The sequence below is a fragment of the Styela clava genome, chromosome 13 (assembly GCF_964204865.1).
Source record: "Styela clava chromosome 13, kaStyClav1.hap1.2, whole genome shotgun sequence".
NCBI classification, from domain to species: domain Eukaryota; kingdom Metazoa; phylum Chordata; class Ascidiacea; order Stolidobranchia; family Styelidae; genus Styela; species Styela clava.
Genome location: NC_135262.1, coordinates 14,821,103 through 14,884,467, shown reverse-complemented (window position 1 = coordinate 14,884,467; position 63,365 = coordinate 14,821,103). Strand labels below are relative to the sequence as shown.

General features: G+C 35.8%; 5 protein-coding genes across 5 annotated transcripts; 2 read left to right on the top strand and 3 right to left on the bottom strand.

Annotated features, from left to right (window-relative positions):
• Window positions 1-7,362: 7,362 nt before the first annotated feature.
• On the bottom strand, window positions 7,363-8,905 carry LOC144431235 (uncharacterized). Its single transcript, XM_078119080.1, has 2 exons — window positions 8,774-8,905; window positions 7,363-7,626 (listed from the first exon to the last, which is right to left on the bottom strand). The coding sequence occupies exons 1-2, from the start codon at window positions 8,900-8,902 to the stop codon at window positions 7,441-7,443; spliced, it is 315 nt and encodes a 104-aa protein (XP_077975206.1). The 5' UTR covers window positions 8,903-8,905; the 3' UTR covers window positions 7,363-7,440.
• Window positions 8,906-20,570: 11,665 nt separating this feature from the next.
• Window positions 20,571-25,220, bottom strand: LOC144431245 (uncharacterized). The gene is made up of 4 exons (XM_078119095.1): window positions 25,078-25,220; window positions 24,328-24,474; window positions 22,085-22,323; window positions 20,571-20,825 (listed from the first exon to the last, which is right to left on the bottom strand). Exons 1-4 carry the CDS (start codon window positions 25,169-25,171, stop codon window positions 20,640-20,642), a joined length of 666 nt encoding a protein of 221 aa, XP_077975221.1. The 5' UTR covers window positions 25,172-25,220; the 3' UTR covers window positions 20,571-20,639.
• Window positions 25,221-26,522: 1,302 nt separating this feature from the next.
• Window positions 26,523-28,026, bottom strand: LOC120333001 (uncharacterized). The gene is made up of 5 exons (XM_078119042.1): window positions 27,843-28,026; window positions 27,643-27,744; window positions 27,276-27,440; window positions 26,899-27,104; window positions 26,523-26,795 (listed from the first exon to the last, which is right to left on the bottom strand). The coding sequence occupies exons 1-5, from the start codon at window positions 28,024-28,026 to the stop codon at window positions 26,610-26,612; spliced, it is 843 nt and encodes a 280-aa protein (XP_077975168.1). The 3' UTR covers window positions 26,523-26,609.
• Window positions 28,027-32,987: 4,961 nt separating this feature from the next.
• LOC120333002 (uncharacterized) lies at window positions 32,988-34,241 on the top strand. The gene has a single exon (XM_039400347.2). The coding sequence runs from the start codon at window positions 32,988-32,990 to the stop codon at window positions 34,239-34,241; it is 1,254 nt and encodes a 417-aa protein (XP_039256281.2).
• A 9,733-nt stretch (window positions 34,242-43,974) lies between these two features.
• On the top strand, window positions 43,975-53,886 carry LOC120332771 (sialate O-acetylesterase-like). The gene is made up of 10 exons (XM_039400085.2): window positions 43,975-44,281; window positions 45,075-45,257; window positions 45,798-45,979; window positions 46,624-46,762; window positions 48,427-48,516; window positions 48,744-48,828; window positions 49,363-49,487; window positions 50,585-50,867; window positions 51,202-51,391; window positions 52,514-53,886. The coding sequence occupies exons 1-10, from the start codon at window positions 44,188-44,190 to the stop codon at window positions 52,763-52,765; spliced, it is 1,623 nt and encodes a 540-aa protein (XP_039256019.2). The 5' UTR covers window positions 43,975-44,187; the 3' UTR covers window positions 52,766-53,886.
• Window positions 53,887-63,365: the final 9,479 nt, after the last annotated feature.

The window sequence follows — 63,365 nt, the reverse complement described above, 5'->3', positions numbered from 1 at the left end:
ATAGGTGGCGAAGAATGGCATTCGGACTTAAGCCGTCCCCTGAAGAGTTTGTGCGCCGTCTGAACTTTGCTCTTAATGGTTTAAGTGAAGTTATGCCAGTTACCGATGATATCTTGATATATGGTGTGGGTGATACCATAGAATAGGCAACGCCCGATAACAAGAAAAAAAATTTATGATCTTCTACAAAGATCTAGAGAGAAGGGTATTAAATTGAATAAAGATTAATTACAATATATGAAAACATAAGTTGCTTACTTGGGTCTCGTTATCAGCAAAGACGGTTTAAAACCAGATTTGGCAAAATTGGAAGGTATCAGAGATATGCCTCATCCGACTGATAAACAAGGGGTGCAAAGAATTTTGGCTAACACAATATTTCTACAGCGATTTGCTCCGAAATTATCTCAAATTAGTGCACCTATTAGAAAACTTATTAGAAAATATAATGAGTTCATATGGGACAAAAAAGTACACGGTACATGTTTCAATACAATGAAAGATACTCTGATGAAATCTCCTATTTTGCAATATTATGATGAGAAAGCCCCTATTGTCCTACAATGTGATGCTTCTTCAAAGGGCTTGGGAGCTTGCTTGATGCAAAATGACCACCCTGTTGCTTATGCTTCACGTGCCCTGACATCTACTGAGTGCAATTATGCCCAAATAAAAAAAAGTCTTGGCGATTTTGTTTGGCATGGAAAAATTTAAACACTATGTGTATGAAAGGACTGTACGAGTTGACTCCGATCACAAACTACTCGAAACTATTACTAAAAGCCATTAGTAGATGCACCACGACGACTACAAAGAATGCTTCTTCAATTACAAAAATATGACTTTGTGGTAAATTACAAAAAAGGTGCAAATATGTTCATTGCCGATAGTCTGAGCCGAGCATATATTGATAAAAGTACTGACACGATTGGTAAAGATGATGTATTCCAACTGTCACTGGCTAATGAAATTGAAGAAATTGATATGTTGGAAGATATTCCAGTGTTGGACAAAACAATGCATGTTTTACAAAAATTGACACAGAAAGAATCGTCAATGCAAACTCTTAGAGCCATCATTGAAGATGGATGGCCGATTACCAAGAAACAGCTTCCACGGTCCATGCAAGAATATTTCAATTTTAGAGAAGAACTTACTGTTCAAAATGGGCTAATTTCGAAAGGATGTCGCATTGTGGTACCAGAATCTGCCAAACAATATATTCTGCAGCGCATACACGCAAGTCACATTGGAATACAGGCTTTCATTCGTAGGGCAAGAGAGGTTCTACTCTGGCCAAAAATGGCCAGTGACATACATGATTATGTCTCGTCATGCACTACTTGTCGAGTGTTTCAACCTAATCAACAAAAAGAGCCGATAATTCACCATGAGATTCCTTCTCGACCATGGCAAATTATTGCGTCCGATTTATTTGAACTGCAAGGCAGAAACTGTCTGGTAACAGTTGATTTTTACTCCAATTTTTGCGAAGTTGACAGACTTCATACGACCACATCTGCAGAAGTTATCAAAGCGTTGAAACAACACATGGCTAGACACAGCTTACCAGAAAAACTGATTTCTGACAACGCTCCTTAATATAGTAACGAGGAATTTAGAATATTTGCTGAAGATTATGAATTTCAGCATGTTACAAGCTCTCCTACATATAGCCAAAGCAACGACAAAGCAGAGTCCGCCGTTAAACAAATGAAGAGCATAATGATAAAAGCTATTGAGAGTAAGGGTGATGTATTTCTTGCGTTGCTCGATTGGCGTAATACGCCGAGTGAAGGAATACCAGGTTTACCAGCACAAAGGTTATTTGGAAGACGCACAAGAACTCTGCTTCCAACATCAAAATCTCTTTTGCGTCCGAAAATTGTTACGAATATCGAACCCCATTTAAAGAAGCGTAAAGACATTCAAGCTAACGAGGGAGCTGATGAAATTGTATCCGGGTCAGTTGGTCAGAATAAAGCCGGACCGTGGGAAAAGATGGCGCAAATGTAGAATTGAACGACAAGTTGTCATCAGATCGTATCTGATCCGAACTGAAGATGGTGGTCTTTATTGAAGAACTTACAGCTATAGTGTAAGTTTGAGGGGTGCAACATACGGCCCGCTGACCCTTGTCCGACCCACGGTGCCCCGCTAGAGACTCGGTACCCCAGTATTTTTAAAACGTTTTATCAATTTGTAACGTAACTACCGGTGTTTTCTACGTTTTGTCATGTAACTACGTCAGACTGGGATAACAATTTGTCTGACAATGAATCATAAACGTGAAATTTTTCATTGGTGCCATGTTGTGACTAAAAAAAGATAAAATATCTATCAGTACAAGGCAAAATTGGTTATGAATGGCAAAATTTTCACTATATTTGGGGTATGAAATACTTCATTGTTGAACACAATCAAAATGTGGTTATCGTCATTTGTCAAAGCAAGCATCAATATTGTATGAAACTTTCTGCTAGTTACGATGATAAATGCGGGTTCAAAATATTTATTAAAAAGTATCTTTGGAGAAAGGTATATTGTGGCAGCAAGACTTATAAATCAAACAGAATGGTCATTGTTATCCTTGCTACAGTACCCATGCATTAAACGTATACAAATCCATTGGCGCAAATGCATAGAGCAGGTAAAGTTAGTAAGTCTAGCGTAATCCCAACCGATAATAATGTCTAATGGTAAGCAACGTGAAAGGTGAAGTTGAAAACAAAGGTAAGTATAGCGAAGATTATATATGACTTTATCAATACTAGTTACGGAGAACAGAGACTTTGGTTTAAAACCTTATATAGTTCAGTTTAGATTTTAGTTCGATATGTAAATATTGCCATCATCAATGTAATAGTTTCAGCCTATCTAATTTATAATGGTTTATTTCTAATCTGATGTGAAAATGAATATGAACGGTCTAATGCGAATTTCTGGTGATGGGAGAAAGATACGGTTGTACGCCAAAAAATGTTGAGGCTTTCATTGTTGACATACTAAATAAATAATTAGGCTAAATGGAGACAAAAGTAAACGTATCTCTTGATCTGATTATAATTCAATTTTAAAGAAAACCCGTAAAAAATATTGAAAAACTTTGATGAACCTTTTCGAAAAACATATTCTTCCAGCCTCACTTTCGTAGTTAAGAGAGGTCAAATACTATGGTTGTTTTCAGTTAGCCTCTTTTGCATTCCTTGCGTATATTAATAGGAGGCCACTTATGAAGTGAAGTTTCTCATGATATCAAACTGGTGATTGATTTTCGGCAACGTCAACGCTCACACATATACACTCGAGAAAATGTCAGCTTTTTGTAGCATAAAAAGGAAAAAGGGTATCGTACCACACTGGTGACCGTACATTTGAACCCATGTACATTTGAACCCATGCGTATATCCACGGATTCAATCTATATGCGGGTGCTAAAACCCATGGGTTAGGGTTAGTATGGGTTTAACTATCCGTGAAACAAAAAAAATTTCATAGGTGCAATAGCATACAGGTGCAATTGTCATGGGTTCAAATGTACGTGGGTTCAAATGTAATGGAACCTACCACACTATGAGTAACGTGTCAAAATAGAAATCAGAAGAAAAGGAAAATCAGTTTCATTGTATATACGTGTTCGATTTGAGATTTAATCAATCATAAGCTTACTCCGATATTTTGTTTTAATAGATGTCATTGCAGAGAATCCTACTTCACAGCGGTAAGTTGAAGGACATTGAATCGAAAATCTCAATGCCTTCTTAGAGAGAATGGTATATTCATGTTGGAGGCTAGTCCATAATTTTCCGATGTCTGTCCTTGCAAAATCAATTTTGAGAACTAAATCTTTACGCAAACTGGAAAATAAAATCTGAAAATATCGGTATCACTAATGGTGCTTTCTTTGCACAAAAATGATTTACAAATCCACATGTCCTAGTGTTGTTCTACAATTCCAGGAAAGTACCGATCGATCATCATCCATCATCCATCCAGCCACCATCAGCAGGAAATCATGTCTGCGGTGCCCCTTGTAACTGAAATAATGTCGTTTTCGGAAATGCACAGAGTATAAAACAATAATTGAGCACATGGAGAAACATCCGTGGATTCATCTAATTGCAAAGAGAACAACGGACTGGTCCTTAAATCTTCCACAACGTGCTGTAAAATATCGTCACTCGTTTTAGAAATACGATGTTTGATTGTATTGTTTATTAGTCAAATTAACTTGGTAGATTGCTGCTTTCCCAAAGTAGCTGCTTCGATGAGACAGGGCTTTATCAGTTCTTCACCGACGACGTGGGGTTTATTTGCCTGGGAGATCCGGAAGGCGATGCGGTACGATCCATCCAATAATGAATAATTTTGGCGTGCTCACATTCCACAGGAATAAAGACGAGAAAATTTCAAATTCTCAGATTTTCTCCTGAAATAATCAACTGTTTTTCCTGCCAAGTCGCCATGACACGACTCAAAGTGTTTCCTCATTTTACCGGTACCATACTTTTCTGGATGAGTATTTTACAGCAAACGACGCATTGCGGATTGTCCGCGAAATTTTTGATACTACTTGTAAAGCCGAATTCTCTAAAAGACTCTTTTTAAGTTCTTTTACTCAAATACATCTCAACAGATTGCACAAGAATAAACACTGCAGCCTTATTAATATGGCCCGCAGGTGGCTGAACTCTGATCTAAAGTTTTCATACTTTGGTTTCCCGCAATGCTTATTATGTTTTGTGGTAGTATTGTGGGCACTGATTACTGATTTCCCCCTTTCTTGATGTCGCAATAGTAATAGTTATTAGCAAATTCCTTTTCATATTCGAAACTCTGACTCCTAGAAGAATGACTTCCTGCTGATACTCATGGAGGTGGCTTTCTCGGCAGTTTGAATAATTCTAGGTTTTTGTTTAGTTCGGGCATCTTCAATTGTTATCGTGATGATTATCGCTATTTCGTCGTCGTCATCTTTAGTGTGTTGTTTTTTGCATCCGACGTGTCGCCTTTTTCTCTTTCACGTGTCGTCGTTTGATGTATTGAATTTATCATCGTCCCTCCAAGCTCAGTAAGATATTTAGGATTGCATTTCTGGTGGTAACAGTTAAAAATGTATTTCTTGTTATGGCAGTTTAAGATTACATTGCCTTAAATAGCGTTGTGGTTTGAATTCATTTAGTAATCTCCATGTAAAGCGTCCTTTTATGCTGTATTTTGGATCGTTCAGTAACATTATGATATTTGCATGTACACAGTTCGATTTGTGTTGCATTTACATGTATTGTTTTACATTGATTGTGTATCAGGCATTTTGGTACTAGGCTTTTATATGGAGTTGTTTCCGTGTGTATTAGTTTTTTATTCCGTATCAGTTGTCTTTATTTGTTTGGTGCTAATTATTTTCATTTATGTTTCAGGCAACAGTTTTGAATATTCTCAATAAAACGAGTCTGGCAAATCGACATGCCCTCTTTTTAGAGTTTGTCATGTCTTGTGCCCCCCTTCAAAAACAACTAGCTAACAGTAAGCTGCAAATAACAGATAGTGAGCCGAAAGTATGTTTTATTCAAAAACACGTTGAAAATGTGTGGATGAAACGTAAATATTCAAAATAAAGAAATGTAAATATCTAAAATAAGGCGGACAAGATCAAACCTTTAGTTTTCGTCCGAAGTAGCCAAATCTGGTAAAGGAAATTCATTTCACTACCGGTACCAGGCATTCTGACATTTAATATATTCTAGTGTTCGGCACTTACCGGTACAGGGTAACAGCGTATGGTACCGGTGTTAGAACTGAGACAACGCAGTTACCGGTACGGTATTAGGAATAAAATATTTTACATGTTTCCTATTTATAATACAATGACTGAATAACCGTATTGGTCTAGTTACGGTCCACATACCGGTACATACTTGGTCTACCTACCGGTACTGGTCTACAGGACATACCACAGTCTACAAATATACTGACACCAAGCAAGCAGTCCATGATTTCGAAAAACAAATACCGGTAGCGAAGAGCGAAGCAGTATTTACCTTTGACGCCACCGATACCCACAAAAATAATTTGCAGAATCAAACCGGACAGCCAGTGTTCCCATGGATAAAATAAGACAGCGAAATTTTAGACGAAATATCAGATTTCAGGCGAAATTTAGAAATAAATAAAAGTGATAGGCTTCTGGCAAAAAAATCAATCTTTAATCACTGAAAATTTGAAAGTAATTGGTCCAGTATTCGAAGAGAAACCCGATTTTTCAATGATAATGACGAAAGAAAATAACAATAACAACAAAATTTTGAAACGATCGTTATGTCCACTAAACGTGTCCAATAAACGTGTCCAAAAATAAATATTAAAATTCATTGTTATTTTTCGATAAATCCTCCCTTTGCCTTCACTACACGCATCTGATTGAAACTTGACTGCACGAGGCACGTATGGTGCTTTCTGAAATTTTGTCCCAACAGGTCATCAATTTTTGCCTTAAGATTAGTTGATGTCAGTCTGATACACGGGAGTATTTCAGCTTTGAATTATTGCAACAATTAACTTTTGTATTCGCTAAACGGCGTTCTTGTCGTCAGAGACCGCCCTCGACCATTACTGTCCAATTAGTGGCGTAGCCAGGGAGGGTGGTTTTGCGGGTGGACCCCCCCCCCCCCCCCTATTGAAATATAAAAAAAATAAAATCAATTTTCTGTATCATAGTCCATAGATAGCATTTTTCGTAGCTTGAAATGTTTTTTAGAACCTCCAAGACTACTAAAAACACGCGTATTCCAGCGTTCGATCTGACAGAACCCCCTACCTTTTGAAAATTTTCTGCTACGCCCCTGTGCCCACCTGAAACGAAACGGGCACGTTTTTGCCAATTTGTCCGTTACGTCACAATACATCTTATCATAATCGCTAAATTATCCGAAACCTCGTACGATTACACTTTGAACAGTGCTAGCCGCTATCACGAACGCTCCCTCATTTAATGCAGACGCACTGTGACATATCATGCAAAATGCCGAAAACATGCCCGTTCCGTTTTGAATGGTCAGTGATGGACGAGGGCGATCTATAAAAGACAAAGATCGGTAGCGCTATAAACGTCCTTCAGCGAATAGAAAAATTAATTGTTGTAATGATTCAAAGCTGCTTGCGTACCACTAGTGGTGCGCGGAACTCAGAACTTCTCTAAAGCATAGGTTGATGACTTATTGGGACAAGATTTCGGAAGAAACTATACGTGCCTCGTGCAGTTAAGTTCCACTCAAATCGAGGCGTGTGATGACGGCAAAGGGAGGATATATCGAAAAATAAAAATGAATTCTATTATTTATATTTGTAATGCTATTTTGCTATATTGTAAATATTTCACTAAAACATTTGTCTACACTGTCTGATCACCCTGTATATAGAAGGTGAGCTGCACCAAAAATATCATGGTATGGGAAACGAACACACAGCTCCATAGGTCATTTTGGAAGGATCAGAATTGACAACAGTGCAAGCAGCAAAATCAATGACAATCAAAACAATTCTTGTCCACGTTTTCTGCTGAGGAGCATCAAATATTCCATACCAAAGGAAGTTGTCTAAACTACCCGGAGGAGAAACCACTCTAGTCTGAAATAAATAAAGAAGATTAATGGTATTAAACTTGATGTAAAATCTAGATAGTTGTAATATTGGATAATCAATATGTTAACGTTTACACAAAATAAAGCGAACTGAATTATGTTGGTAATCTACGACAAAGGCAGAGATTCAAAGTTCGAAAAGCTGAAATGTTTATACAGCTTTGTAGCATTGAGTCAACATCACGTATCTGATCTTCAAATCTTGAGAAAATATTGATTTGATCGATGATTTCAACAATCTGATCAGAAAAAATATAATTCTTCCTACTCAATCTCTGAAAATTATAAAGGCAAAATTGGAAGTAGGGACTGCAGTCTTTTATGAGAAACTTTTAAATTTGAGCACTATTGTTCAATGCGGTCAAGCAAAGAATGTAAGTTATGAAACTTTTTGAGAAAAACTTTTTGATTTGAAATGGACGATAAATTGAATTGTATACGATGACTGACAACTTTGTTGTGTGCGACGATAACAGAAAAACCGAATCCACTATAATACACGTGGAAAAAAATATCGAACTTGCTTTACGATGATTAAGTTTTCAAAATAGTCCTATAAATTTGATCGCGGATGTAGAGCAAAAGCAATATTTTATGTATGAAATACTAAATCAAAAATTTGAAAAGGTTCAATGTGCACATGATTAAACCAATATTTCTCAACCTTTATTCCTTCGAAAGAAATCGCGGGCGAGAAAATCTTTAAAAAAATATTTGGATTATCATAAAATAAATATTTATTCATTATTAACCGTGAAAATACAGTCAAGATTAAAAATCTATATTATAGTAGATAAACTGTGAATATTAATACAATACAATTTTCGTGAGACGTGTGATGGGATCTTTTTTGAGGTGATAAAACAGTTGCCACTGCGTTCCCCAACCCGATCTAAGTCTGCGCACAGGACCTATACGAGATTCAAACGTTATATCTGATCATAAGTCTTATCTATAGACATCAATATTAAGCAATGACGTCAGCATAATCGGAGATCATTGATCACGTTGGTTATAAAATTGGTTCTGCAAAAGCACATCGATAGTAACGCACATCTTCAAAACCAATCCATCATGATAAACTCTAAGAAAAGTTTTAATTCTAACACACTTGACGGTAGTTACGTTTATACCTTCAAATCAACAGTCATATTTGTCCATACGCTTGTCCAATAACGATGTGGAGGATTTGATTTTAGCAATTTCGAAGAAATGAACGTATTAATAATGGGATCATTGTTCTGTATGACAGCAATTTCCATCGACATTTGTTTGCAAATAGAAACTGCTCGTAAATAATCGACATCGGGTTTTTGATGGATTTCAGTCCAGTAACACAGACCTCTTTTGTCATTTTTTACTTCACAAAATTCTGAGAAAACATAAACGCAAATAAAAAGATTCCTCAAAACATATATCAATGTCATAGTTACATGCTTATGTGGTATATGAATTATATCATGGTATACTGAAATTAGACTTTTATGAAAATGTTCATAAGTCTTACTTTTTTGCTGTATGCTCATAGATACAGTCGATCCTGCGATAAACATTCCAAATTTATCTTATTTAAAACTTGCCGGATCCTATGTCTAACTCAGGGTGGTCCAAGGTTGTCGGCTCCGGGGCCCCAAAATTATTTTTGGGGCCACAATAGTGCCAAGAATAGGTAAGCAGTGCAATACATAACAAACACTTGTATTGTGCAAACACATTGATCAGTATTTGTCATTTATTAAGCTAACACATTAAGGCATGTAAAAACCACCAAAAAACTTTCTAAAACCTACAAAACTCTTTCTATATCTACATTTAGTGTAGGATTTCAAACTCTTCATAACGGAAAAAGTGCTTCCGCAAATTTAGGTAAAATCTTGACTCTGGAAATGCTCATTGCTCACAAGATTTCAAAATGCCGTTCTAAATTATATTCTTTTTTCATCGACACAACTTGCAGACATATCAAGTAAGCATTGTGGTGTTATTCCTCCCACATCTAGTTGAAAATCTGTTTGAATTTGTCAACTTTTTTTTTCAAACTTATGTTTACAAAATAACAGATTGATTGATTTCACAATGTGAGGTACAGGAGAGTAATTACTAAATTTTCCGGCATATAGGCATTATTTTCCGCATTCGATTTTTAGATTTCTATGATGCCAAAATTGTTAGCATATATTCCCGACCAAACGTTGCCTCAGCTAGCCATATCACTAGTCAATTCAGTGACATTAGTGATGTAACAATACGTCAGAAGATTTTCTGGTTAATTTTATGACTAAACAACACAAAATGCAATTTTTTGATTACCGTATATTTCCTCGTTTTTTAGCCCGGGCCCATATTTTTAAACCAAACTCACTAACCGGGCCCTTATTCAAGCACGGACGCTTGTTGTTTTGTCAGGTTGTTTGTTTGTGAAGTCACATATAGATAAGATCGATCGTTACAATTATAAATATATTGTCATTTCCAGTTCTCAAGTATGATTCGAACGAGAATAACGAAAATTTTGACTTTTTCTACGCACCGCAGGTACAAATCCGCAAAAGAAGAAAAGTTTTGCGACGCCCTATCAATATTGAAACGAGAATATCGATTATGGATGAATTATGTCGTATAATTAGCGAGTTATTTATTAATTAGTGATGGTACACGCGGTGTCACTATAGAGTCATGAATCGAAACCGCGGTTTCGATCGATAAGTCTTCGGTCTCCCACCGATATTCTCGTTTTTATGTTCTGTTTTCACGGACGGCTATTCAAATGGGCTCTTATTAATCAAGATCGGGCGGTAAAACGAGCATATACGGTACTTTCCGAATGCGACGCGGGCCACAGATAATGAATCTGCGGACCGCATGTGTCCGCGGGCCTGGATTTGCACCATTTCAACCCTTTTCACACCAGCCTTGGCTATTCCGTTTGTGACGCCTCTCTACCGTGACAATATATATTTTTAAATTATTCATAAATTTTCAAATTTAATTTGACCACATAATATCAATATTCCTGAACTGTATTATGCTGGCATAGATCAATTTATAAGTGTAACCGCTTGTATTACAACGTAACGCGTACCCCGAATCTTATGTAAACAACCCACAATCTAGCAATCCTGAATTTTGCACACTTTCTATATCTTTCTACGTATGCTACAGGCAGCACTTTCTCGTCGTTGTCGTTGAAAACCCCACTATTATATTATAGTCCAACATCGAAAACGAATTTTTGTCTCACTACCAGATTGTAGGCCTGAGACAGTTATTGACATGAAATTGACCGTAATTGTAAAATATACAATTAACTGATTAAAAACTAACGAAAAAAAATATTGACTATCATTTTTTGCTTGAAATTACTTACCATGCATACTCCCCGGTGTTGTTGCCAGCGTTGATGCCGTCGTATCTGGAATAGTTTCTTTTTTGAGAACCAATAAAGTCACCGGCACAGCTATTGACACAGCCAAGATCACGATCACCACTCCAATAACAATGAATTTACGTTTTGCTGTTGAAAACACGAACTTGAAAAAATATTTCGGCAGAGTTTGTATGCTAAATTTAGAATATTTCCACTTAGGTTTCATGAAAACCGTTCGACATATAATTGCTGCTTGTTGTATAACGTTATAATGAAGTACTATGTACAACACGTATAAATTGAAGCATCAATAATGGAAATATTATATTTAAAGAACGATTCCACAAAACGGCACGTAATCACAATGAAGTGTTGTTGAAAGTTGCAACCAATCATTTGATCTTTATCAAACGCGGGCTAAGATCCACTGTTTGGGCTGAACTCTTTGGGTCGCCGAATGAAATACTAACCTAGTGACTCTACTAAGTTGTGAGTGTGTCCTTAGCAGGGATTACTATGTATTTTCGTTATTTTTTATTATTGCAATTAATTAATTAGATGATGCTGTGTTCACAGTAACACTGTGCATTCTCATTTGTCACCAAAAAATCATTATATACCATAGAAAGCGTGCAAACCTCAGTACTTCAGCAAATATTTCACTTATAACTAAAGGGTTTGAATACGACAACGTGATGAACAACTGACCTTATTCAACAGTTTTTATAAATAAACTTACTTTTAGTATTTTCATTCCATAAAGTGCCAGTAGCTGATGTTTACCCAACTGCTTGTGTATTTTTTTCTTGCGATCATCTTTGTCTTTTACCATTGCGAGCCGTTATTGTCTGTATTGAAAGTTCTTCAAATTTTGTTTTAAAATTTAATTCCAGATACTCCTGTAGCAGGCATATAAAGCAGACTATAAAAGTAAATTATTAGTTATGATTCATTTTTAGTGCAAAATGCCCAAATTTATACCCAAGTCTATCGAACGTGTACCTAATTCAACTCTGCTAGATAATATTCAGCGATTTTTCCAAACGTTTGCGAAAATTTCTTAGGTATTGATTTAGGTTCAGTACGAAGTTTCTTTTAATGCTTCATTTACTTTCATTTTCACCTTCGATAATTCCACAAGCTAGCTGTGTGACGCAGGAGATAATTGCATTCCAATGTACATTTATTTGAATTATAAGTCAATTTAGACACAGGCGTAAAGTTAACAAGTTTATGAAATGTTTTGTTTTATGTGTGTTATGAAAATCCATTAAAAGTCGGGTGTATCACGCACAAATTTTTGTGGCAAATTTGGTTCTATGTTTGCGTTTACCGCTTCGTTTGAGTAAACGCACATCTTCGTTCGTTGATGAAGTAGTACTGAGAACTCATCGACTTAATTTTGCTTTAGGCTGAAGGCATTTTCAGCGTTTTGTGTTCTCATTCAAATAGTAAGCTAATCCTATTGGGCTTTGCATTTTGATAGGGTTGGTAACGTGACATACAAATACAGCCAATATAATACAGCCAACTAATATTCATATAGCGGCAATGCTGACTGAAATTTTCAAATTAGATCGCGATCGACTGGTCGGTTATATGTCATACCATCAATAGGGAGATGTTCTTGCACATTGACGTAAAGCCAACTAATATTAAAAATAAAACATCTTATTATAATCGAACAGACACGGGAATAATGGGGTCATCATTCAGGCATGTTGAAGAGCAATTGTAAAAAGCAATTCTTATGTAATGTCTTTACAAAAGTTATGCAGTTTGCTGTTCATTCAGCCTTTTTATGAATACATAGAAAACATATACAAAAGAAAACTTTGAACGAAGTATCAATATTAAAGTTTGCTTTCAATCACATTTCACACAAAACCCCAAGAAGTCTGAATGAGGAATTTTCATCAAACACTCCTTGGGATACGATTGAACGTGAATGCCCATGTAAGGTCTTGCATAATTGAATGGTCTATTTAGAACCCAGCGTGTGTAGGCATCTGTTCTTCCATTGGATAAATAAATCTTTTTGTCTGAAAAGATCAAATAGGAAATAGTTGAACATAAACTTCGCGAAAAGTTAATAAATGCAATAGATACAAAACATTGTGGTATTACATTGCAGGTGAAGACTTACCTTCGTGTTAAATGCTATTCCCGTCCATATGTGATGATAAGTATGCCTGATGACGATTCGTGACCGGATTAATGCAACCATCTTATAGAAATGATCTTTGCTGTAAATATTTGCTGCATTTCCGCCGATCGTTCGACAACTCGCTTTTGCTTGGTCTAGGTTTAGTCGGTTATCATTTGTGATCAACAAGTAGCACTTTCCATCGTAAACTTCATCGCAATTTTCTAAATACAAGTGAAAATGTATAAGATTGCCCATTTCAGAGGTTCCCAAACTTTTTGTTCGTACGTCGCCAAATTATCAGTGAAAAACTCACGACGCACTTACACGAAAAAATATTCTGCTTTCAAATAAAACTCAATATTGTGATCGTTAATGTGTACTTTGTGCCTTTTAAAGTTTGTAAACATGTAGGCCTAATAAATAAAGGCAAAGAGTCAACTCTTCTTACGTAACAGAAAGTGAATGACATTGAAAGGTAAAATGAAGTTATTGCTTTATATAAACAGCATTTAAAATAAAAAACATTTATGATAAATGCATTTTAGTTATGTTTAACACAATTCTGTTGATTTTTCTTTGGGAATACTGGTCTATGGTGGCCCATCGTTGTCACGCGTAAAATAAAAAATAAATTCCAAAAACAAAAAAGAAAATTGGAAAATTAAATAAAGTTTACAAAAATAAAACAAAAATGAAATGAAAACGGAATAAAAAATTAGGAATAAAATTAAAATATCGTTGACAAGCGTTTTTATTTTGAAAAATGTTGCTTCTGCCTGGAACCAACGTTGTCATACATACTTCTACGCTTACAAACGGTGTTCCCTGGGTTTCCAATTGACTACTAATTTTCATTGAGTGCAATAAGTTTAATTTCTAAATGGTATATGGATTAAACTTTCCACAAGTTTCTACTTGCCCCAAGCAGAAGCAACATTTTTGAAAATGAAAACGTCTGACAAAGAGGAACCTTCTTTATTTTTATTTTAATTTACTTTTTTTTTAATTTTTTTTTTCATTACCATTATTTTTTTATTCCGATTTTATTTTAGTTTCGTTTTTTTTTTGCAAATTTTGTTTTATTTTTCTAATTTTTTTTTTTGTTTTGATTTTTTTTTTCAATTTTTCGCGTGACAACGATGGACCACCATACTGGTCTATTCTATAACTATAGTGAATATAGCTTGCATAAAACTATTAAATTATTATTTAGAGATTTCTATATTTCAATCTGTGGAACATGTCTACAAAGTTTAAAACTCAAATAAAAGTAAAGAAATAATCTTGTGTATCATACCTAAATCTTTTCTTGTAATACACTTTTCTTCCAAATCGTTTAATCTGGTCTTAATACCTGTTGCTATATTATCAACGTCGGCAATGTCTGATAGAAAAAAATTTAAGCTATTTTCAATACTGTTCAAAAATTCCATTTTTTATTTTGTATATGTAGGTTGGAAATACTTGTGAGCAAGTACAAGTTCTGGAATCTGTTGGCGTTGAATCGACCTATTAATAATATTATTAAATTAATTTCGGAAATTCACTATGCAATTTCAATAAAGTTCAAGCAAGTTCAATAAAGCAAGTCCAAAATTTAAATAAATGTTGTTGTAATAATTACCTTGATGAATTCTTTGGAGTTCAGTTTCATCAGCAACACCAGGAGAGCCTGTTGCACCTTTCAATCCTATTGCACCCGGTGGACCCAATAAACCTTACCGACCTTTGCTGCCAACATTTTCTTTCTCTCCCTTAATTCCAGGGGGTCCCTTTTTGCCGGGGGGTCCATTAATTTGAGATCGAACTTCGGGTCTTTGTTGATTTTCATTTCTGAACACATCATCTAATTCTTCACAGACCATTCTTTTCTTATTGTAATGGCCTTGCGTATGGCCTAAGTTAAATGAAAACAAAAAGGGCCAAATAAATGCAAACATGCATTTTCATGGTCAATCTATTCACTTGAATATCAAATCAAACACTATCTACGATATAGTGTGATAAGAAACCCTTTTTCATTTTCTGCTCCAAAACGCCGTTTTTTCTCGAGTGTATATGTGTGAGCGTCGACGTTGCCGAAAATCAATCACCAGTTTGATATCGTGAGAAAATTCACGAAAAGGATTCTCATGTTTATTCGAGAACGTATAAGTGGCCTCGTATATAATATACCCAATGAATGCAAATGAGGCTAACTATAAACAACCATAGTATTTGACCTCACTTAAATACGAAAAGTGAGGCTGAAAGAAAATGTTTTCGAAAAGGTTTATCATAGTTTTTCATTATTCTATTACGGGTTTTCGTTACAATTGAATTACATTGAGATCGAGAGATACATTTAATTTTGTCTCCATTTAGCTTGGTTAATTAGTCATTCACTATGTCAACAAGGAGAGCGTCAACATTTTTTCTACGTACAATCGTATCTTTCTCCCATCACCAGAATTGTTATGTTATATATACTCTTGAATCGGATCCGAATCATGAAAATCACGGAATGTTTGATGAACCTATTACTATCAGACCTCTTGGGGTTTTGTGGGAAATGTGATTACACGATCAATATTGATTCAATTATATTGATTCAATATTGGTTCGTCGTTCAAAGTTTATGTGTTTCATATGTGAAAAAGTACTATCTATCAGATCAAAAATTATTGATTTGTCGAATTGGATAGTTCGAATGTTGAATTTATATCTTGGAAGTGTAATAGTTTTTTTTTATAATAGTTTTGTTTCGAAAGTTCACTTGCGCTGCCACAATTCAAAATAGGAAAAATTATTTGCTAATATAATGACAAACTAAGTATATATATTGTCATAAGCTGCTAAAATTTCAGTTTCAGTTGTAAAATTTAGGTTTATAGAAATGCACTGTCGTGTCACTTCGTCCCAATCCTTTCAACTTTCTCCAAGTGTTTACTAAATTTTAAATCGTTACCTCAGACAAAACATTGTAACATAAAAGTTTGTTTTTCCCACCTTTTTGACCTGAATCATACTTAAGGTCTCACATGACGGAACATTTAACGTCGGTAAATCCCTTTCAGATCTTGGATCAAAGTTTTTCGAGTTTGCCAGGGAATCGGCTCGAGTTTACATCAGTTTTGTTCACATCATTTTCGCCATCGTTTTTGTAGAACAGCACTCCAAAGATAAATTCCCTCATTTGTTCTTGGAAGAAAACATGATAAAATACCCTCTGTTCAGGTTTCACACATTTATTTCAGATTTGTATTTGATTATGATGACCGAAATAAAAACTCAGCCCCGAAACTTACCAACAATATAGTCTCATCTTAGCTTAAAAAAAACATTTCCGAGATAGTGATCTTGAGATTGACCTTAACTTCTACGTGACCTATATTTAAAAAATATCTTTATACAATACAATACATTCATTAAACCAGTGGTTCTCAACCTTTTATGACTCGTGGCCCCATTTCGGAGGCTTTTAGCCCTCATGGCCCCCACTTTAATATTCCAGAGGTATTAATAGGGTTAATTTCATTGATAGATTCCAAATCCCATTATGTTAAAACAATTGATTAATTTTACATGTGATAATTATCTCAAAACTTTTCTTCTTCGGTATAAGCAGTTATACATGTATGTGTGTGCTGTTTGGTATTTGGAGAATAAACTGACCAACTAAAAATATACAAATAAATTGTGAGAATTTAACGTCATAACCATGACTGGTTGTATAGGAAGCGACTGACTTGTTGAGCTTGTAGACAAACATTGCTTCATCGGATTATACGGATTTGATATATTGACGGTAAGAAAGCCAAGAAGGTCTAAAATGCAGTTACCAGATATTATGAAATATTTGTCAACTTAATTGCAGTAAAATACGAGCAATAAAATTATATATGGACTGCAGCACAGTAATTGGCTGTAAATACTATCGTAATAAATGTTCTGAATGGGCAAATCAATGTCAGTCCCTGTTATATGATTACCTTATCAAAGTCCTGCATATGGAACAATTAACTGGTCAACTAATCCAAAAACTAAGTTTGACTGGTAATCTGACGAGTGGGCGGGGTCCATGAACTTTTCTTTAACGGGATAAGTATGAATAAGCTAAGATTTTTGTAAGAAAGTCTCAGAATGTGAAGTCTTAAAAATTAAAATTGACGATATAAACGAGTTAAATTTCTAACGCTTTGATTTACATAATATATAAACTATAAATGCAAGAAGGACCTACTGTGTGATTGTCTTCGATACATTGGGTCCAGTTGAACTACAACAAGCATATCATAAAACTATGTTAATAAATCTTCATATAACTAAGTATATTTATATCTCGAAAATAAATATACTTGAGTCCTCGGAGATGGAGGTTGTGATAAGCGTAGTTTGGATGAAAATGCAATAAGATAAACTAGAAGTTCATCGTCAGAAGTGAATTATATGTAGTTAATTGAAAGTAAAAAGATATGATAAACTAAGTACATCTTACCTAATTTATTCAGTGTCTAGTAAAAGTAAATATTAAAGTGGCAATGAAATAAATATAACTACTATTACAGTTTTAAAAGTATTTTTAAATATTTATCAATATACATATAACAAAACACCTATTATTCGGCTTCGTTTCTTTCGATTTGCAATACTTTTTCGGGTTCAGTTGAGCGGCAATAAGTGTATATATGAATACTCTAATATTTAAAAATACGAAATTCCTATTTTGAGAACTTTGTATCCTAAATATCAGTACTAAGCCATGTCGCGAATTGATATTTCATATTGGCACAAAATCGCTCTAAGTTAAGTTAACGACATTAACTATCGGGAAAAGTGGCCGAGTGTCCAAAACCAATTCTCTATTATTTGAGCAGAATCTTAAACTGTGGGTCGGTCACTCCTCGAGGGAGGCGTAGTCTGCTGCCCATGACTAGTTTATCACTGTCACAAATAAACAAGCATATGATCAGCAGTCGATTGCCGCAATTTTTTCAATTGCCTTTATTTGTTTGGTGCTAATTATTTTCATTTATGTTTCAGGCAACAGTTTTGAATATTTTCAATAAAACGAGTCTGGCAAATCGACACGCCCTCTTTTTAGAGTTTGTCATGTCTTGTGCCCCCCTTCAAAAACAACTAGCTAACAATAAGCTACAAATAACAGATAGTGAGCCGAAAGTATGTTTTATTCAAAAACACGTTGAAAATGTGTGGATGAAACGTAAATATTCAAAATAAAGAAATGTAAATATCCAAAATAAGGCGGACAGGATCAAACCTTACAAATATTTATATTTTACTTAGCTTCACGCCCACTAGAAAAATTGTCTACGCGTCCCAGCGTTTCAGAACCACTGATTTAGAGTAAGATGCTACTAAAAACTAAATAGTTTGAAAGGAAGCACTACTTTACTTGGCATCATAAAACGAGATGAATGTTAACCCACCAGATCATGGAAAACGGACTTAAGAAAACTTTTTGTTCAACATTTTATGGAAAAGTATATAATATGTGTGATTGAACAAATAGCCTACCCCTACAAAGACTAATTGAAGATAGCTCATTCAAAATTCGATTAACCAACTCCATATTCAGTTATTGAAATGCAACACACCTTTTGTTTATTCGAAACTAAGTTAGGTCATATGTACAGAAATGTAATTTGTAAAAAGTCATACAAACAAACAAAAGTTTGTACAATCAGAAAGAGGCTTTTCAGCGACATTGCAAACGTAAATATAAAGGCTTCGATTTGCGACCAATATTTTCGAGCATTGTTCCCTCAAAGTATCTTGGAAATGGTAAATTGCGGGTGACTCAAGTCGGCCTGTGTGCTTTCATTAAACAAATCGACCTAAATATTCGCAAATGCAAACAGTATTTCTTCGACTTTTGATGGAGCATTTGGGACCGTTTTGTCAGCAAGCTTGAATACGAGCGGCAGCGAAACGTTCAAATAATGCTACTGTTGTTGTTAATTCACTATGGACCTGACACTTTCGTGTCGAGATTTTATGATCTAACTGACTATATAATATATCATGTCCTATCCGCCTATATTATACGGAAAACGAACAAATACAAAGAAGGTGTCGGGGAAACTGTCCATTGTGACAAGTGGAAAGATGGGGGTTGCGATTTAGTCCAGAGATAAGCGCAAAACCTCACAGTCGAAAGTAAAGAAGAAATTCAAGAAAACAAATTCTTCGCGGTAAATAAACAACCTCGGACACATAATATTATTTATTGCTTTGTTATCATCATTAAATTCTAAATATGTAATTAACTTCAAATCAACATGTAAAATATAAATGATATAGAATGCAACATACAGGGTGATCAAACCAAGTGCAGACAAATGTTTATTATTTAAAATATCTACATTATAAAAATGTGAGAAAGAAAAAAATATTTTGCAGAAAATATCATTGTAAACATAAATATTAAGATTCATTGTTATTTTTCGATATATCCTCCCTTTGCCTTCACTACACGCCTCGATCTGATTGAAACTTGACTGCACGAGGCACGTATGGTGTCTTCTGAAATTTTGTCCCAACAGGTCATCAATTTATGCCCTAATATTAGTTGTTGTCAGTCTGATACACGGGAGTATTTCACGTGGTACGAAAGCAGCTTTGAATTATTGCAACAATTAACTTTTGTATTCGCTAAACGGCGTTTATAAGGCTACCAATCCTTGTCGTTAGAGAGCGCCCTCGCCCATTACTTTACCAAGATTACCAAAACTACTGACTACTGAAAACACGCGTATTCCAGCGTTCGATCGGACCCGCTAGCTGTTTCAATCTAACTTGGAAAAAAAAATAATTTCAGAAACCCTTTCAAAATTTTTGGCTACGCCCCTGTGCCCACCTGAAACGAAACAGGGACGTTTTTGCCAATTTGTCCGTTACGTCACAATACATCTTATCATAATCGCTAAATTATTGGAAACCTCGTACGAATACACTTTGAACAGTACTAGCCGCTATCACGAACGCTCCCTCATTTAATGCAGACGCACTGTAAAATATCATGCAAAATGGCGAAACATGCCCGTTCCGTTTTTAGTGGACAGTAACCGACGAGGGCGATCTTTAAAAGACAAGGATCTGTAGCGCTACAATCGCTTTTCAGCGAATACAAAGATTGATTGTTGCAATGATTCAAAGCTGCTTGCGTACCACTAGTGGTGCGCGTAACTCAGATTGAGAGCAACTGCTCTAAAGCATAGATGACTTATTGGGACAAGATTTCGGAAGAAACCATACGTGCCTCGTGCAGTCAAGTTCCGAACAGATCGAGGAGTGTGGTGAAGGCAAAGGGAGGATATATCAGAAAATAACAATGAATTATATTATTTATCTTTATAATGCCATTTTCCGCAAAATAATTTTTTCTCTCTCACATTTATATTGTAGATATTTCAATAAACATTTGTCTACACTTGGTCTGATCACCCTGTATGTAAAAGGTTTGTGAGCTGCACCATAAATATCATGGTATGGGAAACGAACACACAGCTCCATATGTCATTCTGGAAGGATCCGAGTTGACAACAGTGGAAACAGGAAAATCAATGACAAACAAAAAAAGTCTTGTCCACGTTTTCTGCTGAGGAGCATCAAATATTCCATACCAAACGAAGTTGTCTAAACTACCCGGAGGAGAAACCACTCCAGTCTGAAATAAATCAAGAAGATTAATGATATTAAACTTGATGAAAATGTAGATAGTTGTAATATCTGATAATCAATATGTTAACGTTTACACAACATAAATCGAACTGAATTATATTGGTAACCTGCGACAAAGGCAGAGACTCAAAATTAGAAAAGCTGAAATGTTTATACAGCTTTGTAGCATTGAGTCAACATCACGTATCTGATCTTCAAATCTCGAGAAAATATTGCTTTGATCGATGATTTCAACAATCTGATCAGAAAAAATATAATTCTTCCTACTCAATCTCTGAAAATTATGAAGGCAAAATTGGAAGTATAGAGACTGCAGCCTTTTATCAGAAACTTCTAAATTTGGGCATTATTGTTCATTGCGGTCAAGCAAGGAATGTAAGTTTGTTGATTTAATAGTCCAAGTTATGAAACTTTTTGAATAAAACTTTCTGTAAACACGATTTGAAATGGACGATAAATGGAATTGTCTACGATGACTGGCAACTGTGTTTTGTGCGACGATAACAGAAAAACCGAATCCACTATGATACACGTGGAAAAAAATATCGAACTCGCTTTACGATGATTAAGTTTTCAAAATAGTCTTATAAATTTGGTCGCGGATCTATAGCAAGGGCAATATTTTATATATGAAATAACGAATCAACAATTTGTAAAGGTCAAATGTGCACATGATTGAACCAATATTTCTTAACCTTTATGCCTTTGAAAAAAATCGTGGGCGAGAAAATCTAAAAAAAATATATTTGGATTATCATAAAAATGTTGTTTCTTCATTATTAACCGTGAAAATAACTTTCAGTCAAGTTTAAAAATCTATAATATAGTAGATAAACTGTGAATTTCAATACAATACAATTTTCGTGAGACCAAATTCACAACCAAAATAACAGAAAGATTTTTTGCTATAAACGAAATGAATTCTCCATTGATTGTCATGGCATTAGATTGATATTGATTTGTGATGGAATCTTTTTTTTTTGAGGTGATAAAACAGTTGCCACTGCTTTCCCCAATTTCCCCAACCCGATCTACGTTATATGTGATCATAAATCTTATCTATAGACATCAATATTAAGTAATGACGTCGGCATAATCGGAGATGAGATCATTGATCATGTAGATTATAAAATTGGTTCTGCAAAAGCACATCGATAGTAACGCTCATCTTCAAAATCAATCCATCATGATAAACTCTAAAAAAAGTTTTGAATCTAACACACTTGGCGGTAGTTGCGTTTATACCTTCAAATCAACAGTCATATTTGTCCATGCGCTTGACCAATAACGATGTGGAGGAATCATTTTCATCAATTTCGAAGAAATGAACGTATCAATACTGGGATCATCTTTCGGTATGACAGCAATTTCCATCGACATTTGTTTGCAAATAGAAACTGCTCGTAAATAATCGACATCTGGTTTTTGATGGATTTCAGTCCAGTAACACAGACCTCTTTTTTCATTTTTTACTTCACAAAATTCTGAGAAAACATAAACGCAAGAGAAAAGATTCTTCAAAACATATCTCAATGTCATAGTTACATGCTTATAATAGTATATAATTATATCATAGTATAATGAAATTAGACTTTTTGGAAAATGTTCATAAGTCTTGCTTTTTTGCTGCACGCTCATAGATACAGTCAATCCTGCGATAAACGTTCCTAATTTATTTTATTTAAAACTTGCCGGATCTTCTGTCTAACTCAGGGTGGTCCAAGGTTGTCGGCTCCGGGGCCACAAAATTATTTTTGCATTGTTCGCGGGCCACAATAGTGCCAAGAATAGGTAAACAGTGCAATACATACCAAACACTTTTATTTTGCAAACACATTGATCAGTATTTGTTATTTATTAAGCTAACACATTAAGGCATGTAAAAACCACCAAAAAACTTTCTAAAACCTACAAAACTTTTTCTATATCTACATTTATTGTAGGATTTCAAACTCTTCATAACGGAAAAAGTGCTTCCACAAATTTAGGAAATATCTTGACACTGGAAATGCTCATTGCCGCTCTAAATTATATTCTTTTATCACCGACACAACTTGCAGTGAGCATTGTGGTGTTTTTCCTCCCACATCTAGTTAAAAATCTGTTTGAATTTGTCAACTTTTTTTTTCAAACTTATGTTCACAAAATAACAGATTGATTGATTACACAATGTGAGGTACAGGAGAGTAATTACTAAATTTTCCGACATATAGGCATCATTTTCCGCATTCGATTTTTAAATTTCTATGATGCCAAAATTGTTAGCATATATTCCCGACCAAACGTTGCCTCAGCTAGCCATATCACTAGTAAATTCAGTGACATTAGTGATGTAACACAAAGTGTAACCGCTTGTAAGTGTACCGTATACATCAGAAGATTTTTCTGGTTAATTTTATGACTAAATAACACAAAATGCAATTTTTGATTACAGTATATTTTCTCGTTTTGTAGCCCGGGCCCATATTTTTAAACCAAACTCACTAACCGGGCCCTTATTCAAGCACGGACGCTTGTTGTTTTGTCAGGTTGTTTGTTTGTCAAGTCACATATACGGAAGATCGATCGTTACAATAATTAATATATTGTCATTTCCAGTCCTCCAGTATGATTCGAACGAGAATAACAAAAATTTTGACTTTTTCTACGCACCGCAGTTACAAATCCGCAAAAGAAGAAAAGTTTTGCGACGCCCTATCAATATTGAAACGAGAATATCGATTATGGATGAATTATATCTTATAATTAGCGAGTTATTTAATAATTAGGGATGGTACACGCGGTTTCACTATAGAGTCATGAATCGAAACCGCGGTTTCGATCGATAAGTCTTCGATCTCCGACCGATATTCTCGTTCTTATGTTCTGTTCACACGGGCGTCTATTCAAATTGGCCCTTATTAATCAAGATCGGGCGGTTAAACGAGCACATACGGTACTTTTCGAATGCGACGCGGGCCACAGATAATGAATCTGCGGACCGCATGTGTCCACGGGCCTGGATTTGCACCATTTCAACCCTTTTCACATCAGCCTTAGCTATTCCGTTTGGGACGCCTCTCTACCGTGACGATATATTTTTAAATTATTCATAAATTATTAAATTTAATTTGACCACATAATATCAATATTCCTGAACTGTATTATGCTGGCATAGATCAATTTATAAGTGTAACCGCTTGTATTACAACGTAACGCGTACCCAGAATCTTATATAAACAACCCACAATCTAGCAATCCTGAATTTTGCACACTTCCTATATCTTTCTACGTATGCTACAGGCAGCACTTTCTCGTCGTAGTCGTTGAAAATCCCACTATTATATTATAGTCCAACATCGAAAACGAATTTTTATCTCACTACCAGATTGTAGGCATGAGACAGTTATTGACATGAAATTGACCGTAATTGTAAAATATACAATTAACTGATTAAAATCGAACCAAATAAAAATATTGACTATCATTTTTTGCTTGGAATTGCTTACCATGCATATCCTCCCGTGTTATTGCCAGCGTTGATGCCGTCGTATCTGGAATAGTTTCTTTTTTGAGAACCAATAAAGTCACCGGCACAGCTATTGACACAGCCAAGATCACGATCACCACTCCAATAACAATGAATTTACGTTTTGCTGTTGAAAACACGAACTTGAAAAAATATTTCGGCAGAGTTTGTATGCTAAATTTAGAATGTTTTCACTTCGGTTTCATAAAAACCGTTCGACATATAATTACTGTTTGTTGTATAACGTTATAATGAAGTACTATGTACAACACGTATAAATTGAAGCATCAATAATAGAAATATTCTCATTAAAGAACGATTCCACAAAACGGCATGTAATCACCATGAAGTGTTGTTGAAAGTTGCAACCAATCATTTGATCTTCATCAAACCCGGGCTAAGATCCACTGTTTAGACTGAACTCTTTGGGTCGCCGAATGAAATACTAACCTAGTGAGTCTACTAAGTTGTGAGTGTGTCCTTAGCAGGGTTTACTATGTATTTTCATTAATTTTTTATTATTACTAATTAATTACAACTAATTAATTAGATGATGCTGTGTTCACAGTAACACTGTGCATTCTCAATTGTCACAAAAATTCATTATATACCATTGAAAGCGTGCAAACCTCAGTACTTCAGCACATATTTCACTTAAAACTAAAGGGTTTGAATACGATAACGTGATGAACAACTGACCTTATTCAACAGTTTTTGGAAATAAACTTACTTTTAGTATTTTCATTCGATAAAGTGCCCCGTACCTGATGTTTACCCAACTGCTTGTGTATTTTTTTCTTGCGATCATCTTTGCCTTTTACCATTGCGAGCCGTTATTGTCTGTATTGAAAGTTCTTCAATTTTTTTTTTTAATTCAATTTAGATACTCCTGTAGCAGGCATATAAAGCAGACCTTGAAATGTAAATTATTATCTATGATTCATTTTTATTGCAAAATGCCTGAAATTATACCCAAGTCTATCGAACGTGTACCTAATTCAACGCTGCTAGATAATATTCAGCGATTTTTCCAAACGTTTGCGAAAATTTCTTAGGTATTGATTTAGGTTTAGTTCATGGTTCAGTACGAAGTTTCTTTCAATGCTTCATTTACTTTCATTTTCACCTTCGATAATTCCACAAGCTAGCTGTGTGATGCAGGAGATAATTGCATTCCAATGTACATTTATTTGAATTATAAGTCAATTTAGACACATGCGGAAAGTTAACAAGTTCATGAAATGTTTTGTTTTATGTGTGCTATGAAAATCCATTAAAAGTCGGGTGTATCACGCACAAATTTTTGTGGCCAAATTTGGTTCTATATTTGCGTTTACCGCTTCGTTTGAGAAACTCGAAAGTCAACCCCACAGAAATCGTTTGATAACTAGCATGGTACGTTGATGACGTAGTACTGAGATCTCATCGGCGTAATTTTGCATTAGGCTGAAGGAATTTTCAGCGTTTTGTGATCTCATTCAAATAGTAAGCTAATCCTATTGGACTTTGCATTTTGATAGGGTTGGTAACGTGACATACAAATACAGCCAATATATATATGCAGCCAACTAATATCTATATAGCGGCAATGCTGACTAAAATCTTCAAATTAGATCGCGATCGACTGGTCGGTTATAAGATCAATACCATCAATATGGAGATGTTCTTGCACATTGACGTAAAGCAAACTAATAATAAAAATAAAACATTTTCTTATAATCCAACAGACACGGGAATAATGGGGTCATCATTCAGACACGTTGATGAGTTGGAAAATCCCTATAGGCTATTTATAATTACAAATCGTGAAATCATTTTCTCTGTCGCATCCCGGGCGCTTTAAATTTTTCTAATATTGAAATATTTTTCGTTCATGTGCCGATGCAACTGTGTGAGTCTTCATTTTTAGACATTGCTCAATTGTACGATGTTCCCAACTGCCTCTCTCTTTCTTTATATATATATATACTGCATTGTGTTTGCATTGAGACTTAATTAAGAATTCTTATAAAATCAACTGACTCCTAATTAATCTTTACAACAAATCCATTAATTTGCAGCACCCCTTCTTTGAATGAAAAAAGCATGTTATTACCAATATATGTGAAGCTTTTCGTGCATGATATGTAAAAAGTAATTCTTATGAAATGTCTTTACAAAAGTGATGCAGTTTGCTGTTCATTCAGCCTTTTTATGAATACATAAAAAACATATACAAAAGAAAACTTTGAACAAAGAATCAATATTAAAGTTCGCTTTAAATCACATTTCACACAAAACCCCAAGAAGTCTGCCAGTAGAAAAGTCATCAAACATTCCTTGATTTACACTGTTGGGATCCGATTCAACGTTAATGCCCACGTAAGGTCTTGCAGGATTGTATGGTCTGTTTGGAAACCAGTGTGTGTAGGCAGCAGTTCTTCCATTAAATAAATAAATTCTTCTAGTCTGAAGGATCAAAAGGAAAAAAGTTGAACAAAACATTTGCGCAAAGTTAATGAAGGCAAATGATCCAAAACATTGTGGTTTTACTTTGAAGGTGAAGACTTACACTCGTGTTCAATGTCATTCCCGTCCATATGTGATGGTAATAATGCCTGATGACGATTCGTGACCGGATTAATGCAACCATTTTATAGAAATGATCTTTGCTGTAAATATTAGCTGTATTTCCGCCTTTTGCTTGGTCTATATTTAGTCGGTTATCATTTGTAATTAACACGTAACACTTTCCATCGTAAACTTCATCGCAATTCTCTAAATATAAATGAGAATGTGTAAGCTGGTCTACAGTTATATTGAATATATATATATATATATATATATATATATATATATATGTATATATATATAAAAGTATTATAATATTAATTGAAGATTTTAAAAGTAAACGGTGATCCCCCGGAAAGGAAAACTTGTGTATCATACCTAAATCTCTTCTTGTCATACACTTTCCCTCCAAATTGTTTATTCTGTTCTCAGTACTTTTTTCTGTAGCATCAACGTCGGCAATGTCTAATGGAAAAAAAGTAAAGCCATTACAATAATGTTCAGAAATCCCATTCTTATTTTGATATATGTAAGTTGGAAACACTTGTGAGCAGATACAAGTTCTGGAATTTTTTGGCTTTGAATCGTACTATTTATGATAATATTAAATTTATCAATTTCGGAAATTCCCTATGTTTGATAAGCTTTTGCTTACACTTGTCATGGTGTCGCTAATTAGTCACTTAGTCGCAGAAGAAGCAAAGTCATTGTTCAATATTTAAATAAATGTTGTTATAATAACTACCTTGATGAATTCTTTGAAGTACAGTTTCATCAGCAACACCAGGAGCGGCTATTGCACCTTTCAAGCCTTTTGCACCCGGTGGTCCCTTTAAACCTTGCCGACCTGTGGTGCCAACATTTCCCTTTTATTCCAGGCGGTCCTTTTTCCGGGAGGTATTTGAAGTACAGTTTCATTAGCAACACCAGGAACGCCTATTGTACCTTTCGAGCCTTTTGCACCCGGTGTTCCCGATAAACCTTGCCGACCTGGGGTGCCAACATTTCCTTTTTCCCCCTTTATTCCAGGCGGTCCTTTTTTTCCGCGAGGTCCTTTAATTTGAGAACGGACTTCGGGTCTCTGTTGATTTTCATGTGCGAACACATCATCTAATTGTTCACAGACCATTCTTTTCTTATTGCCCTGGCTTTGTATACGGCCTAAGTTCAAGGCCAGCAAGAAAACAGCCAAATAAATGTAAATGCAAACATGCATTTTTATTGCCAATCTATTCACTCAAGCCGCATGTCAAACACGTATCTACAAGGGAACTGGTTTTCCTTTTTTTTCTTTTTTCTATATGACCACACTACTTATAGTGAGGTGAGATAACCCTTTTTCTATTTTATGCTACAAATGCCGAGTTTTTCTCGGGTGTATATGTTTGAGCGTTGACGTTGCCGAAAATCAATCACCAGTTTGATATCGTGAGTAACTCCACAAAAAGGTTTCTCATGTTTAATCAAGACTTCATAGGTGGCCTCCTGTGTGCCATACGCGGGGATGCAACGGAGGCTAACAACAGCAACCATTGTATTTGACTTCTCTCAAATACGAACGTTGGGCTGATAAAAAAAATTCTCGAAGAGATTCATTATAAGTATAAACCCCAAAGTCTCTGTCCTCCGGTGCTAGAATTGTTAATACTCTTCACTATACTTTAAACTTGATTACCTTCAGACACAATTATTTGTTGAGGGTGGATCTGTATGCTTATAATGCATAGATACTGTAGCGCAGGGGTGGCCGATCTGCAAGTATTCATGTATTATCCAAACAGCGAAAAATAAATATTCTCAAACAATGAATGTTATGTGACTGCTCAAACTTCAGTATCTAATTTACAATTTCCTCCAAACGCAATTCTTCGCTTTCCTAGAATTATAACAAATCGGGCAATTCGACCATTGCGCAAAAAATGTATCACACTACTTTTGGAATGAGACAATACCTTTCACATACTGCGAAAGTCAGTGGCGGCGCGTGGTCATTTTGACAACCGGGGCAAGCTACTGCGGGACCAAGTCACCCCCATCTACGGGAACAGGATGAGCGCTGTAAGTTCTCCCATCATTTTATGAGTATAAAAACCATTCCATCGGTAACAACCAATCGGCAAAAGCGACAATTTTTAACGATAAGAAAGTGTCTTTAAAACCGGTCCAAGTCAAGGGATTAATAAATATAGACATAGTTTATTTTGAAACCTCTTTCAAAAGGAAAGACAATATTTACCCAGATAAATACAATGACATATTAACAGAAACTTCGGGAAAGCAGACAAAGTCTAAAATAAGGTTTAAAACGTTACTATGAAGAAAGGAAAGTTAATGCAAAGATAAGGACATGCGTCGCTCACTCATAGATATATATGCTGCTAGACCTCTACTGCTTGAACATATATGCAACACGCCGCGGTTTCTTGGAAGCAAAATGCTCAATAACGCGCTGATTAAAGTCATGCATCCCAGAAATAACGTCTCTGTGAATGGATAAAACAGCCAAGGAATTTAATCTATCTTGCTTCATTGTGTTTCTGAGATACGTTTTAATACGCTTCAGCGTGCTGAATGTTCGCTCTGCGTCGGCGGAAGAAATAGGCGTCGTCAAAATGATGTCCAGAAATTTTGCAAACGCCACAAAGGTAGTTACTAGAGTGTTATCTATGAGGAACCCATAGAGCGCGCAAGTTGATGTGATGTTCAAAAAAGTTTGATTGGTGTATATACATCGCAATTCATTTTCCAATTTACCCACGTTTATCATGGGGTAAAATTTGGAGACAGTAGCCAACAAATGGATGGGAAATTGACGTTCAAATTTTGAAAAATTTTTGGGGTTCATCAAAGAGAACGCGGCAAGGTGTTCAGTGCGCAGACGATCGCCTATTTGATTCACCAGAATGTCACAGCATTCCTCTGCAGACAAAATCAAACGCTGCGTTGTTTGCCCGCGGCGTAAAGAAGCACTCCTTGTGTCGTCGTAGTTTATTGTTTTCCGGATACGAGATGCAGCATCGCAGAAGTCTGAAATACACGACTGCACAGACGCTCCATCCATTAGCCTTGACTGCAATGCGCCGTATAATACATCCACGTGATAGAATATTGTGGAGAAAAAAGCGAGAAAAAATGAAAACTCACCATCTTCTAGCAGACGCTTTAGACCTGCCGCCTCCCTCACAGAGCGTTCGTCCCAAACCGGAGAGCTCTGAATGCCATTGAAACACTCAATGAGCTCGGACCTAATTTCGGACACGCCCTGCACCACGCGTGATTGAAAGTTCCAACGTGTTGGTGCACAAGCTGGGAGACGGCGGCTACATATCTGGTGAAGGCGGTCAGAGCGCTTCGGCGAAACGGAAAAAAATGAAGAAAACCCCGAAACGTTTGCAAAAAATATACGGACGAGAGGGGTATCAAGACACATATTTTTAATAACGAGGTTGAATTGGTGTGCATAACAATGTAAAAAATGCGCATGAGGAAAATCTTCTTTTATATAAACTTGAACACCATGTTTCGACCCACTCATGACTGCCGCGCCGTCATAACTTTGAGCTATCAATTTTGACTTCGCGTTGTAAGGCTGTAACACTTCTTTCAGTACAGCCGATATCCCGCAAGCCGTGTGATCAACGATTGGTACAAAGCTGTGAAATCTCTCGGTAGGTTTACCATCTTTCACAAACCGAAAAATCACAGCCAGTTGGGAAACGCACGTGATGTCAGTTGTCTCGTCAGACTGAATCGAAAGGAACTGGCAATTCTCAATTTCCAGAGCCAAATGTTGTAAATAAATTTTATACATTGAGTCGAGCAAATCATTTTGGATATCCTTAGATGTCCCTTTCGAAACAGTTGCGGCATCAAGATGATCTCTCAATACTGTATCTAGGGATGCGGTGTATTCCACCATATCCAAAAATACCCCTCTATTAGAAGAGCCAGCCCGTTCATCGTGCCCACGGAGGGACAGCTCGTGACAACCAATGAACTTCAAAACATCTATCAATCGACCGAGAACATGGCGGTTTTTCTCGACGTTTTGGTTGTGCCGACGAATAGAAACCGCGCGTCCTTCATCCAACTGTGCTGCAATATTAACATTTCCGAATGTTCGGTATTTTACTGCATTGTCCAGATGCTCCATAGAGGATTGATGATCCCTGGCACGCTCGGAAAGATGATTAAGATCTCTAAAACCAAATTCACACCAACGTGAGTCACGGCGGTAGCAAAAAGTAGGCAATAAAAACAAAACAGTGCATTTTTGTCCTCGCTGTAACACAACCATTCGTGTTTTTTATACCAAGTTTCTGCGCAGAATGTACGCCGACGCTTTCCTCCGTCATGGGATTGTTCCAGTGAACAATTTTTTGGTTGATAAGGCCCAAGACGTTGTACCTCTAATTTTTGTTCCAGCGGCAGCTGCGAAAACGGAGTGCGAAGTAGTGCATCAACCTTATTCATTATGAGGTCTAAGGCTAAGAAATGCGAAGCCGGAAAGAAGTGAGGAGCTCAAAAGGAATGTGGAAAATCGAAAGCAAATGGACTAAAGGTCTCTAACTGATTCAAATAGCGAAACAAGCGACAAAAACGAAGGCGAGGAAACTATCAACTCTTCAAGCAACCAACGAACGAGAAGGAATGCGTGAATATGTCAACACGTTGTTGTAAGAAACGTCGGCATTGTGTCGTCATAATTCCGGGGCTAGCCCCGATGATTTAGTAAAAGAAACAGAAAACAAACGAGACAAATGCGGCGAGTGGAGGATAAAAGAGAGAATACGATATACAATGAGCAACCGGGGCAAAATCGGCGTCGCCCCGTCGACGTTCGGCGAAGGCTTTGCGAGCGAAAAATGAACCATGTCGGGAGAATATGGCTAGTGTAGACAGTCTGTGCAACCGATATTGAGGTATTTTTCGAATATTTTTTATTATACCGAAAAAACAACCGGGGCATTGCCCCGGTTGGCCCTATTGACGCGCCGCCACTGGCGGAAGTTATTGTTGGATCGTTTGTCAGTCTAGACACGCGATATTCGGTACTTCATTTTTAAAACTTGGCAGCGGAAAAACTTGCATTTGTTACGAAATAATATGCTTTACCGGGCTTGCCCAGACTCAAATACTGTATGTGTATATTTTATTTTGCGCATGGAAATCACTGTATACCGCCTGGTGTTGAACACAAAACTGGTTTGAGGCAATTTTTGGGGGTATTTCAATGAAATTCACTCAACATCAGACGCGATCGACAGCTAGAACCGTGGCGACCGACGTGTTGGCCACCCCTGCTGGGTGACCGTACATTTGAACCCGTATATCCGCGGGTTCAATCTATATGAGGGTGCTAAAATCCACGGGTTAGGGTTAGTATGAGTTCAAATATCCGTAAAAAAAATTCCATAGGTGCAATAGTATGCAGGTGCAATTGTCGTGGGTTCAAATTTTATTGAAACCCCCCTGCTGTATAGCAAGAATAAATAAATACTTACGTCAAAGAGTCAAACTTAGAATGGAATTATCCATTTTTAACGTCGTTATCACAGATGCAATCCTCCCAGATAAAAATATATCTAAATAAGAATAATCGTGGCATCAAAGAAGGCGAGGCAGAGACTTGCGTGACAAATGAGTATGCTTCTGTAAAACCCTACCATGAATATGTATGGCCTTTTTCCTATATCATATTTTCCATGAATTCAGCGCGCCATTAATGCCAGATTAGTATTACACTAATATAATATACATGTGAAATGCCCCCAAACGGGCATAGGTGTTCTAAAAAGCATACTGATTTGTCTTGTGCGTTACCTTGAGGCCATGAGTTTCTGGTCTCGAAAATGTTTACACCAGGGGAGTGTGGTGTTAGTATTTCTTCACAGTGTAATTATTAGATAAACAATGTACTCTTGATTGCCCTAGCTCTGTCGTACTGCATACTTCAATGTTTGCGTGTTATTCTATTGTTTACAGTGTTAAGTTGTGGTAGTGGTGTTCTTATGTTTAATAAAGCCTAGAATCGGTATCCTGTTATCTTTCATAACAATTTATTAAACATAACTTAACGAACCAACCACAATGGATAAAGTTTTAAAGCCGGAGAAACTAGACACAGATCCTGATACACGTGACGCGGAATGCGAATGGCTGCATTGGCAAAAGACATTCGAAAATTTCTTGGAAGCTTTACCCACTGAAGGACTTGATAAATTGGGAGTATTAACAAACTATGTGTCTCCGAGAACTTATAGATATATTAGAAATATCACAACTTATGATGAAGCCATAGATACGTTGAAAGGGATTTTTGTACAGACAAAGAATGAAATATATGCACGTCATATGTTGGCCACGCGATCCCAACAAACTTCTGAGTCAGTTGCTGAATATTTAAGAGCATTGACAGAATTGAGCAAAGATTGTAACTTCCAGAACGTATCTGCTAAAGAATACCAGAATGAATATATTCGGGACTCTTTTATACGTGGCTTGAATTCCAGTTGGATACGCCAACGACTGCTGGAGAATAAGAAATTGACACTGGACGAAATGGTTGATCAAGCCAAATCATTGGAAACTGCCGTTCGAAATTCACAATCTTATGCTATAAACGAAAACACTTCCGTCGGAGCAGTACCTTCAACAATACAATCAAACAATTTCGATGTTGGATCGTTGCCAGATAATGCAGCGATGACTATTAGAAGTAAATGCATTTTCTGTGGTAATAGTAGACACCCACGATCCAAATGCCCAGCTCGGGAAGTAGTCTGTTTCAAGTGTCAAAAGAAAGGACATTTTGCAAAGGTCTGTCGCGGAAGAACTATTTCGAACAATGACTCCAGCAGTCGCCTTGACATTTCAGCAATGATACCACATTCAACATTGGCTACTATTCATGACAAACCTTATGTTGGATACGTTACGTCTACATTACGACAAGCCACAGCCTGGGTAGAAGTCGGTCAACGAAAAGTACGAGCTTTGTTCGACAGTGGTAGTTCGGAAAATTATATTCACCCAAGGCTGGTAAAATCTCTTAGGCTCAACGTTCGTACGACAAAGAATGTCATTTCCATGGCATCGTCTAAATGTTCAGTAGAAGTTCTTGGATGTACTGAAATGGATTTATACTATAATAATCATAAATATAGCGGAGTTAAGTTTGGTGTAATCGACAGCTTATGCGCTGATATGATCCTCGGACTCAATTTCCAAACCCTGCATAAAAGTGTAAGATTTCACTACGGTGGTAAAAAACCTGAATTATCAATCTGTGGTTTCTCGTCATTGAAAATAACCCCACCTGAACTGCGGACTGTCATCCAATAGCCACTAAATCGAGAAGATATTCACACGAAGATAGATTATTCATTCGAGACGAAGTAGCAAGACTTCAGCGAGAAGGAATTATCGAAACATGCCTTTCGCCATGGAGAGCTCAAGTCGTTGTGGTTAAAGCAGAAAATCGAAAGAAACGTTTGGCAATTGATTACTCGCAAACTATTAACAAGTTCACTTTATTGGACGCTTTTCCATTGCCAAAAATTTCAGAGTTAGTGAATGAAATCGCACAATATCGAGTTTTTAGTACTGTTGATCTCACTAGCGCTTATCATCAAGTTCCACTGAAACACCAAGATAGAGAGTTTACCGCGTTTGAAGCCGAGGGAAATTTATACCAATTCACAAGGCTGCCTTTCGGAATCACAAAGGGGGTCTCTTGTTTTCAGCGGATAATGAAGCAGCTCGTGAAAGAAGAACAACTGCGAGGAGTTTTTCCATATTTAGATAACATAACTATTTGTGGGATGACTAAAGAGGATCACGACAAAAACCTGGCTGCTTTCCTGGAATCTGCAAAACAACGAGGATTGATTTTTAATGAATCGAAAAGTATATGGACTACTCGAACATTGCCAATTTTAGGATATCAAATTGCTGAAGGTGAAATTCGTCCAGATCCCGAAAGATTAAAACCTTTACGCCAACTTCCAATACCATCAAATTCTAACGAATTGAGCAGATGCATGGGATTCTTTTCATACTATTCTAGATGGATTCCAAACTTTTCAAATAGAATCAGATCATTAACAAAATCGACCTCTTTTCCTCTTACTGACACTATAGGAGCTTTTCATGAACTAAAACAGTTAATAGAAAATGCTGTTCTCATTGCCGTTGATGAAAATATTCCATTTGGATTGGAAACTGATGCTTCAGATATTGCTATAGCAGCGACACTAAATCAATCTGGTCGTCCCGTGGCATTTTTTTCACGTACATTACACGGCTCTGAACTTAAACACCCTTCGGTCGAAAAAGAAGCTATGGCCATAGTTGTTGAAGCAGTACGACATTGGCGTCACTTTTTAACAGGAAGACGTTTCATCATGAAAACAGATCAGAAAAGTGTCTCTTACATGTTTGATTTACGCCACAAAGGTAAAATCAAAAATGAAAAAATAACAAGATGGAGAATTGAGCTATCCGGTTACTCTTTCGATATCGCATACAAACCAGGCAAAGACAATGTTGAACCAGACACTCTATCGAGGATTTCATGTGCTCTTCCTTCTACTAATATCCTCACTAAATTACATGATGCATTATGCCATCCAGGTATATCTAGATTCGCTCATTTTGTTAAGGTCCGTAATTTACCTTATTCGACTAATGAGTAAAGACGTTAAGCGAACGGTCTTGAATTGCCGTGTATGCAGAGAGATAAAACCTAAATACTATCGGCCTGAAGCAGGAACTCTTGTAAAAGCGACTCAGTCCTTTGAACGTTTAAGTATTGACTTCAAGGGACCTCTTCCGTCAAACAATCGCAACAAATATTTTCTCTGCGTAATTGACGAGTTTTCACGATTTCCCTTCGCTATTCCAACACCTGATGTTTCGGCCGCCAGTGTAATAAAAAGTCTAACTCCATTGTTCGCTGTATTTGGAATGCCTGCTTACATACATACTGATCGTGGTTCGGCTTTCATGAGTTGTGAGTTTAAAAGATTTTTGCAAGAAAAGGGTGTGTCTCACGGTAGAACAACTCCTTACAATCCTTCGGCGAATGGTCAAGTAGAACGGTGCAATGGTACAATTTGGAAAGGAATAAAACTTGCTTTAATGTCAAAAAGTTTGCCAATTGAATTTTGGCAAGATGTTCTATTAGATGTTTTGCATTCCATCAGATCACTGTTGTGCACTGCAACAGATGCAACACCACATGAACGGTTGTTCAATTTTGCAAGAAGATCTACCACAGGATATGCCGTTCCAACGTGGCGGACAAATTCTAAAATTGTTCTTCTCAAGAGACAGATTAGAAGAAACAAATCTGATCCATACGTCGATGAAGTGAAACTTCTGGATGCAAACAGACATTACGCTCATATTCGGTATTCAGATGGTAAAACCTCAACAGTATCAACAAAACATCTTGCACCGTGTGGTGATGGTACACCGTTTAGAAGTGAGAATAATGGAAGTTTCCCCGATAATCAACCTTCTCAATTACCTGTAAAGCAGGCTGATACAGCAGATTCGGACTATTTACCAAAAATATCGCATCCCGTTATCAACCAATCAAAAATTCAAGAAGGGGAAGAAAAGTCAAATATTCCTGGTGATGATGAAAAACACGAAACATCCCCAATGAAGATGATAGACACCCCGGCTCCTAGGCGTTCTACTAGAGAAAAGCGTCCAATTGATCGTTTACATTACTATGAGTGAAATGTTTTTTAAACTTTTTGTTAACTAATCTTTTAGGAAGGGGAAATTGTGGTGTTAGAATTTCTTTACAGTGTAATTATTAGATAAACAATGTACTCTTGATTGCCCTAGCTATGTCGTATTGCATACTTCACTGTTTGCGTGTTATTCTATTGTTTACAGTGTTAAGTTGTGGTAGTGGTGTTCTTATGTTTAATAATGCCTAGAATCGGTATCCTGTTATCTTTCATAACAGGGCCATGTAATAATGTAAAATTATAGTGACGCTGAAGGCCGGACCACAGAACATCTTATCACTTTTTAGCAACTCGAAGTTGAACTTTCAATTTGTTTTTCAATTCTGAATTTTGTCTCGCGTGGAGTCTCTTTTAATGAACTGCTCAGAGCAGTACGTGATGTTGAAAGAAGGATCATTTTGATGCGTGATTTTCGGGATTCGTGTAAGAAAAATGCGAATAATTTCCACGGTATGCTACTTCGTGATCAGGGATTGCTTGTCATTTTTTCTATTTCGATAATTACCAAAAGATCTCCATTCGGCCAGCCACTATAAAACAAGAAAGAAATATCTGCTTCACTAAATATTTCTTCTCCAAAGATACTTTTTGATAAATATTTTCAACTCGTATTTACCATCGTAACTAGCAGGAGGTTTCGTACAATGGTGTTGTTTGCTTTAACAAATTACTCTAACCACATCTTGATTGTGTTTAACAATAAAGTATTTCATACACCACTGAATGTCGAACTTTGGTCATTCATAACCAACCTTGCTTTCTACTGGTAAACATTTTAACTTTTTTAATCTCAGCATGGCACCATTGAAAAATTTCACGTTAATATTTCCTTGCCAGACAAATTGTCATCCCAATCCGACGTAGTTACATGACACAACGTAGAAAACACCGATAAGTTTTATTTATGAAGTTATTGCTGACCGCTACCAGGTAGACCAAATAATCAACCCTCGGCTATCGTGTTCATTCCAGGCACAAATATAAATATGTAGGTTACAGTATATATACTTTAAATAATCTTGTCTTTCTACTATTTTGCCTCAATTAAAATGATTCGAATGATTGATACATTTTCGGAGACGCTTTACAATGCTTTTCTTATGGCGTTACCGCACTATGATTTCGTAAGATTTCCGACCAGACAAATCGGTATGACCATTTTCTTTTAATTTGTGATATCAAAAGATTTCAACGTCTATCATTCCACTCGACTAAACTCGGATATATCATACGTTGTTGTTGTTGTTATTGGACACGTCGGTGGACATAACGATCGTTTCAATAGTATGTTGGTATTGTTGTTCGTATTCTTGTTCTTTGACACGTTATGAAAAGTCGCTTTTCTTATTGATTACCAGACCAATTGCTTTGAAATTTTCAGTGAGTAAATATTATATTTATCGCTCAAAGGCTATTACTCTTTTTTTGCTATGACGTCATCAAAATTTGCCACTATGTGGCGCAACGTGCCATATACTTGAGCATAGCTCTCTTGTTATATGTTTTATGGCGCTTATAACTTCAGTGGTCTTTTGCGCCATTTATCAATTTGAATTTGAAATCTTAAACTGACATATTATACAATATTTACAAATAAATAGTTATAAAATTAAATCAATTACAATAAATAACTAATCCTAAATATCTCTGCCCGTAGAGTCGTAAACAAAACAAATTCAATAACAGTTTCAATAATGTCCATGTTACTAAGCTCTTCTTCTCCAAAGTCGGTTCCAATTTAAGTTTTCTGGCTTTGCGAACGACTGGAATTCACAAATGTATAAATAATATATTCACATATTATTCCACTTTTTATTATGTACAGCTCATTTGCCCCGGTTAATTGCATACCTTTTCTCGCTTTCTTTCATACTTTGGATAAAGTTGACAAAAAGGTCAAATATGGGAAGAATATGCTGCAGCTTTCATCAATATATAAAACAAAACGTGCACAAATTAATATACAATTAATTAACTTGTTATTCGGGGGTCAAAATAACCTAAAAAACATTCTTTTTTATCTAGAGTAATTGCCGGATTGTCAGTAATAAAATATAAGTATTGAGTAACTTGTGCCCACAAATCTTGCGTGGTCGGACAATAAAAAAATAAGTGAAATAGGTCTTCAATTGCATTTTCACAAAATCCACAGAGATTTGAATTCACCAAGTTGAATCATTTTAAAATAAAAGGAATAGAGAATTTCTGTTCACCAAATGGTGTAAGTCACAGACTCCTTGTTCTCTCCAGTTTTTTTTATTTATAAAAAATGGCATTCTTGCATATTGCAATTTCTTGTTGTACCATAATGGTTCATTCATTATATAGATGGATATTGGCATTGCATGTTAATTCCTTGTATATGTACCAGGTACGAAGTCTATCCCTAATTGTTACAAAAGGAAGATTTTTTATGATGCGAGAATTATACCATAAATTTCCTTTTAGTAAACAATGTATTCTATATTTCGTAAATAATAAAGTTCAATGGCTTTCTAATTACTTTCTTTCGACTCATCAATAAGGTGATACAGCCATTTCAGTTTTTTAGAAATAATGACACTTCCAACATCTACCATATTAATTCCACCTTCCATTTTTGGGCCAATCAGTGTTTTACGCTTGACTCTTCCCCAATTTGAATTCCACAAAAAAAGAAATATATATTAAAGAATTCAGTGATTTTACGACTTTTTGGGGTATCGTAACTGGTAAAAATGTAAATTGATATGTAAAAAAGGATAGAATTAATGATTTGATTACACACACTTTTCCTAGAATTGTTAAATTTCTCATACGCCAAATTTGGATAATGTTTTGTACTTGCTGCAATTTCGACGGCAAGTTAAGTTCATATAGTTGTTTCAAATCAACCGTAATTGTAATTCCCAACAATTTAAATTTATAAGTCCAGATCAGATTGTGCTGAATATTTTGTTCACATATGCCACTTTTACTTCCAATAATCATTGGTTGTGATTTTTCAGCATTTGTTTTGCCCCCTGATATAATTCCAAACACTTCAGCTGTTCGAAGTAAATTTACTATTCTTTTAGATGAACCATCAGTAAATACTACGTATCTTCTGCAGCTAGGGCTATTTTAATTTCGTTTTCTGCGATTTTAAATCCAGTGATATCGGACCATAGTTGCAAATATTTCTATTCTTATGAGGAATAAATACGATGAGATTGGATCGCCTTGTTTAAGCCCTCTTTGGGGAATCGTTTGTCACAACATTAAAAAGAAGTGGAGATAATACGCTACCTTGAGGAATTCCGTTATCGATATATATTGAATATATCGGACATTGTGATGCTGATACGGACTTGAAAGGTACGAATGGCATGTAGTCCTATTTAGTAGACGCCAAACCTGAATTTAACAAATTTTATTGAATTTTATCCCGATGGGAATCCCATGGGATGGGACAGGTATAATTGCTATGGGATGGGAATGAGACATAAAAATATGTCCCATGGACAAGCCTGTCAATACCTTCTTGATAATTCTGACCATTTATTGTTGTAACTTTTCAAAAAGAAATCAATGACATGTCACGAACCCCCGTTCCACCCAACCTGTTATGATTACAAGAAAGTGACTGGACTCATTCAGGGAACGTATTCGTGGTATTCCATGGACATATCTTTTTTCGATGCCCGCTGGATTATGTTCTGCAGAGTGGCTTCGAACAGGTATTAAAGAGTTCATCGCTAGATGAAAACACATTCTACACCAGGGGTGCGCAATTACCTTTCTGAGTGGGCCAGTTACAGTCTATAGTAGTTTATTTACAGCAGCTATGCTAACGTTTATATAGTAATAAGTATCGTCCTCATGACGCTATTTTAACGGAAATTTATATCCATAAAAAGTATAGTCGTAATTCCAGCAGACACAACTGAGCCGGATGAAAAACTTCGATGGGCTGGATCCAACCCGCTGGCCGTAATTTTCCCTCCATGTTATACACCAGGGGTCGGCAACCCACGGCCCGCGGAGTAAAATAATTCGGCCCGAGATGCTTCACTGAATAATATCAACAAACCGGCTGTTTTCGCCATTATATTCTTTACGTAACAGAATTTATTGTCAGACACGTGAGATTAGATTACAGTATAACCCAACAGTTCATGAACAGTTACTTATTTGATGAGCTTACGATTTAATTATAATTAGACAACTGGAAACAAGACACGGAAAAGTTGATACTGGGTGCTGCGGGTTGAATGGCGCAGAAAAAATGCAATGCAATGAGGAAAGACAATCCATATTCTATTCGAAGATGTATCACTGCTTGATTTTTATAAAAATATATTCTTGAAGTAAAACTCAATTCAAATTTGACAAACTATACGAAAAAGTAGGGATTCATCGACTATATGTTTGGTTTTTACTTTCTAAAAATTTATGCGGCCCGACAAAAAGTTGCCGACTACTGTTATACACCATGGTATGCTACTTATATGCCGGGCCGTTTGCGAAATGAAATAGATTCTACCGCCGATATTGACGCAACGCATCTACCAAAAACAATCAATCTTTCCTTAATGCCACAAATCGTAAATATATACTACTACGAAGAAAAACACTTAATTTAATTCAACGAAAAAAGTATGCAAATTATACAAAAACCGCATCGCTGCACAGAAATTAGGATCTTGAAATCATTGAAAAATATTCATTAATCTTCCTATTATACAATAGCGGATTGAATGAATGTCAGTTATTTGTTTCATATGCATGGACCACCCCAAAGTGACTATAAACCAAGTGGAGACACCGAGTGCAATGGTGCGTATTGAACGTCATATTGGGTCCAACGAATCGGGGGAACGCGGCATCGTCGGTTTGTTTTAGCTTCGTGAGAAGGTCTCGTTCGTCAATTTGTTTGAAGATTTTTACTGTTTTTCATTTTATTCGGGTAATTTCATTATTGGACACGTAGTAGACATAGCGATCGTTTTAATATTATGTTGTTGTTGTTGTTGTTGTTCTTTGACACGTTTTTAAAAAATTCATTTTCTCTTTGATTACTGGACCAATTGCTTTGAAATTTTTCCATAGTTAAAGATAAAAATTTTCTTCAGAAGGCTATTACTTTTTTTTTGCTATGACGTCATCAAAATTATTGCCTTTAGGTAGCGCTACGTGTCCATATATTTGAGCATAGCTCTCTTGTTTTTTTTTTGGTATTTGTCTCGTGGAATCATACTGGTATCGTGCGGTTTCGTGAAAGTTGCGATAGTTATCTTATCATCAGGTGTGAGTTATGCATCTTTGAAACCTCATATCTCACGAACCTTATATTAGATGCAGATAAGTTTTATATTGTTTGAAAGACAATCTAGGAGTATAATTATAATTAGGAGATGAAGATAAAATGTCGCGATTATCATACAAAAATCGGCAAAATTGAAAAGCGTGAAATTTTTTTTGAAAAGCTTTCGAATTAAATAACAAAAACTTCGATTTGCTTGTTTTAAAATAATATGACATCGACACATTTGCATAGGTTGAGCATAGCTTTCGACATTAGATATAATTTGTCGTGCACCAGTAAAATTGTATTTATTGTAAGTTTTTTCATTCAATGTTCTCCAATTCTTGACATGTCCACTGCGCCAACTTGAGTTTAACAACAACGTTCCCAAATTACTTCGTTACGCAATTAAGTATCAACGTTCCGTATGAAAAACACATATCGCTTTCCTTCGCAAGTGTGAAACGTCATTAACCTAATGCATAGGTTTAAATCAGGTACTATTTGAACTGGTATTATGATACCTGTTCACACCATGCCAAACTTTTGAAGCCTGCGTTTTACATTAATCATCCCAGAAGCTGATGAAATAAATTTTCTCGGAAATATGTTTCTTAATTTAACGAGCTGTTGCTCCAAAAATTATAGAATGTAAACGGTTTCATGGCTAGCACATTGTGCGGCCTAATGAATTTCATCGAAGCATGTACATAATAAGGTACAAAATTTGAAAACCAGCCGCCGCGACTGGTGTTGCAGCTCTTACCATTTATTATTGGCAGGATATTTCGATTCTTTGAGTCAGAAAATGTAAAATATTTACTAGGTGATCTAGCGACGCCATCATGTCTTCTACGTTCTCGTTGATAAAACTTAATTGTAATTTTATCAATATCCAACAGTGAAAAATTAGCCCTGATGTTTCCGGGGGAACCCTATAAAGACACTGGGTTCAAATTGTTTGTTTGTTTCTATGGAAAGGGTCAATCCCGATGAATGCCCACAATCTTTACTAACTCTTTTTAGGTCTTACACACCTGATAAATATTTGAAAATGGATAGTTTTACCCAATATTTATGCCACCCATCCAAAAAAGCAATCGTATTTTCGCGCGAAGTATAAACTATATTTCGCGCAAATATTAAGCCTTTCATAATATATGTTCGCCTGTTACTTTTCTGACAGATAAAGTTGCTTGAAATATAATTTCCCATCTTGCCGCAATATCGCTTTCAAAATTTTGAAACGTTTCTCAATTTAAGGTTAAATATTCACGCAAAAGAGGAGACATCTGAAGTTATCAAAAAACGGTATGCTAGTAGACCTGCTGCAAGAGCTCAAGTCAAATAGTTGATAGATAATATATTATTTTATACACTCCAGATTATTAGATGTTCTTGTAAACTTGATATACGTCGTTATCCTTCATTCCATGCATGTAGTATATTTTTTTAATATTATTTTGGCAATGTACACCTTGTTGAAAATTTGCGATACGCATATTTTAGTATTATGACATGTACCGCAAAAATAGTGCAAGTTTCTGTAGTATAATTTGTATTGTAGTTCTGTCAGTTTGTTAAAATAGGTTCTGTGCAAGTAGCGATACTTACATCAGAAATTTTATAATATTTTAATAAGAAAATGTGTATCTTTTTGTTTAATATTTTGGTTTTATTGGAGTGTTGATTTATTGAGTGAAGTTGGATGACTTTAACCTTAACTTCGTATATGCTGACCATACCGCCGAGCCGAGTTATCCGAGAAACATCTGCGGATAATTAATTTTTCAGAAGATTGCTCATTCGTTTTGCCGCTGCGAAAGTTTGGTCCGAATTATTGAGCATCGTTTTTTTGTTATTCAGCTGTTTAACGATCGCAGGTTTAAATCACTTAGTTAGGATCATACAGCGATACACTCTAGCTAGACCCAAAATGGCTGGTGTGACGTCACACGAGCGCTTATAACGTTACCAAGGCATGTCCTCACTTGGTTTATAGTCACTTTGGACCACCCTACGGCGCCGAAGATCCAGCAATTCTCTTGCACATTCCCCTCGTGACTTGCTGTGCATTGGGCCGAGCAAAGAGGTGTGTCGGGGGCGCGTTCTGTTTAATTTATTTACTTTTAATCATTATTCTGTATTTGCTGTATCATATTTTATCATTTGAGTATTACTGTATTAGGCACTTGGCAGCTTGGTAATTGTTCGAATCGTTATTGCAAGGTAATTCGTTTTACTTTATAAAACTACGATGAAGCATGCTTTTGGATCTCTGGTTATTGTTTTGGCAACAATAATCTTTGTTAATGCAAATCAAAGGATTCTTCGCATGGATAAATTTGCAGGTAAACTGTATTATTATTAACTATAAGCTGCTAGCTAACCTAGCACACGGTACCGGTACCGTACTTAATTAAATCTTGGCGTAAGAAAATTGCATTGCGTGGTCAGAAGGTTGCACCACATTCAGACATTACTGCATTTGGGTCTCATGTAGTTTTGTAGACGTAATTTTTGAATGGCATAGTCAGGTGGGGGTTAGGATTGATACGTGAAAAAATTGTTATGCTACGCCCACTAGAAGTATGTTAGGTACAAAACTACATGAGACCCCTGCATTCTGACATTAGGCAAAGACAGCTGAACAGCAAGAGATAAAAGTATAGACAAACAGAAGTCTGGAAGTACTGAAGGCGTAACATGGTGGTAATTTTTATCCAAACCTCGCCTAAAATATTAGACTCTACCTACATTACTGCATTCTTCGGGTCTAGCGACTGAGCGAAGTGAACGCCTCACAATACCTGCTCAAATACTGAAATAACTGATCTAAGGCAGTCCTGTAAGGGTTGTGGCTTTGAGGCTTCTGCAAGTTCCGCGGTTTAATGAGAATTCTTGCACCGAAGTAGGCATACCAGTAGGCGTAGCCGATAAACTGTTTCGGCTTCAGCTCTAATGCCTCTAAATTCTGAGCTAACGGAATAACTTGAAAATGGAATTCTTTTGTGATTTTTATGAGAAAGGACCTGAAAAGGATATAAACAAGGAATTGAAATCAAGAAAATGATTAAATTTAATCACACTATGAAACCAATTGAAAGTGTTTAACCTTTTTGAAATTGGTAATTTTTGTTTTAGCTAAGAAGCCTCATCAGCAGACAGAAGTCACCTTTGCATTTGCATCATATTATCAAAATAACATGGTTTTGCAAATGGAGCCACATAGTGCTGTTATATGGGGATATGGAACTCCAGGAGCCACTGTCAATATTTCTGTAAACGTTCAAGATGTATACAGCACTAAAGTAAAAGTTCACTCTGGTAGGTATCATCATAAAGATTTGGTTCAAGGTTTCATGCACAAACCAAACAACCTTTGAAGCATAGTCGCCTGGCGGGTGATTCATCATGCTTTAGGATTACGTTTGCCATCGGCCCATCGCACCTCGGATTACTCTGCGTGGGTTTGCAGGTTTGAATCCTGTGGCCGTGGGGGTTAATTATGAAGATTTCTGCACTCCTCATTGGTGTAGGGTGGTTTACATAGCCGCTGGTCGGCTACGACTATCTCCACTTTCAAGTCTATGCATCTGAAGCAAACAACTGGCTAACCAATCCCATACTCGCCATAGACTGTTAAACGGATTAGTGATTGTGGTTTGCCATATAATTAAGTTTTCTCATCGACTTTCCTCCCCATCAGTATAAAAATAATATTTTATCCGTAATTTTCAAACAAAGCTTCGAATTTTTTTTTCCCATCTATATTTTTGCAATCTAATGACCATATGGGTCTTAGGTAAATGTTGTATTAATGTACATGAATATGAATTGTATTTTTATTATTTACAATTCACACAGGGTTTCCTGACAGAGGTATATGGATGGTGAAAATCAAGCCACAGCCTGCTGGTTCAACTTCTGATATTCAAGGAGTTCATGATCATTTTGGAAGTTTACAATGGATTTTGTTGAAAAATCTATTATTTGGCGAGGTGTATGTCTGCAGCGGACAAAGTAATATGGTCTTTACAATGAGTATGGTAAGTAGATTATCTTGATCACCTATATATTTTCTAATCAAAAGGTTTTAAAACAATTTTCTTTGGAGCATTTTTAAGAAGTAAGCAATATGATACTTTCATTTAAAATTGCATGGTAATTTCAATCAAAACGGCCTCGATTCGTTCATTATTTTATTTTGTAACTTTTTTTGAAATAGAAGTTGTCAAATACATGAAAAGTTGATGGAAGCTATTTTGCTCATGGTTTCCCACTTGTCAATGGAGCATGAATTTCTCCCAAGAATCACTATCTTTTGCAAATACAATAAATATATAGTCGTTAGCCATCTGTGGTTAGTTGTAACTCTTTCAAAAATAGTCTTTCCACTTTAAAGAGCCATAGACTCTGTTTTGGGCGAGCATGTATTAAAAATGCAGATTAGTGGCTTCCTTGTATTTGACTAAAGCCCTGTTTCTCTTCATCCTATTGCCCAATGGTAAAGTCCTTGGCAATATGTCTAATTGTTCTGATGCTTATGTTTTAGCAACAGCCTGGTAATTGCACTAGAAACCAAGTTTGGAATAGGCAGTGTCAATGATACATATTTAATATGGATTTTATGAATTATACGAAAAAGGCCAATCAAGTCTTATGCACAGGTTATTTTTCGTTTACACTTCAGGTGTACAATTCCTCAGAAGAATTGAAAGAAACCGTCAATTATAAGGATATTAGATTATTTACAGTTAATCAAAACTTCTCTGATGATCCTTTGTATGATATATCTGTCATTGAAGAATCGTGGTCCATTCCTTCACCAGGTACGTCTTTTTTTCATCTGTTTTCGATTAACTGTTGCCAGAGCATTTCATTGCAAAAGAGCATATTTGGGCAAATTTATAAGACTTCAAAATCATATATCATAAAAAAGGCTGAATCAGTTGATAGAGTAAAAGATGGATCAATTGTATACAATTATTGTTATATTCTTAATGAGTCAAGTTTTATTTCTTATTGTGTCAGAGTTAGTGGTGGTGATATATATATATATATATATTTCCTTGTGGCGAAGTACTCACGACTCCTAACCTTGCTTGAAGCAAATGTATATTTGAAAGAATCATCTAAATTTAACACATTTCATTTGAATCATTGTGTTATTAAAACAACCCTGCAGTTAGTAAAGTAACATCTGCTGGTCGCAACTTATTAAAAGCCTTGCATGTTTATTTTATCGGCCATCTCGCATACCATAGGTCGATCACAAGCATTGGTTTGAATCTTAATCATTTTTAATTAATGATTAAAATACTCTGCACAATCAATATTGCATTTGCACCATATACCATCTTTATAAATTAACCTGATGAAACCACATTTCATTGATGAGAATATATAACTGTGTCTCAGTCTGGTTTTGCAAAATTTTTGATTTTAGGAAATTATCTTTATTGTTGATTTGGTGTACTACAGTCACAGTGTAATGGAATACTGTAAAAAATAGAATTCCTTTGTGTTGACGTGTTGTGCAAACAGTGATACTATATACAAATATACTAATATGTTTTTCTGTTAGTCCGATGTCTATTATTGTGGATTTAGAATGTATACTATAGCATGTAATGACTGAGTGCCAATGCATTGTATATTTATCACTTCATAAAAAATACAAAAATTAGCTGAATGTACAATTTCAGTTATATTTTTAACCTATGATTTTATTTACCTACAAAGTGGAATCCCTTATGTACATTGTACATTTTTATATTTACTAGTTGTTAAGTAACTAAAAATTGTCATGTGAAGCAGCGCTTTACAACCTTTCTCAGTTCGCGACCTACTTTTATTACCATTTTTTCTTGCAACCCACAATGAAATGTTAATAATATATGAGAAAAGAAACAATGTATCCAATCCACATGCAATTTACAATTAATGCAAAACTTGAGCGTGCATATTTGATATTATCAACTCAAGTCGAGGCTTGATAGGAGACGGGCTAATTTGGAAGCACTGATGTAGAGCATATAACCACTTTAGGCACCTAGTTTGGACTTGTTTTACCAATCAGGCAAATCAACCCAATGCTTGTTTACTCCACTTCTTTATCATGCTTAGTATCCGTATCATGCTAAGCATTAGGAATATGCTTGTCATCGCACTTTGATTACCCTGCATGTGTCCGAATCCTAGATCCTGAGTGTCAAATTACTAGACTCCTCACCGCCACTGTTACGGCTTCCTCCACCACCATGCATCCAAAAAAAAAAAAATGACTAACTAATCCCAAAGCTGACATGAACTAGTAACCGGACGAGAGTTATATTATCTTGTATGATTATGCCATCTAATAAGCTTTCTTATTATATCTATATATCTTATTATAGTCCATGAATACAATTATCCGGTTAACTATATCCATATCTGACATGGAAACTTGGAAGAGGTCAAGGTTCGTAAATAAAGTTGTCATTTTTCATTTCAGAAACTGTTGGAGGGAAAGACTGGAGCTATTTTTCTGCTGTTTGTTGGTTGTTCGGGAAATATTTATATGATGAGTTGAAGATACCAATAGGTAAGAATATTCCCATTTAGTATTAAAATTTTGATGATTTATTTAGAAGTCACATTATTCGAATTTTTGTTCATTTAGGGTTTCAATATAGCTTTTGAACAGAATCATTTATTAGCTAGTCTGCATATCATATAATAATATTTCTCCCATTTGCAATGCTTGAAACTCATTACATTCATCTTTTTCTTGTAAGAATTATAAAAATTAACTTATAATCATTTTTCTAGGTTTAGTTGCAAGTACATGGGGTGGAACACCAGTCGAACCTTGGGCTCCTCCTGAAGTTTTTGATGTTTGTAATGAAACAAGCAAGTAAGAATAATTTTTAATAATATCAGGTGGCCTGGGGGAACATCCCAATTAATATTAGAAATCAAATTTTGAAAAAGGTCGCAAGCTGAATTAATATTTGTATGAAGTATTGCAAAATTATGAATGTAACAAAATGTTAAAAGATCAAAGGCTGAAGCCACTAAAATTTATGGCAGCTTTGCAACATTAACTAACCAATTCATTAACTACCAATCCAGCTCTGAGTGATTTATTATGTTTGTTTTAGCCAGACGCATTACATCAGGTAACATAGACTATAAGAGGCTAATAAACTCCAGCTCATTTTATTATGATAAACTTGGCTTTGACTCTACTTCCAACAACTGGGAAAACAACTCTGGAATCCCAGCTCTGAATTTAGGCCATATCTTTCATTTCTCAAGTAAAAAAATACTGCTGTGACTGTTTATATTAGAGTGGAGATATATTTATTTTACTTTTGACTTTAACACACTACTTGAGATGGAAGTTAAGAGTATTGCTAAAAAATAACATTACCCTACTTTGTTTTAGTGATGAAATTCCATCAGCTTATGATAATGATGGGTTTACTGGATACTGGGATAATAGTAAAATATGGAATGCACAGATACATCCTCTGATTAATATGACAATCAAGGGAGTTCTGTGGTACCAAGGTAAGTACCATGCTCCTGGAGCGATTCTTGTATAAGTATAATTGATTTATATCAATCGTGATTTGGATATTAATTTAGACTGAACAAATGCTGTACATATCATTATAGTTTGGTCCCAATTTCCAAATTTTAAAGAAAACTGTATTTATTATCATCTGAAAAAATTTTACATTAGAAATTTCCAAATATAATAATTCAAATTTTGAGATGAATTGTTTGGAATAGCGCTCTATTAGAAAGAGGTAACAGACAATGTATGTTTCCCCGACCCTCGACCCCGGAAAATTTCTCGCTATACTTTACTAATGCAAAATTTTGGATACTTATTTTGCAAGTGTTTGATAGAGTTGACTTTTAAAAACTGATTTACAAAACCATTATTTTAATTAAAATATACAACCACATGTCGCCTGCATGCTCACTCAAGCCTAGTCTATCGCAGCCAATTAATACCAATTAAAATACTTCATTTACAACTAATTTTTGAAAACACATCTAAAAACTGTTATAACAAGGCAATGTTTAAAACCATGCTTGAATATCTATCTGAACGAACAAGGTGTCTTAGCGACTCCAAAAAATCCAATTTGTTTCGCCATCCTTGGCTTTTTCCCGATTGGTCATTATTACGGAAATAAACAAGAAAATCGATGTTTGGGAAAACATCCATAAAGTTGTTGTCCAAATAATGACTTACTGCTCCCTATATGTATTATCACACTCCTACCCCCCATGTTACTACATGATCTACAAAATACACGTCAGAATATAGTGGTGAATTTGGGTCTTATGAACTTGGTTCATTTCATTTTGGCAGTACCAGGTCTCCAATGCCTTTATAATACTCTGAATTATCATTCATATTTGAGACCTGCTTGTTTTTAAAATCTGAAAGTTCTTGCTTCGAATGTCGTTTGGAGGAGTTTGATTGATTTTTCTTTACGCGCTCAATTCTAGGATTTCCAGCGACTCAGAATCCACTACTAAGATGGCAGTTGTTTCTTATATTTGACCAAATTCATAGCTGGGACATAATACTTTATTACGAATTGGGTATACATATCAATTGCAGTTTATTTTTTTATTTTTCTATGCAGGAGAATCAAATGAGGCATATCATACCAACTCCTATCAGTGTGTTTTCCCTCAAATGATTAAAAGTTGGAGAAAAAACTGGTATGAAGGCACAATGATGTCAACGGATCCAGATTTCCCCTTCGGATTTGTACAAATAGGAGATAAAACTTCAACATCAGGAAGTTTTGAGTTGATACGCTGGCATCAAACAGCGGATTATGGATATGTCCCCAATCCTGAAATGGAGAATACGTTCATGGCTGTTGCCATCGATTTGCCTGATAATGATTCTCCATATGCGAGGTTGGTGAATTTAAACTCAGTATTGTACAACAGTATAGGTATATTTTGACTTCATAACCAGATAAAATAAAACAAATTAAATTTGAGTCATAAGGACAAACAAACCTCGATGTGTTGCCAAAAGGAATGGTATATGTTCACCCACCTAAAAATATGTTAATACCTATTAATTAATAGTTAATACCTGCTCACATGCAGGCACATACAAACCACAAAGATGATTGTTATTAACAAACGAGAATAATTCATGATAATATTTTTAGTAACAAAGAGAAAATTCGGATATAAAATATTTGAATACAATAAACAAGACTAATATGGTTTTCATTTTTAGTGTTCATACACGTGATAAGCAGGATGTTGCACACCGTCTAGTAGCTGGTGCTCTTGCTGTTGCATATCATAGAACCATGGTTTTCGATGGACCGTTTCCTCAAAAACTAACTGAAAACACAAAACATGAAATATTGATTGAATATTCCAACTATCAACAATTATCTGTTGTTGACAACAACAACTTTCAGGTAAGATAAAGTGAGATGATTTATGTTATGTCTCTGCTAAAGAATCTTCTTGTTAAACATTGAGGATGGCATCCATTTGTGCAGTGAATAACCGCATCTGGAATTCAAATTGTATTCTCATTTACGAAAATTGGGGTCATATTTAGAGATGAAAGTTTAACCTTTAACCTGGAGTCTTAAGTTGAATTTCAGACTATAAGGAGACTGAATCATAATTTGAAACTGAATCAACTGAAAGTTTTGTATACAAGTTATATATTGTCGAGAATTTTTTATCAAAGTTAGTTTTAGATTAGAAGTTGAGGACTTTTTATTTTATTGCATGAGATTTTAACAGCTTTTTGTCAGACTTCACAACTCTGATTGAAACGAGCCCACTTATGTCAGAGTGGCCTGAATATGACTGATCTAAGAAAACATAATGTACGCCTAATTCGATCTAACTAAAAGAATAATAAATAATAGGAATAATAATTTTGAATGCTTGATCAACATAACAGACAATGAAAATGGTTCTAATAGAAACAAATTAGTTACTAATTGGAATCAGGCGAGCAAATGAAACGAGCCAGAAATTTAAACAAAAAGTGTCAAAAGAAATGTTACATATTTACTCAACTGAAGATATGTTTGTATTTGGGCTTAAAGGGTTAAAAAGGTCCACTTGTTTAACAAAGTGGTTAACTATGTTGTCATAATCTGTTTCAAACGTCATGATCACCACTACACTCTGGTTGCACTAACCTGTAAGATTGTGGTCCTTACAAAAAGGTAGATTCTTAGGATAGGATTTTCATAGGTATTCTGGAAGAGGAAAGCTGACAAGACCATTTAATCATTTGATATACCACAGCATTTTGTCAGGTTGTCTCGGGTCTGGTATGGAATTAGTTGGCTGGTTATTTTTTCAAATGCATGAACTTGTTGACGAAGAAAGCTGTAACCGACCAGTGCTTGTTAAGAGTGGAAGCTCGAAATGTAATAAAAATATCTTTAATTAATATTAGTATTCTAACTCAGAGGAGTCTTGCCTATTTTGAGTATTTCTTCATCATAGCCATATTCAACAAACTTCAAGTAAACATTAACATTTGGTTTTATCAGCTTTATTCTCTATTACAGATTTGTTGTGCAGATGAAAAATGTCAAGTCACAGATCCTTCAGACAGTCCACTTTGGTTTACAACTCCAATTCTTGGTTCCACTGACCATACGATCACCATAAGCAGCAAAAAATGTAGCGATGATTTCAAGTATGCTGAGAAAGTGAGATATGCATGGGAGCTAACCCCTTGTGAATTTAAGAATTGCTCCGTCTATAATACACTCGGATTTCCAGCTCCGCCATTTTTTTTAGATGTAACCTCTAAATAATGGGTTTTCAACATGTTTCTGACGATTTTTTAAAAATAATTTTTCATTTTTGAAAGACTTCATCCTGAATTCTTAAGAATTGCTCCGTCTATAATACACTCGGATTTCCAGCTCCGCCATTTTTCTTAGATGTAACCTCTAAATAATGGGTTTTCAACATATTTCTGACAATTTTTTAAAAATAATTTTTCATTTTTGAAAGACTACATCCTGAAATCTGTCTTCTTAATTTTCTTCAATTATGATTCGAATGAAATCTCAACTCTAGGGTAAAATAGTCAAGTGCAGTGGTTCCTCAAACTTTTTTTTATGTAGCTCAAAAACTCTCTGGCACATTAACTTATTCATACAAGGAAAAAAATGCAAAAGCAAAAAAATCTTTTTGCAATAATAGACACTTTCACTTTTATAATTAGGATTAAAATTGCCACTCGGTAGCAGAAAACAGGATCATCTTTCATCGCTATTACAATCAAAATTTACCTATAGCGACCCAAATGAAACTAAATTTATCAATAACTTTTTGCAATTTATAATGGATTTGTGGCCCTGCAGTGAGGGATGGCCCATTGGTTGTGAACCGATGGATTCTAGTGTATCATATTTCATAATGAAACACAAATCCAACATATGATTATATTGGCATTTCCACTATCTGGTCCTTCTGAACTTACTCGCTATTGAATACCAGATACTTCTTCTTTGGAAGGCAAATTTGGGGCTAAATTGTGCAATGCCTCATATAACAAATTTTTAACACAAGTGAGTATAGGTTTTCAAGTAAGTGTGAAACCAAAATTTAGTGCTCATTAGTTATATAACTATTTTGTTTTTGATATTCTCCAGCATATATTGTTCAAGGATTTAGAATCGACCACATCACTGTTTCATTCTGTATTATCATGCTTGTTTTATCACTTAAATTTTCAGACTGCAGTATATTATGCCAGTTACTTGTAGCAAATTTAACTATGCATATTTAGGGAAATCAAGACCTGGTAATGTCATCACCTTTACATCTTAGTCGTATCATAAAAAAAATCAATAGTATAAGTATATAATATCTTAATATTATGCCAAATTAGTTATGCAAGAATTGAATTATAATTGATTTCATTAAAGTTATGGTGTTTTGAGTTTTTCTGGTAGTTTCAGTATGTGTGATGCATAAAGCTTAAATCTTCAAACGTGGAACTTGGAAGACCAGACTTTTGATAATGTGAGAATATTAAAATTGTGAAGCAATATTTTAATAAATTCCAAATTTGGAAGATATCTGCACTCAATTGAAGATGATACAAGTTTGAAGAAAATCGTTTGGAATTTCTATTAGTTGGCCGGAACGTTTGTACGTATGGTGTCAGTCCTAGTAGAGGGGAAAAGGTATAAGTTTGTTTTGATTCCTACGAGAAAACACAAAACAAAGCAATGAATAAACAGTCGATTGGAAAAACTGGAAGAACATCTGATAAGGTTTCAAACAAGTAGACACACATGTGCTAGTTTACTCCTATTACACACACGATCATACGTTTAAAAAAGATAAAAACACGAACGTGTGTCTTTCTGGCATCTTAACTTCGGTCACATATACACACTAGATATGTATCGGTATCGGCTAAATGTAGACCGATATTTCCGATATATTTAGCTTCTCATTATAATTCAAAAGGTTCTAAAAAATAGGTTAGAATACCAATCTTGAAATTATCTTTTGCTTTGATAGAACGTGAACTATGAGGCATGGACGTCCCCACCCCGCTAGTAGAAACTGGAATCGGATTCTGACTTGTTTTTAGCCATTTATTGGTCAAACTGGCTCAAATTTTTATATTGCAATTTTTAATAATATCACATGGTAATTATGAAGGAATATATATTACGAGAATATTAGTGGATTTTCCGATGCGTAAAATACGACGTTATATTGGCACAAGATTCTGCGCAAGTAACTCAATGTATCAGTTTCATAAGATAAATAGGCTAAACCAGTGATTCCCAAAGTGGGCGATATCGCCCCCCCCCCGGTGGGCGAAGACAATACAGAGGGGGGCGAAAAAGTCGAAGGGGGCGATTTCGAGAAACCTATTTTTGTTCGGCGCATCGTGCACTTGATTTCTGTATTCTGCGTGCTTTCGTAGGTTTGAATTACGTGGGAGATTATCACACGCGAAATGATTGCGTATCCAAGTGGTCGGCAAAATAGGGCCTGAGTGAAATAATCTGGCTAGAACGCTTCACTGAATGGAGCTTTCCCCGACCTTTGACCCCGGAAAATTCTTCCCATACTTTACTATTTTAAAATTTTCGGTGCTTATTTTAAAAGCGGTTTCGCGAGTTGTGGCCTGTGAAATGGGGTATTTGTTTTAAACTATTATTCTAATTCATACCATTCAACAATCTGTTTTTCAAAAATACCGGTAAAGAATTTTAGCCTAGTCTACCACAGCTATTTCTACACTAATTTAACTAAAACTCCTAGGAAGATCATTGTGATCATTGACTTATATTTAAATTTCCGAAAAACAACTAAAAACTAACGAATATAATTCAAAAACGCAAAAATGAGGTAATGTAACCACGCCTGAAAATCTGTCTGAGTGAGAAATGTGTCTGGGCGTTTATTTTTTTTATCTTGCAAACAATAATTTTCGAAAATGGACATTACAGAAAACAAGCAAAGAACTAGTATTAGTGATGCCCAATTAGAAAATGTTCAAATCTTAGCGTCGTAAAGCTTTCAAGCGTGATGCAGCAAAAAGGCGATGTCACATTTAATGTCATTGTAATAATTTTTTAATAAGACGACTGAGTTGAGTTCACGAATTGTCGCAGTTTTCGCGCGCTGTTCCGTTTTTAACATTTTCAAAAATTATATATATGACCCGCAAAAGACTAGCAAACCTAAATTTTGTCCCGCGAGCGACATAAAATTTGCCGGCCCCTAGGCCGTAGCCGATAGTCGGTCACGGCTTCTCCCACATCAGAGTGCACGAATCCAAAACAAATGGCCGATTAATTATATGGACTGGTGATCGGACTGGAGGCCGTGGTAGGATAAGGAATCGGGGATGTATTTTACCGAAGACCGTGATATATCATGTATTTTAGTGCAGGTCATCAGACTGTAGGAATGAATGATATGTACGAAAATTATTATTATAAGTTTGGGAAAATTACCTTTGTTTTCATTATTTTAATGTGAGATGGGGTGAATTTAGGGAGTTGAATGCTAAATGCAAGGGTACACCGCGGTTGTTGAGGGGGTAGAACGGTGGATTTTTTCATTTCCGAACTCTTATATGGTGAAAAAGTGGCCGTGCCGTGCTACTATTTCTATCAGAACAACGAAATCGCCTTTCCATCAGTAAACGGGGTAATTTTAGATATATATAATAAAAAAAACTCGCTGAAGAACACCAAGCTCATCCATCTCATTAAAAAAGACTATGAACTCTGATTCGTCTTCTTATTTGGTCTGTAATATATTTTTATTTCTGACTTTACATTTTTTTTTGTAGTGCCGGGGGCGATGAAGTTGTATAAACTACTTTAGGGGGGCGATGGTACAAAAAGTTTGGGAACCACTGGGCTAAACGATAATTTACATAACATTATTATTTACTTTTATTTTACCACCAACAGTAGCTAAATTCTATTAGTTTTGTAATTAAACACCTTGATTACTAGCGCCAGTGCTAAATGCATCCTAATCAAGTAACGCATTTAGATCCCAAACATTAACAATTTATTAATATATACATACATACACAAGTGAAGTATAGACCTACTTCTATTTTTTTCTCCGAAATAATGTCTACTATTAAAAATGGACAAAGATTACTTTTTTTAACCCGTCAGCCCTGCACAATTGAGGTAATAATTATCTTATTATTGCTATTGAATACCAGATACTTCTTCTTTGGAAGGCAAATTTGGGGCTAAATTGTGCAATGCCTCATATAACAAATTTTTAACACAAGTGAGTATAGGTTTTCAAGTAAGTGTGAAACCAAAATTTAGTGCTCATTAGTTATATAACTATTTTGTTTTTGATATTCTCCAGCATATATTGTTCAAGGATTTAGAATCGACCACATCACTGTTTCATTCTGTATTATCATGCTTGTTTTATCACTTAAATTTTCAGACTGCAGTATATTATGCCAGTTACTTGTAGCAAATTTAACTATGCATATTTAGGGAAATCAAGACCTGGTAATGTCATCACCTTTACATCTTAGTCGTATCATAAAAAAAATCAATAGTATAAGTATATAATATCTTAATATTATGCCAAATTAGTTATGCAAGAATTGAATTATAATTGATTTCATTAAAGTTATGGTGTTTTGAGTTTTTCTGGTAGTTTCAGTATGTGTGATGCATAAAGCTTAAATCTTCAAACGTGGAACTTGGAAGACCAGACTTTTGATAATGTGAGAATATTAAAATTGTGAAGCAATATTTTAATAAATTCCAAATTTGGAAGATATCTGCACTCAATTGAAGATGATACAAGTTTGAAGAAAATCGTTTGGAATTTCTATTAGTTGGCCGGAACGTTTGTACGTATGGTGTCAGTCCTAGTAGAGGGGAAAAGGTATAAGTTTGTTTTGATTCCTACGAGAAAACACAAAACAAAGCAATGAATAAACAGTCGATTGGAAAAACTGGAAGAACATCTGATAAGGTTTCAAACAAGTAGACACACATGTGCTAGTTTACTCCTATTACACACACGATCATACGTTTAAAAAAGATAAAAACACGAACGTGTGTCTTTCTGGCATCTTAACTTCGGTCACATATACACACTAGATATGTATCGGTATCGGCTAAATGTAGACCGATATTTCCGATATATTTAGCTTCTCATTATAATTCAAAAGGTTCTAAAAAATAGGTTAGAATACCAATCTTGAAATTATCTTTTGCTTTGATAGAACGTGAACTATGAGGCATGGACGTCCCCACCCCGCTAGTAGAAACTGGAATCGGATTCTGACTTGTTTTTAGCCATTTATTGGTCAAACTGGCTCAAATTTTTATATTGCAATTTTTAATAATATCACATGGTAATTATGAAGGAATATATATTACGAGAATATTAGTGGATTTTCCGATGCGTAAAATACGACGTTATATTGGCACAAGATTCTGCGCAAGTAACTCAATGTATCAGTTTCATAAGATAAATAGGCTAAACCAGTGATTCCCAAAGTGGGCGATATCGCCCCCTCCCCCCCCCCCCCGGTGGGCGAAGACAATACAGAGGGGGGCGAAAAAGTCGAAGGGGGCGATTTCGAGAAACCTATTTTTGTTCGGCGCATCGTGCACTTGATTTCTGTATTCTGCGTGCTTTCGTAGGTTTGAATTACGTGGGAGATTATCACACGCGAAATGATTGCGTATCCAAGTGGTCGGCAAAATAGGGCCTGAGTGAAATAATCTGGCTAGAACGCTTCACTGAATGGAGCTTTCCCCGACCTTTGACCCCGGAAAATTCTTCCCATACTTTACTATTTTAAAATTTTCGGTGCTTATTTTAAAAGCGGTTTCGCGAGTTGTGGCCTGTGAAATGGGGTATTTGTTTTAAACTATTATTCTAATTCATACCATTCAACAATCTGTTTTTCAAAAATACCGGTAAAGAATTTTAGCCTAGTCTACCACAGCTATTTCTACACTAATTTAACTAAAACTCCTAGGAAGATCATTGTGATCATTGACTTATATTTAAATTTCCGAAAAACAACTAAAAACTAACGAATATAATTCAAAAACGCAAAAATGAGGTAATGTAACCACGCCTGAAAATCTGTCTGAGTGAGAAATGTGTCTGGGCGTTTATTTTTTTTATCTTGCAAACAATAATTTTCGAAAATGGACATTACAGAGAACAAGCAAAGAACTAGTATTAGTGATGCCCAATTAGAAAATGTTCAAATCTTAGCGTCGTAAAGCTTTCAAGCGTGATGCAGCAAAAAGGCGATGTCACATTTAATGTCATTGTAATAATTTTTTAATAAGACGACTGAGTTGAGTTCACGAATTGTCGCAGTTTTCGCGCGCTGTTCCGTTTTTAACATTTTCAAAAATTATATATATGACCCGCAAAAGACTAGCAAACCTAAATTTTGTCCCGCGAGCGACATAAAATTTGCCGGCCCCTAGGCCGTAGCCGATAGTCGGTCACGGCTTCTCCCACATCCGAGTGCACGAATCCAAAACAAATGGCCGATTAATTATATGGACTGGTGATCGGACTGGAGGCCGTGGTAGGATAAGGAATCGGGGATGTATTTTACCGAAGACCGTGATATATCATGTATTTTAGTGCAGGTCATCAGGCTGTAGGAATGAATGATATGTACGAAAATTATTATTATAAGTTTGGGAAAATTACCTTTGTTTTCATTATTTTAATGTGAGATGGGGTGAATTTAGGGAGTTGAATGCTAAATGCAAGGGTACACCGCGGTTGTTGACGGGGTAGAACCGTGGATTTTTTCATTTCCGAACTCTTATATGGTGAAAAAGTGGCCGTGCCGTGCTACTATTTCTATCAGAACAACGAAATCGCCTTTCCATCAGTAAACGGGGTAATTTTAGATATATATAATAAAAAAAACTCGCTGAAGAACACCAAGCTCATCCATCTCATTAAAAAAGACTATGAACTCTGATTCGTCTTCTTATTTGGTCTGTAATATATTTTTATTTCTGACTTTACATTTTTTTTTGTAGTGCCGGGGGCGATGAAGTTGTATAAACTACTTTAGGGGGGCGATGGTACAAAAAGTTTGGGAACCACTGGGCTAAACGATAATTTACATAACATTATTATTTACTTTTATTTTACCACCAACAGTAGCTAAATTCTATTAGTTTTGTAATTAAACACCTTGATTACTAGCGCCAGTGCTAAATGCATCCTAATCAAGTAACGCATTTAGATCCCAAACATTAACAATTTATTAATATATACATACATACACAAGTGAAGTATAGACCTACTTCTATTTTTTTCTCCGAAATAATGTCTACTATTAAAAATGGACAAAGATTACTTTTTTTAACCCGTCAGCCCTGCACAATTGAGGTAATAATTATTTAGTATCGAAATATCGGTATCAGAATATTGGCATTTTTCAAATATCGGTGCATCGATATCGGCGTTTTTGGCTGGTATCGGCGACAAATATGTAATCGGCACATTTCTAATACACACTGCCGACACAGTGGATTTCAATTTAAACTGTTTTCATCAAACCGATGTGATTTGGCTGTGATTATCGCTATTTGTTTACCCAAGCTACATTCAAAGCAAACCAAGGACTGTTATGCCAACCAGGCATACTAATATGAAGCAAATAATTTGATTAAGGTAAACAACTGCGAAGTAGTGTGGTACATGAAAAACAGTGTCAGAAACAATAATAAATAAATTCTGAATGTCTTGTCATGAAATTCTTGAACTGGATGAAATGCGACTTGACTGCTGTGGTGTACGAGGTGCAACGTAGTTCCGTATAAAATGCCTGGCCCTTTCTCCTTCCTTAGTTGTTTGGGATGCGGTAATTTGGAATTGGAATGGCATCTAGCCAGCACGTACAGTAAAGTCAAATTAGTTCATAATATTCGAAATTTTTCAAGCAACAAGAGTTTTCATCCTGGCTCCTTTCTTCGAACAGATGACACATTTCATGTGCCATGTTAATCGCGTAGCAGATTACTCTATTGTTGATATTGCAACGTACTCTGGTGCGTGGTAAGTGTTACATTAATTTCACGACCGCGAAGACTTTTTGAAACGAGATAATTAGTTACGGGTAAAAAAGATCGTTGTTGCTTTAACCGTGGTTAAGTGAAATTCTTAAGTGAAATTCTACCAAAGCCAATCAATTAGCATGAGCCATGAGTATGTATTGTTAAAAATTAAAAATGTGAGATTGCGGGGCGAATTTTACTTTATAAATTTGCGAAGAGGTTGAGAACCGAAAAAATCGAATACGCCAAAGGATAAATAAAATTGGTGACGCAATGCCATTGTACGAGAACCTAATCTCGCCATTTTCCGAAGAAATGTGCATTGATATATAATCACCGAATCCTAGTGCTGTAGTCTTTTACTGCAATCTAGCACAAAATCATGTTTTGCACACGCATTTGGAATAGCATAATATTCACAGATTGAAAATTAGACTGGGACTGTCAAGGATTTGCTTTAGCTTATTCGTGTTGTGTTTTATGACTGAATATGCACATCTATTGTTTTTACTCAATGGAACTGGATAAATGTCATAGACATTGAAAAAGAATTTTGTAAGAAAAGATCGGTGTTTTTGACGCCATTCTTAGCATTTTTCGGGAGGTGAGAGGGCGTACACATCAGCGAGTTTATTTAGATTCCGCAATCATCATGAAGGCGATACATGGGAGTATTCTTTCAAACGGTTATAAAAGCGTGGTTGAAGAAATAGGCTACAACAAAATTTAAACGGGTAAATAAATGTTTTGTGTATAACTATGTAATAGAAGTAGGTGTTTGCCCACATGAAAAAAAAAACGGAAGAAAATAAAAAACAAACACGAAGTGTTTATTCTTTTTGTCGAAGTAGGCTACAAAATAATATTAAAATACACAGAATTCAATTTGGTAAAACTGGGAGATGGCGATACGCAGGGTTGTCCATGGAAATTCCATGAGATGGGACAGCACACATTTGTGTTTCCCATGGGACACGTGGGACACAAAAACCGTATGATTTTCGGGGAAATGATGGTAAGACATTTCATTAGGGATTTCGTGCCTATATAATTGAGCATAGCTCTCTCGTTAGCTATAGAAAGCCAAATATATTCAGCATTAACAATATACTTCGTGAAGGGTGCTGATGGTCACATGTATAATAGTTATGACCATAAAGTTAGGTCCGTAAATTTTATTGTTTTGCATGTCTCTTCGTACACGAAGTCCCATTTAGTGGACGCTAAAATTTAACAATTTTTATTGAATTTTATTCCAATGGGAATCCCATGGGATGGGACAGGCATAATTTCTATGGGATGGGAATGGGACAGAAAAATATGTCCCGTGGACAAGTCTGGCAAAACGGCCACCCCTATTTGTGAATCTTAGTTTTTACGGACCCCCATACTATGCCGTACCAACTTGTCTGCCTAACTAGAGCTGAAAATGTTGCCCCACACATGCAGGTCGTTGCAAAAGGCTATAAAATTGTAATTGTTTTCAGTGATAGCATTGGATATTCGTCCGCATAGCTCAGCCAAAAAGGTACAATGGCCTTTCATTGAAGGCAATCAATAAAGATCAATCAGACTCCAATCAAATCTTTGCGGACCGCGTGGGCAGTCATCACGGACCCCCAGGGGTCCGCGGACCCTAGTTTGGGAAACCTTGGGCTAGTTTACTTGTTTTATAACCTTCATTTTATTTTCATTTATTTTTTTTAGCTATTCCAACTGGCGTTGAGTTGGCGTTGGGTCAGGGCGGTGCCGATTTGGAATTGACGTCCTGTGATCGGTACGTTCACGTGTAGGGAGGCCATTACCGGTACATGTCAAAAGGCTAGCTTTGTTTTCTAGGATTAGGATTTACGTATTTATTCGAGGAGAGGAAAGTGCGCTCTCAACGCTTAGCACGATGCACCACAATGCCGAGCCTAGAAATAATCAAGCGATAAGCGTAAGATTGCGCGGGCCAATATAGAGATAAAGGAGGAATGGGGGTAAGGAGAATCAATTGTCTTTGACAGACAGGGCCCGGCCTGAGATGAGTCGCGCTTTGCATCTAAACTTCGCAACTTGAACTCGCGCCAAGCCACTCTTTATCTGTGAGACGTTTTGTACCTTTAATTTAGTAAAACACACTTCTATTTTCAAGAGTGGGCTCTGTGACAGCAGTGACGAAACGGATAATTGTTCATCATAACATGAGTGAACAGAATTTAATACCAACTGGGAAAAACGCATTTCTTTGCCCACAACATTGGTAAACCACAGTGTCTGGTGCGCTTTCAAATAATTTCTGTTACGAAAGAGTATCATTTGAAGAGACATTACAACATCAAAGAAAAGGAACAGAAAATTATTGTTGACACTGAAGCAGTAACCAAAAGCAAGAAGCAATGATTTGGTTTGATATTCTGTTTGTGCTTTATACATCTTCATTAAAATTTAAAAGAAAACTCCACCCATGCAACATAACAATAACAATAGGCTGCTTAGAAGGGTCTCATTTTTTAAGATATTGTGACGACCGTTTTTTATCTGTTAAATGATGTCATTTAATATTGTTTCCATATTTGGTATTTTGGCGCTGAAACACCGGGAGCGCTGTGACACTGTCTTTTGGGTGTGGCCTGTTAGCGTGTGCTGTGGTTGGCAGGGTGCAGTTGTCTGAGTGTGGTTGTTTTCGGTTGGATTTTGTGTGTTTTGTATCTGTGGTAGTGCCTATGGTCTCCGGTGGGTTATCGGGGATGTTTGTTTGTGGTTTTGTGACTGTTGGATTGAGATTGATTGGATGTTTTTGTACTGGACAGTAAGCTAATGTTGGAACCCTGTTGCTGCTTGC

Excerpts from the sequence above, each read along its gene's own strand:
- LOC144431235 (XM_078119080.1), bottom strand. The coding sequence starts at position 8,902 with ATGGAAATTGCTGTCATACAGAACAATGATCCCATTATTAATACGTTC. Across the intron at positions 7,627-8,773 it reads ATATGACTGTTGATTTGAAG|ACTAGAGTGGTTTCTCCTCC; the intron begins GTATAAACGTAA and ends TATTTATTTCAG.
- LOC144431245 (XM_078119095.1), bottom strand. The coding sequence starts at position 25,171 with ATGGTAAAAGGCAAAGATGATCGCAAGAAAAAAATACACAAGCAGTTG. Across the intron at positions 24,475-25,077 it reads ATCGAATGAAAATACTAAAA|CAAAACGTAAATTCATTGTT; the intron begins GTAAGTTTATTT and ends TGTTTTCAACAG. Across the intron at positions 20,826-22,084 it reads ATATGACTGTTGATTTGAAG|ACTGGAGTGGTTTCTCCTCC; the intron begins GTATAAACGCAA and ends GATTTATTTCAG.
- LOC120333001 (XM_078119042.1), bottom strand. The coding sequence starts at position 28,026 with ATGGTCTGTGAACAATTAGATGATGTGTTCGCACATGAAAATCAACAG. Across the intron at positions 27,441-27,642 it reads ACTTCAAAGAATTCATCAAG|TGTTTCCAACTTACATATAT; the intron begins GTAGTTATTATA and ends TCTGCTCACAAG. Across the intron at positions 27,105-27,275 it reads TATGACAAGAAGAGATTTAG|AGAATTGCGATGAAGTTTAC; the intron begins GTATGATACACA and ends ATTTATATTTAG.
- LOC120333002 (XM_039400347.2), top strand. The coding sequence starts at position 32,988 with ATGGATAAAGTTTTAAAGCCGGAGAAACTAGACACAGATCCTGATACA.
- LOC120332771 (XM_039400085.2), top strand. The coding sequence starts at position 44,188 with ATGAAGCATGCTTTTGGATCTCTGGTTATTGTTTTGGCAACAATAATC. Across the intron at positions 45,980-46,623 it reads TGGTCTTTACAATGAGTATG|GTGTACAATTCCTCAGAAGA; the intron begins GTAAGTAGATTA and ends TTTACACTTCAG. Across the intron at positions 48,517-48,743 it reads TGAGTTGAAGATACCAATAG|GTTTAGTTGCAAGTACATGG; the intron begins GTAAGAATATTC and ends TCATTTTTCTAG.